Source organism: Equus quagga, chromosome 6, assembly GCF_021613505.1.
Source record: "Equus quagga isolate Etosha38 chromosome 6, UCLA_HA_Equagga_1.0, whole genome shotgun sequence".
Taxonomy (NCBI): domain Eukaryota; kingdom Metazoa; phylum Chordata; class Mammalia; order Perissodactyla; family Equidae; genus Equus; species Equus quagga.
The window spans coordinates 8,955,346-9,027,434 of NC_060272.1; positions in this window are offsets into that span (position 1 = coordinate 8,955,346).

Below are 72,089 nucleotides of genomic sequence, written 5' to 3' on the forward strand. Positions count from 1 at the left end.
CTCGTCTCCATTCCAAACCCCATTCTTTCTCCCCATGATCTTCGCCTCCAGTGTCATGCTAGTTCATTTTTTAAAAGTTATGTGTATTACATCACTATATATTATTCTTTTTATGGGACTATTTTTCCCAGGTCTTTCCTTGGCCCTCTTAATTTTGGATGGCTGCAACATAATGTGAACAATGACTCATAAGCACTCTGTTTATTTAAAAGGTATCGTGTGGTTAAGTACACGATCTGTGATAGAGAACTAAGGATGTCTTTCTAGAATTGATTTGAGTGGGCCCTATGTGAGAAATCAGCCTGCGCTCTAGGAATTAGCTGCCATAGATACCTTTGTTTATACTGCCCATGTCAGTCCGTTTAAGTGTATTAGTAGTAGTTTATGTGACTCTTTTATATTTGGTATTAGTGTTTTCATACAATGAAAGACGATAAAGTGATGCCAGTTTTAGTGTGCATGTTGTTTGCTAATTGTTAAAAATTGTATATTGTTCCCTTCAGGTTCAATTCCTTTGTGACTTAATATTGTTATGGTTATCTTTCAACTATATCAAATTACTCTCATACTGTTTTATCTTTTGCCCTTGTCTTTTCGCCTCTTTTTTTTTTTTTCCAAAAACGGAGATATATTCTTGTTCATTGATAACTTGCCCTTTTGTTTTACATAATTTCCTATGGCATTTATTCTTTTGGCTTTTAAGACTTTATTTTTTCAGAGCAGTTTTAGGTTACAACAAAATTGAGAGGAAAGTACAGAGACTCCCCATATATGCCCTGCCCCCACACATGCGTGGTCTCCTCCATTATAAACATCACTCACCAGTATGGTACACTTTTACCAAAGATGAACCTATATCAACACATGAGAATTATCCGAAGCCCATAGTTTACCTTAGGATTCGCTCTTGGTGTTATATATTCTACAGGTTTGGACAAAAGTACAATGATGTGCATGCATGATTATGGTATCATACAGAGTATTCTCACCTTCCTAAAAATCTTCTGTGCTCTGTCTATTCATCGCTCCCTATACCCCCACCCACAATGACCTTTTTATTGTTTCCATAACTTAGCCTTTTCCACAATATCACATAATCAAGTAATGTGAAAAATTAGGGGAAGTGTTTTGATTTTTCATTTTGAAGAATTAATGAGATTTTAAGGTTAATTGCAAAATAAGAAAGGTACTATGGTACTTGTGCAATTTCCTAGAAAGCTTATCAAGGTATTTATTTGGTATAGATTTTATACCAAATATTTTAATACATATTTGATATAGACAGGAACTCAGACATTCTTTTTTTTTTAAAAAAGATTTTTTTATTTTTTTCCTTTTTCTCCCCAAAGACCCCTGGTACATAGTTGTATATTCTTTGTTGTGGGTCCTTCTAGTTGTGGCATGTGGGACGCTGCCTCAGCGTGGTTTGATGAGCGGTGCCATGTCTGCGCCCAGGATTCGAACCAAGGAAACACTGGGCCGCCTGCAGCGGAGCGCGCGAACTTAACCACTCGGCCACAGTGCCAGCCCCAGGAACTCAGACATTCTTAACACTGCTTTTTATTGTTGATGTTGATATTTTAAAAGACCCTCAACAGCTAAATACCTTTAGTCTAAATTGATGGCAACCTCCAGGCAATTTTGGATTCTGTCCTTTAAATGTTGAAATTTCAAAATACAGAAGAGCATGGAATTGAAGAGCCCTGATCTTGTTTTCTTAGAGGGTGGGACCAGTAGAGCTCTGGCAGGTGGAAATGCTCTTGTGAAAATGAAGGAGCACAGCCAGGACACATGGCTGATATGGAAGTTTTACTGATGATCTAGAAGCCCTGGGGAAACTCTTGGCAGTCTTCCCTTACAAACAGAGTCTTACAATATTTTCATTTTTGAAAAGTAGTTGGTTGGTTTTTAAACTAGAGCTTCTTATATTTTGTTAACATCTAAATCTGGTTTTAACAATGTTGAAATGAAAAAGTTTTTTCTTACAATAACAGGAAACAGTTTATAGACAGATGCAGCTTTGGAATTTTTCTACCTGCTAAACTCTTTCCCATTACTTCACTAAGGTAATAATTACTACTGTTTTTTTTAAAAAAATATTTTGTTGAGATCATACTGGCTTATAAAATTGTGTAAATTTCAGGTGTATATTATTATATAATTACTCCCATTTTGAAGCCCAATTTCTGAGTTTACTGTACTTCAAATCTCTTAGTTTTGTTTTTTAAGACAAGCAAGGCCTAAAGAAAGTACATATTTCACTGAATTTTGAGTTAAAAATATGATTCTGATTTTCCTCTTATAGATTTTCCAAGATTTCCAAGTGTAAAATTTCTAGTTGTGACGAATTTTTATCTAAGGAAACACGTGGTGTGATACTGAAACAAAATATCATTTTCTGCATAGTTAAAATCTTGACATATTGTTTCTTTTACCTACCTTTCAGGAACATGCAAATGCTCCCACAAATGTGAGAGACAACATTTAAGAAAATGTCATTGCCTTAACCACGGTCAATGTTTTGAAATAATTCTTGACATTATCTGTCTATTGTGCTTTTTCTTCTGTTCAATACCGCCCCAGACTCTACCCCTCTGATATTTCCCAAATTGTTGATCTGAGCTACACCTCTGCTTTAAACATTTTTGGCCAACATTTAAATCTTTTCTACTTTGGTTTTGGTTGTATAAGTTGGAAAAGATCTTGGTTTCCATTTTTAAGTAGTCACTAATGGTAACTATTTCTTATCCACTTGCTTCACAATCTCAGGGCCATCTTGAATGCAAATAATCTAAAAGATAAAAAGAAGAGTAACAGAATATTTTGGTCAAAATGTTATGGCTAAAAGAGCTAAAAACTGCTCAAACTCCTTGTCATAAATATGAAATGAAGGCAAGAATTACTGCAAAATTAAAGCAAAAGCTGTCTGCTGTGCTTTACCCTCACATTGACACCCATTTGGTGCTCGCTCAGAAATATGCACGGTGAAGATCACGTGCCAGGCAGATGAACGTCATGCTCGGTTGATATTTAATAGAGTGTGGCCCACATGTGATGAATTAGTGAATTAACCTGTACCAGTCTTACATGAGCAAACATGTGCAGAGCTAAATTGTAAAGAAAGACCACTGCAGAGTTACAGCTTTTCTAATAAATGACATATTTGCTAGCGTTTCAGATAGTTGCATAGAGATGACAGGAGGAACTGTATTCTGAAGTACAGGTAAAACTAATTAACATGGTAGCATAAAGTATGATCATGTTGGTGATATCATGCATTTAAATGTAGATGCTATCTTGCAATTTCAGTTTTAAAACAGATAAAATCTGATGTGAACATCATTTTTAAATATAATGTTTGGAAAACCTGTAAAACACTTATAATTACTACATAACTATGGTCTTTCCAGTAATTTAAAAATGCTGACTGTTGCCAATTTAGTTTTATTTATGGGAAAAAAGGAAACTATATAAAAAATGCATAATGAAAAAAAAAACTACTAAGGGCATAGCAAGAATAGGTATGCCAAATCAAATTATGTCTTTTTTTTCTTTTTGCAGACCATCAAACCAAAAGTGTCAATTTTCCCTTTATATCAGCAAGATTTTGCTACCATGAGACAGCTCCCAGAGACTCATTGCTATTTTTAATAAATGAAAGAATATTGCGGACATAGTTTGTATGCTCATTGTAAACCATTTTTGATGGACTCAGTCTGAAAATCCAGAAGAAAGACAGTGAGCAGACTGTGAAACATCTGAAGTGTCTATCAACCAGGCAGTGACTCTTGATACTTGCCAAATATTTAAATTAAATTTGGATATCTGTCTCCACGTGTGCTTAGCAAATACATAGTTTCTTTAGGCCACAAACCTCCAGTTGCTGATAAGTAGAAACAGTCTCTTTGTTTCCAGATAAAATATAATGTGTATTCTTTAGCTATTTCATCTTTATTATTAGGCTTTAAAATATAAAATAGCTCAAAGAAATCTAATCTAAAAAAAAAGAGGGATCAAGAGATTAGCCGTTACTGTAGACTATGATTACATAATTACGTAATTATAAAATTATAACTAAATTTACAAATCTGCTGATTTTCCATCAATGTATGGAGAATATTTCAAGTTTGATTACAACAGGTGTTTCATACTTTTTAAATACTTTTTAACTAGGGAATAAACTATCCTAGTTTTTTCTTGTTCTCAAGCAACTTAATCTTAACAAGGGTCTAAAGAAGTATTTGAATCTCTTTGTTCCAGTCCTGAAGTGAGTTTGGATACGGAAAAATGGGTGTAGTAGTTGCAGAGACCAGTTATGGAATATTCCAAAGCTGGTGTAGAAGAGTAGAATTGACGTGTCCTAGAAGGAGCTGCTCCAACCTGTTTTGTAATTATTAAAATTATTAAGTGTTGAGTCATCCACGTGAAAGAAGCTGAAAGGGGACTACAACTATGTAACCCGTGATGCTTACACTCAATAATCTTCCAAAAAAGATAATCTGACCTAATAATGGTGTTCAGAATGGGAAATTTATTAAATATTTTATTTATTTTTTAGGTAAGTTTCTCTCTCCCAAGAAATTCAAATAAGGTCCGATTTGGCCATGTGTTACCGAATATATTAGAGCACAAATGGAAGATTACTGACTGAAGGAGAAAACAGTGAATTTCAAACATGATGAGATTGTGTACATTTCATACATCTTATATTTGACTGTTTATGATGGTATATGATTTACTATCCTATCCCTTTTTTTGCGTTATTTATTATTTAATTTATTTTTTTAAGCAAGAGTAAGAGACTTCCATTTAATAATGTGAATGATCAGTGCACCTATTCCCTAAAACAAACACATGGGGAGGTAATATTTTCTTAAAAAGCACCTCATGGCTTTATTGGCATCTTACTTTCATCAGTTGCTTAAAATGTAGGTCCTATTTCTGACATGTTCCTAATCAGGTCATATTCATATATGCAGTTAAATTCCCCACCACAAACAAGAAAATATATTAAACATTCACTTGTGCAAATTGCAGAGTTAACCCTAGGTAGATTAAAAAAATAAATGAGATATGATCTTAGCCATTGATTTCTGACTCTAAAATAATTAACTATTTTGACCAGCAATGCCAGGAAAGAGGCAAATTTCTATCCTAGTCACCACAACTTAGTGGCAACAGCAGAGATATTGCCACTGTGACTCAATTCCAACAAACTTAGTCTTAACTAGGAAATGGAAAACCTGGATTAGAAATAACAGAGGTTGTAAATTCTCATTCATGCTCAGACTCATCGCTAAGTAATCCCGTGGTTCTTACTAGCCGTGACTTGGGTGCATGCCATCCAGTAGGCAGAGGCGAGGGGTACTGCTCCACATCTGATCATGCACAGGGTGGGCCCACACAACAAAGAAATTATCTGGCCCCAAATGTCAATAATGCAAATTATTCTACATGTGATTTGATAAGCAGTCTATGATGTAATCTTAATCAATAGTTAAGACACTAATTGAATTACAAACAGCTCATACGATTTGTTTGTTCCAAAAACTCTATTAGCCAAAATGGTTCTATGAGGTTATGGATATTAATAAAGAAATTATGTTGAACCCTTTGTCTGCTTACCTAGAGATCATTCAATAACTAACCATAAAAATGATAGAAAGAAACAGAAAAATAATTCTGCGAAAACAGTTTAATTGGTGATGCCACGGAATCATTTCTTTGACTAGTTATACTGTAGTGGTAGAAAATGAGCTTTAGATTAAAAGTAATCTTGTGAACTTGACCTTTTGGCTTTGCCTTTCTGAGTCTCAGTTTCCTTCTTCTGTAAAATAGATATGACAATCCTGCAGGGCTACTGTGAGTGTTGGAAATGAGAATGTACAAGACAGGATATACATTAGGAAGTTTAGAAGAGAGCTATTATTGAGCATATACTACAAATGTTAGAGGTTTTATTAATATTAACATTAATATTGACAGTAGATTCTCCTTTGCCATGGCTTACAAGGAATTTGATATGGTAGAGAAAGAATCTATAATTAGACCCCCTCGAGTCCTCATCATGTTTTAGCTTTTAGATTTTAGGCAATTTTCTTTCTCTCTCTTGAAATCTCAGTTTCTTCATCTGTAAAACTAACCTTAATAAATTTCACTTCATGAGCTGAATCTGTTGTTCAGAAGTATGTTGGCCTTTTGTGTACAGAAGCAAGAAGAGTCACTCATACTTTGCACCCTCACCCAGGCATACAGTGGGAGGTAGAAATAAAATATAATAACATGCATATTGGAAAGGATAAGGCAATGTTAGGAAGGAATATTGGAAAATGTGGCAGAATCTTCTTTGTTCCTAACCTACTCCAGCCTATGAAAAACTGTTGTCTAGTGAAAATTAATCCATTCTTCTTTGATTGAAAGAGTTAATTATCATTGACTGGTATTGATGATATTTTATTACCAGGACCTCATTATGAAAGAATGGCTCCCATTAAGAACTTACATTACAATAATATGTAAATTAAATAGGAAGTTGCTCACTAGCACACAAGTGTCTACATTCATTAAGCCAAAAAATATTGCCAGAGGGCTGTGTGTGTGATAGTTATGTCTGAATTTACCAACGGCCTAAATTCCAATTTCCCTGAAATGATCCCTAGCATTTTAAGTGTTCCCTGTGTCAAAAAAATGCATGGTTTTGATTTTTCTGTTTCCAGATTCAGTTTAGATCCTCTGTTAGAATTAATTCCCAAATGATTTTTTCTGTACTACATTTTATTTTTCTGCCCTTAGGAAAAGTTAAAATAAAAATCTGTATTCCTTTGTTTGTCAAAAAGCAGAGTCCACTGTTGCTGTTACCCTGTTTATGTTATATGAAGATTTCATATTTTTACAAACAAGCGCCTTCCTTTCAAGAATTATGGGAACACTTAGGAATCAGTTAAAAACAATGGCTGCAAATTAATATTTTCCTTATCTCAAATTATCAAAGTTTTTTGATAAATGCTGCTGATTGAATTTCATAAACTGGGATGTGAGAATTCTTTCTCCAAAGCTAACAACTTGTGACATTGAATTTCTTCCCTCGTATTCCCTGGTATATAATTCCAGCATGTTTTTTGGGCTCCCCTTTATGGCATATATTAGAATACCTCTCATTCGATAAGTGAACAGAACTTGACCCTGTTCCAGGACTGTTCTGTGAGCTCTGTAACGTTATTTTTAATGGACTTTAAAAAAACCTGTTGCTTTGTTCTGAAAGCATAACATACTCTTTACAAGTGATATACTCTTTTGTAAAACATCTTTTTAGTTGAGCTGACAACTTATGTACGGTGGAAGTAGATTCCATTTGTAACTTAAAATGACTGTAAAGACAAATCAACTCCAGGAAATTGGGTCTATAACAAAAACATGAATAAACCCCGAGCAGTAGCAGTGTTTTTCTAGTATCAGCAGGAGAAGTAATGAAGTCTTGTTGATATTAAGCTAGAGCAATGCTTTAAAGCAAGCGGCTGCCTAATTCTCAGATAGAATAGTCCATAACTCAGCTCTCCAGGGGCAGCTTCTGTATTAGCGGATATTTCTATATTCAGCAGTAATAAAAGATGTCATTCAAACGACCTGAGGTCTACAATTTCATACTATGGAAAGAAAAAGTTATCTCCTTCCCACCACATGGGCCTGCTTCATGGCTAATTAGGAGAGGCCTTGTCTTTCCAACGCTGGTAGCTGTGTGGTTGGGCTTCACTGTGACATTATCAGATCTTGAGTAACATGAATCTTTAGGCTGAAAGGCAACTTTAAAGTGAATTTCTTTTATTCTGTTTTTTCCCAAACAATCTTGGAAATGGCTTGTGTAAGTATTCATTTGTAGGTCCATTCTCTGGAGCCTACTCTAACTTACTATTGGTTGGGTTATGGTTGTTTAGTGCAAAGCAGGAAGCAAGATTCACTGATGTTTACAATATAAATTCCATTATTAATGAATCTGTTTAGATTTTTTAAAGTCTTGTGCAATTAATCTTATTTTTTTGTTTTGTAAATTAACTAAGATTGGAGTTTTAAATTCTTTTCTTTTCAGTTCAAAATAAACTTTTTTTCCTAATGCATTACTTAAACTTTTGAGTATATTTAAAGGATAACTTTTCCTTTCCTGGTGATATACAAATTAACAAATTAAATGCGTAGGAAATAATATAGTTTATAGAAAAATGAATGTTTTAAAACCACCATCAAAAAAGCTTTTAAAAATTGAATGAATGACAAAAGAGTTGAAAATAGAAGTTCAATCAATCCAGTGGCTCAGGAACATTCTGAGGAAATGTTCCAACAAAGTAAAACACTTGAATTTGCAAATTTTCAAGAGTGGCTCTGAAGTGTATAAACTGATCTAAACTTTACTTGAGCATAATTCATAAAGTTATATCTTGTTTTACGTCTCATAATGACAATTTACTACCCTTTATGAAAATTAACTTTTACTTTACCTTAATTCTAGGTCATTCAAACCATAACCTTAACATCTTTATTATTATAATTTGTATTCTAATACTTGATAAATAAGTCTATCTTTCAACATCCTAGGCATAGGTAAATCAAATTTACAGAATCCTCTTGAAGCCTTGACTGGTGCTGACTGAAGATTTAAGTACTTTTCCATGTTTTTTTCTACCAAATCCATTCAACCACAATATTTCATCAATTGATGTGAGTTTTAGAAATGATAGTTGTATTGCCTAGGTTCATTCTTAAAAATTATTTATTGAAGCATGTTAATTTCTTTGTTAATTGATAATATTCTTAAAATAATTATTCTAGGATATTTGAGGCCTGGAATCCTGAGTCATTGCATTATACTTTATTCACCTAATACGAATGAGTTCAGGACATTTATCTATTCAGTCATTCACTTTTTCACTAATTCAGCAAGTCTTTATTGAATATTTACTCTCTGTCAGGCATTGTTCTAATTTCTGAGTATAGAGCCATGAATAAAAGAAAGATCCTTGTCCTCATACAGCTTGCAAACAAGTGGAGGAAAAATCAACACGTAAATAAGATAACTGCTCACTGTGACCACCCATAAAGCAAAATGCCCAAAGGTGAAGAAGAGAGTCATTCTCCTGGTTTATAATACAAAATACAAGGCGTGGTGCTTATGAATCCCAGAACCAGAGCACAGTGAATCCAGAATCTTTGATGAGTAAGTGAATGTAAAAATACATAAATATTGTCTTGGAAAAAAGTTCATCAAGGTGGGTCTGATTGTGGTTTGAGGTATGCAGTATATACTGAAAAATGCTTCTTGTATTTATTCATAAAGTAAGAAACAGTAAGAAAAAAGACAAATGTGTATAGATTTGGGCGTCTTTTACGCTAAGGATGCTTGTCATTTTAAAGAAGAATACCAACAGAGAAAAGTTATATTCACCAGGCCCTGAACAGTTTTTCTCGTACATTTGTGAAAGAAAACTGGCTGTTAGGCAGCGGTTATACGTCCACACACAGGTGGATATAATAGAGCTGGAAACATCACTCTTGAATCAGAATAACACACTACAGCCAGCTCTCCTCCTGAGACTCGGCCTGCCTTTGTGGTTCTGTCAGAAAGGGGCAGTTGAAAGCCGTTTGCATAGTTTCCAGTCCTTGAAAACACATATTGTTTCCTTTTCTTCTCTTATTTTGATAAAAATATTCTCATATTCATAGAGGATTCTGATTGGCAAGCTCAGCTCATCTTGGTTTTGGTCTAGAGAGCAGAACAAAATGCAATTCAATTTTGAGACCTATCTACAATTTTGCTTAATATTCCCATTGCAAAAAGTCGGAAGATTTAGGAGAGAGCTATAATTGCGCCATATTTAAGACATTGTTGAGAACGCAATGGACTGAATTTAAAGTGCACTTGAGATTCAACCTACTCATTTTAGAAAGAAATAATATTTTCTTTCCAAATTCACTTCTAAAGTTCCAATGAATTCTTTCTCTAGGTTTTATTTAGTTATGTTAAAAAAGTTAATAAAAAAGCTTGTGGGATAAAAGGTTATCGTTCATATTTGTCATTATTTCTTTTAGCTTTAAATGCACTTTACAGCATATTTACTAGTATAACATAATAAAACTGGGAAAAATCAAAGAGAATTGAAGAAACCTGAGGTGTTATTGTGATGCTAAGATTTGGGAAAATTTAATGGAGAAAGCTAGAAATTAACTAATCATCTCCTCTGATGGTACACTTTTGTCTCCGATAGAACCTGAAATTACCTTCTATCGTTTAGAAAATGCAATTTGTTTTGCATTTTCAGAGTCAAATGATGCCGAAACCACACAAGCTGTCAAGCAGATAGTGGATTCCGAAATGACCACCACCTTAGCTGCTACCATGGCTTTACAAACATTTTTGTTCTTCTCTCGTCTTTTGTTACTGATATTTTTTATAAAACGTTTACTGACTGATATGTTCCATCAGCATAGTTGATAGAAAGGCTCCAGTTCTTATTTGTTTATTTGTTTGCTTAATGGAAAAAAATTGCAACTCTTTTCCCCTTCTGTAATTCCAGTCCCGTTAGATTCTTCGACTCTTATCAACTGTTTTGTATTGTTGCTGCTGCTGTTATTATTATGATTACTATTAATATTATTGGTTTTTTGAATGATAAGCATTTTAATTGTTTGGCACTTTATTTTTTCAGTTAATAACTTCCCACACAAGATGTGTTGGAAAAGAGGCCTGGGGTATGTAAAAATGGTTCACATAATTGAGCCTTACCATATCACAGGGCATTAACTCTGAGTTTCTAATAGCTTTTTCAAGCTGATAACAATAGCTGCCTGAAGGACTAGATGTATTTTGGTTGTAACAAAAAGGAGGAGAAAATGTTGCCGGAATCATAGTGACACTCTACTGGGGGAAAAAAGAAAAAGAAAAAAAAGAAAAAAAGAAAAGCTTGCCTCTATGATAAACCCCAAGGGAAGAAAAATGAGATAAAAGACACTAAGATATGTTTGTGACATGCTATATAGCAGGTCTTTAATTGTATTCTTTGTCACTTGATGGGAGAAAAATGTAGACAGTTAGAAATTAAAAACCCATTTTTCTTAACTTTTCTCTGTGCTGGGCCTGGTGGATAATATCATCCTGCCAAAGACCTTGGTCTGAAGCCATTATTTGTGTAGCTACTTCTTGTTCGGAAATCAGAAAGTCATTTAAGCTTGGGGGAGACAGCTGTGTGAAATGTTATCAAGTAAGTGATGTCTGCAAATTAGTAAGGCAGAAAAGTATGCAGCTGGCAGTATCATCTGAAACTCAACAATTTTTGGAAATGCATGGAGGTTTAAAAAATGGATGAAGAAGAAGAAAAAACAAGAAAGAAAAGTTGACATCCAGAATAAGAACATGAAATATATATATGAAATTATGTTATATTACATACGTATTTTTTTCTTTCTTTAGAGTAGATTGCAATACTTCCACTTTGAGCTCCTACTATATGTTCTTAAATATATATTTTGACATTAATTCTCTCAGGACAAAGTGATTTAAACCTAATTGTGAAAAAAGTCTTCTAGGCTAGATTTTTTATTGAAGTAAAGATTATATATGGCAAAGAAATGCCTTACTTATAGCTCAAGCATATGAATGTCATACATTGTATAATAATGCCAGTAGAAGAAACCTGGGTAGACAATCTCTGCCTGAGGATCATTTTGTGCACTTCCGTGCTGTTTTCGAGTCTGTCTAGTTATAATTTATCTAGATTAGACGGAATGAACCAATGGTTGCCCCCTCCCCCATTTTTTGTTACCTAATTTAATTGCTTTTGGTTTGAAGTTGCAATCCTGTTACTTAAGGTTATGAGATAATAGTTTACTTAATCAACTATACCAAATAATGGTATCAATAGAAATTAAGAAATTCCAGATCAATGGAAGAATGCAAAGAAGCCTCTTTGTTACAAACAAGAGTTTATTTATGTCAGCTACTGTTCCCTGTTCTATTTATCTATTGCTGCGTAAAAAGGTACCACAAAATGCAGAGTATGAAAGCAACAATGACTATTTTACCTGCAATTCTGCAGTGTGGTCAGAGCTCTGTGTAGACAGCTCAGCTCTTCCCCACGTGGCATCAGCTGGGCTGGCTGAAGACGGGAGTTATTTAAGAGCTGGGACTAGAAGCATTGTATAGATCGCTTGGCCTGACAGTGGAGACTGACTGTCAGCTGGGACGTCAGCTGGGGCCGCCTGCTGGAACACCTACGCGTGTTCTCATCATGCGGCTACTTAGCTTCCTGACAGCATGTTTGCTGGGTTTCCAAGTGAGAACCCCAAGGAGATAAAGTAGATGCACATGGCTTTCCTATGACCTAGACTTCGAAGGCACATAGCATCCCCTCTGCTCTACTCACAAAGTTCCACCCAGTTTCAAGGGGAAAGGACATAGGAACCCCCACTTCATGGGAGGAAGGTCAATTTAACATGTTAAGAAAAGCATGTGAGATCTGATACCTTGTGGAGGACCTCTTTGAAAAACACCATCTTCCCCAGTCTGCCCTTAGGCCACAACAAGCCATTACCCTCTCACATGCAAAATACATTTGAACTCACCCCCAAGAACCCCAACGATCATGCCCTTATGAAAGCATTTTGAAGTCTGTGATTGTATCGTCTAGATTGTCTCTAGGCTAGGTGATTCTTCTTGGGTTCACTTCTTCAGTACTGCTACTCAAGTATGTCCTTTCAGTCTAAAGACCTCTGAACTAAAGGGACAAATTATTACCCCCACCCCAAACACATACCCAATGTCCAACAATGGCCCAGGCATAGAATAAGGACTTTCAACACTCCTGTTCTAGAAGTGAGAAAATAGGAGGCACACAACAATCACTAGTCCATCACAATTCAGAAATCCTATGGGACACCTGTTGCCAGTTCCTTGATTAGTTCTTTCTATATTTATTTCTCCTTCAAGATAAATTAAAACTTTCTGTAAAGGAGAGCACATTTTTATATTTGTGGGCGGGAGTTCTTTCTTAGAAATTCTCACGCTGTCTTGGGGCTCGTTGTTTCTCACTGTAGGTAAAAGGGAACTTGGCAACTGTGGTAGATTGGATTATTTGAGGCTGCCCACCCACATCCAAATAGATCAATCCCACGTTCTCTCCTTACTATGTGATGTCAACCTGCTCTCATTGAGTCAGTGTATTCCATCCCTCTGAACCTGATGGAACTTAGGGGCTGCCCCAAATGAGAGAGTATGGTGGAAGTGATGCAAAGTGAGTTGCAAGGCTAGGCCATAAAAGTGGCATGCACTTTTGCTGTGTTCTCTCAGGATGCTCATGTTTGGAACCCTGTCATCATGCTTTGAGAAAGCCAAGAAGAAACATGGAGAGACTATGTGTAAGTGTTCTGTCTGATGGCCTGCTATGCACTGGATGTTTGTGTCTCCCTCCTGATTCATAGGTTGAAGCTCTAATGCCCTGTGTGATGGTATTTGGAGGCTGGGCCTTTGGAAGGTAATTAGGTTTAGATGAGGTCCTGAGAAGGGAGCCCCCACAATGAGATTAGTGTCCTTATAAAAAAAGGAAGAGACCTCAGAACTTCCCCTCTCTGCCCTGAGGGGAAACAGTGAGAAAGCAGTAATCTGCAAGTCAGGAAGAGGACTCACACCAGGAAAGGAATCTTCGGGCCCTTTGATCTTATACTTCCCAGCATCCAGAACTGTGAGAAATAAATGTCTGTTGTTTAAACCAGCCAATCCATGGTATTTTGTTATAGCAGCTTGTGCTGACTAATGCATGACCTCACCTGAGGTCCCAGCTGACATCAATCATCAGACATGTGTGAGCAACACTGTGGTGATTTCAGTCCCTAAGTTCAAGCCACCCTCAGCGTTCCAGCTTCCACTGCTGATACCTCATGTTACCTTCCCCTAGCAGATTAACGAGCAATAAAATGATTGGTGATGTTCCAAGCCACTTGGTTTTGAGGTGAACTGGAACATAGTTTGGTACCTGGAGCGAAGTTGCTGCTATAACACCAAACAAGAGGCATTAGCTCTGGGACAAGGCAGTGGACTGACACAGGGAGGGCATTAGGGACACTGTTTGTCAGAGAACCTTGGGGAGAGTGGGAGCAGAAGCCTGATGGGTTTCAAGGAGGGTTTCAGGACAGACTTAGAGGAAAAGTAGGAAAATGATATTAAAAGCTGGCAAAAAGGGGACTCGCTATGTAGTAGCAGAAAGTTTTGCCACAGCACTGCCTAGAGTCACACAGGAAAAAAAGTCTGAGTGAAACTTATGATCTAGTAGAGAGATTTTCAGGCAGGACAGTGACCTGAAAAACCACTTGGCTTCATCTCACAGCCTATGATAAATGTGAGAGGAGAGGGAAAATCTGGAGAAAGAAACATTAAATGAGAAGGAGCCAGGACTTTCTGGGTTTGGAAATAAAACTGTGTCTCATTCCTAGCCTCTCCAGATGGCAAATTATGCTGAAATTAAGAAATTACTTTTGCGCAGAGGGTAAATCCACCATCAGGCAAACATGGTGTAGAGAGGAGGCCGAGGAGTGATGGTAGAACCTTTGTTAAGACCTCGAGTGATTTGAGGTGGGGCCTCATAGACCCTTGCAAAGTGATATTACTAACATGAGAGTTAGTATTATTTTAATTATGATGCATAGTATTTATTTAGGGAAAACATTCAGCTTAAGCCTCTGAGCCTACATGTCCTTTTATTGTGAAATACTATTATTCTATCTTAGCAGCCCCTTAGATTTCCAAGCTCCACCATATACATTATTTATTTAATCCTTACTTGTATCAAACTTGTGAGATGAGCAGGGCAGCCTTCATGCTCCCTTTTCCCCGGTGGCATTAGAGGACAGCTTCAGCATCTATTCATCTTGTGACCCTTCAGCCTAGTGACTAACTCTTGAACTTGAGGAAGTGTCTCCCCTATACCAGGCACTGCTCACTTGACCTAAGTTGTCCCATTAGTTCTCATAACAAGCAGATACAAGGCAACGTCATGACACCTGACTGTCAGATGAGGTCACTAAAAAGCCCAGAGGGTTAGATAAAATCTCCAATATCACTTTACCAGTAAGTTGCAGAATCAGGAATCTAATTTGGTCTTTATGACTTAAAATTAAGCAAGTTATCTTTCCATTTCACTTGGCTATCTTGCGTATAGATGCTACCACAAAAAGAAAAGAGGAGAATTTGATTTCTAATCTCTTTGCTCTAAAATACCAAGACTTTATAGTTTCTCCCAATAATTCATCCTAAGGAAATGTTTTTATTTTAATTATGCAAGTAATTTTTGATTTAACCTTTTAAAATTTTAAATTAAAATGGAAAAAGATCATTCATTTAACATTATTGTATATTTTTTTAATTCCATGGATAAACTATAGAGAACTATTAATATAAGGATGTTCTTTATTTTTATACTTTCATATTTGCATTAAAAACTCATAATATAGAATTAAATTTTCATAATAACTCAATCATGTGATACATATAAGCAAAACAGATGTCCAATAGACGGTGACTATTTCATTTTTTTCAAATTCCATATGTATACATTTGCCTGCATTATAGTAAATACTTGAAATACTTTATTTTATAATATGGTGGCAACCTTATGTTCTCCTTTAATTGAATTGTTTTTATAGCTCATTCATTTTGGTGTGCAGACCCTAGCTATGTGAAGTAAATAAAAGTTGACTTTACTTCGTTTATTTTTCTTTCATCAAAGTGTATCAAACTAGGTGTCAGACTCTATGCTAATCCTTGATTTATATCCTGGGGCACATAGGCAGGCAAAAGGAAAAATAAACTTAAAATGCAGGGTGGTAAGTCTTATGATAGAGCTACGTACAGGGTGCAATGGGATATCAAATTTAGGGGTCCAGGAGGGTTCAGTGAGGAAGAGATTTTTAGCTCAATGACTCCTAGGACTTAGCTAAATTGAGGAATTGATGAACATGGAATGGACCTGTCCCCATTGTCAGAGAGCAGGCAAAAAGAGTGGATTTGTAACTGAGCGGCAATAAAATAGACAACTGGCACCCTTACGGATTCTGAAGGTAAGGAATTAGGAAATGGCAGTGGGAATGGCTTGTCCTTGCTTTATGTCTGGGGCTGAGCTGGAACACCTCACTGCTGAGAATTGGGGCTTTTGGAATCCCCCCAAAGCTTGTTCACTCACACTTCTTTAGCCAGCACTGGGAAGCATTGCAGACTAGGAGTGTTGAACAAAGCACCCTCATGTTGCCTTCTCAGGCAGCCTGGCTTCCTTATGCACGGTGCCCTCAAAGAATCCAGACTTCCTGCTCAAAGCTCTAAGAAGAAGTGAGCCAGTGAGCAAGATGAAAGCTGCATCACTTGGTCTAAGCCAGCCTCGTAAGTCACACAAGTCACTTCTGTCATACTGTATTGGGTACAAGCAAGTCACAGCCCTCCCAGATTCAATGGAGGGGCACAGGGAGCACTATCAAAGTCACCTTGGAGAAGAGCATGTGGAATGGGGGATAATACCGCAGGAGTCTTTGGAATATACAGTCTCTCACCATTGGTTACTCTAGCAACATTAAAACAAACCTAATTGGCTTCTTTGTAAGTCTTATTTGTTTTTATTTTTGATTGGCTTTGCCTCAGCTTCTCAATTAAAATGATCTTTTCCATGTTCACAGGTGAAATTCCTAATATTTAATTAAAGCATTTTGATGGAAAAATTTGTATTGTCACCAAAGAAAGGAATGTGTCCAAGAATAGAGCGTGTCAACATTGCATTTTTGGCATTCACAGGCTTGTGAAATTGTAAAGTACTCTAAAAAGGCAAAGTATTAGGGAAATGATGGAAAAGTCATTTTAGTTTTCGTTATGTTTTTAGCAAAAATAGAAAGTTAACGGTGAAATACTCTCAAACTTTGCTAAGATAGCCTTCTTTTCTCCTTATAGTCCTTGACACTCTACAACCTTTCACATGGTTGGCCATTTAATACCTAAAATTCTCTTGTTTTTCAAGCTTTCCAATCATCACCGTTTATTTGCCTTCTGTGCCGAACTGTCTTTGCAAATTCTCCTTTTGACTTCTTGTGTCCAACAATTAAATGTCAGTATATAACTTCACACAACTTTCTTGAGCAATATTATCATCTGGCATGGTTTTATTACCACTGGTGTTCCATATTGCTGACACTGATAATTCAGAATTCTAGAAGCGTATATCCAATTGCCCCCGGGGATTCTCCGTGGAATTATCCTAAGGTTACCTGAACTCATTAGGTCCAAAATTGAAACCATCATCTTTTCTTCCAAATCAGTTTCTCTTTTTAAATTTCCTTTTCTCCATCCAGGTGCCATCATCTCCATGGAATGCAAACCAGAAACCCTAAGACTGATGCTTGATTTCGCTGTTACCCTAATTTCATACACCAACTTCTTCACTGAGTACTGCCAGTTATGTCTCATAATGGCTTTGTGCTCTGTGTGTCCCCTCCACCATAGTGACTACTGTCTTGGTCCAAGCTTTCATCTTTTCTCACCTAGTCACCCAGCTCATCACAGTCCTAACCTCCAATTCATTTTCCAAAAAGCTGCCCCAGAAATCTCCTAAACCGTGAATGTGATCAAATCACACACTGCTTAGTAGAGTTCAAACAACAAGCTGTGATTCAAACTGCTCTCTGTTTTCCCAGCAGCACAGTGAAGACTACATTTTCCAGCCATACCTAATTTCTCACACTGCCCTTCAACCATTATCTTGTGAGAATTTCACAGTTTCTGTGCTGTTGCTGTAAATGCCACAGGATCCAGATTCCTCCAGTGTCCTTGGTTTTGTCTTGGCTGTTTCCTCGGGGCTTCTCGCAGTCCTCCTGCTCAGAGAACATCCATGTGGGGTACCTCTTTAGCTGGAGACCCCTCCCGCCTTGTGATTAAGTGTGGAAGAGGGCAGCTTCATGTAAACTCACTTTTGAGCTTCAATCTGTCCCTGGCCTTGTGTTCCTGAGAGGTGACCTTCAAGGTGGAGCTCCCCACAGCTCCGTTGGGTGAGACAGGACGGCTGGAGGGGCCTGGAGGCAGATAAATGACCTCCTCCAAGGTAGATGTGGCTCTGATGGAGTCTTTTTTCCTGCAATTAGGCCTTAGTTTTTAGGAAACCATCTGAGCATACTCACCATGATTACTTTTCCCCTCTCCTATTAGAGCCAAAAAGGGATTTTTCTTGGTTCTTCAGGTAAAACCCCTGAACGTGTGTTGTCATCTCCTAACATGATGGTCCTTCAGAGATTCTCACTCTCATGCTAGTCCACAGTTAGCTTCCAGCAGTTCATCAAAATTACCACGTAAGTAATCCTGCCAGCTTATGTCTCCAGCAGCTCTGGCCAAGTAAGCTGACCTCACCTGTCAGCTTTGCCTGTCTCTTCAGATTTCAGGGGGCTAGTTTGCCCTGGGACTTCAGTTCTCTATTTTCTTCAAAAAAAGATGCTTATTTTCAGTTTGTTCAGAAGCATCTCCTTATTATATATACTAGAGTGATGATTTCTAAGCCCTTTACTTGTCAGGCTATTGGATATCAATACTTTTTATAAGTTAGTAAAAAGTTATTGGGCAATTATTGTATATCTACTTCTACAGAGGATTCATAACTTATGTATTTATCTATTTATTTCTGCCCACCTGACTCCCAAAATGCTTTGAATTATAACTGACCGCAAGTCCCCATTTCCCTGAACCTGACACAGCTAAACAGAAATTGAGTACTTGTTGTGGTTGTGGGTGATTCACACATTATCCCAGTTAATTTACACCTCTTCAGATGTAAGTACTAACTCGCTTTGTGGAGGAGAGGACTGATGCTGATGGAAATAGATTGTCCAAACTCACAGGTTAGAAAGAGGCAGAAGCTGTCTTTCTACTTAGGTCTCTGGCTTCAACTCCACAAAGATCTTAAAATTGGAGAAGCAATACAGCAGTTCCCCCTTATCTGCAATTTTGCTTTCTGAGGCTTCAGTTACCCCATCAATAGTGATCTGAAAATATTAAATGGAAAATTCCAGAAATGAACAATTCATCGTTTTTAAATTGCGTGCAGTTCTGAATAGCATGATGAAATCTCACATGATCCCTCTGTCCTGCCAGGGACCTGAATCCTCCCTTCATCCAACAGATCCCCACTGTTGACAGTGCCCACCGGTTAGTCACTCAGCAGCCATCTGGGTTATCAGGTCAACAGTGTGGTATCTCAGCACTCGTGTTCAAGTCACCCTATTTTATTTAATAATGGCGCAAAGCTCAAGAGTAGTGATGCTGGCAATTCCGACATGCCAAAGAGAAGCCAGAAAGTGCTTCCTTTAAATGACACGGTGAAAGTTCTTGACTTAAAGGAATGAAAAAAAATCGTATACTGAGGTTGCTAAAATCTAAGATAACTTTTATTGCACTATTTGTTATAATTGTTCTCTTGTATTATTAGTTATTGTTTTTAATCTCTTACTGTGCCTAATTTATTTATAAATTAAACTTTATCATAGGTATGTATGTATGAGAAGAAACAGTATACGCAGATTTTGGTACTGTTCACGTTTCTAGGCATCCACTAGGGGTCTTGGAACGTGTCCCTCTCCTACTGTACTGAATCACTTGAAATAGCTACAGCAATGTAGGGAAGCACAAATTCAAGTGCAAGATTCTGCGGTAATTGCGCCCAGACAATTTTCCCTTCCTTCGCAGGCACACAGTAGCAGAGGCAGGGGTCAGTTCTACTTCTCCATTGTCTCAGATGACCTAGGAATAGTCCCCTCTCTGCATTTACAGCCCGGCAATTGGACTGTATTCATGCATGCGCCACAGCTCCGAAGGCAGTGTTGAAGCAGCGCATGAATTTGAAGCAATTCCCGTCATTCACAAAGGATGACTCAAATAAGGGTGATAATTTCACGGGAGCGATGAAATGAATCACAATCAATTGACATAATTCATGGTTTTATTGATAAGAATTTGATTTTCAGAGCGGCAAAAGTTTATATTCCTTCTCTCTAGAAGCAAGATTGAAGGAGAACTTTGCTCTTGGTGGACTTACCAACGCACAATATAGTATAGACTCGAGGTAATTATCTCATTTCAAGGATGGGGTGTTTGGGCCTTTGTTTATTAATCCCCTTGGATTCACAGTGTGTTCCACAATAATGATCAATCATTTCCTAAAGTGACAATTATTTGTCTTTATGAACATAATTTACCTCTTGAAGTATTTAACATTAAGTTTCTTTATGGTCCTTCTATGGCATATCCCTTTTTGGCATCATGGAACATTCCAAAACAGCCCTTCACTCGCCCTAGGTGAGTCAACCCATCAGTTTCGTTGGTTCTGGGGACCTGTCTTAGTATTTGGTTATATTATCTGTCTATTCCTTACATTTTAAGGTTAAGAAATAGGCATTTGTAAAGCAAAGGTGTATAGAAGTGGATTTCAGTTTCTCAGTTTATTAGACCAATTGCTCACATTCACCATGGGCAAATGGGCTTAAGTAGGCCTTTCGGATTATTCTGAGTTCATATGAGAGCAGCAGATTTTAGATTCTGTATCCCAGAGGGTGTTATAAACATTAATTAACTCTCATAACAACCCTGGGAAATGCAGGCTCTGTTATGTCTATTTTGTAGATAAAGAACTTGCAACTTGTAATCAAGCTAAAATGAGCCAAATACTGAAGAGTTTCCCATAGACAATGAGATATAGTCATGGGTTTGTACTGACCAAAAAAAGGCTGTCATTTTTGGTAATCATTTTCATTTGTGATTTTTTTATTCAGTAAATATTAATTTAGTTTTTGCTATATGCAAGGCATTAAGCCCACCCACCTTTTTCCTTGTTTCTCATAAAAGTTGTTCTAAGCACGTTCATTTCACTTGCATTCACAGTTACTTGTCCCCACAGGTTGATCTGTATTCTTGCTTCTATCTTTTTATTGTGAATTTAAGAACAGCTGGTGTTTGGTTTACCCATTTCACACCACACCACCTTTTCCTTTTACCGAATCTGTGTCCACACCTATTCGCATACTTCTGCACGAGTTCTGAAGAGATGTCTCGTCTCATGTTTAAAGCAATCGCATCCCTTTCTGCTTCCTGAAGTATGTTATTCCCATATTTATGCATTCTTTCTCCAGTACTTTCTGTGTCAATCTTCTCATGCACTCTTCTTTCTAACTTTTCCATTTAGAAATCCATTGCTACTCTCCTTTTCAAATTACTGTCCTATTTTCCCATGTCTTTAGTAGTCATGTCCTTGATCTTGTGTTGTTATATTCATTGTGATCATTCCCTTAGCACGGGTTCCTTTCTGTAACAGCTTGCAAAGTCTTTTGAATTTAACATATGGCTAACTCAGATATCTCAGTGCTATAGGCTGAACGTTTGTGTCCCTCCAAAATTCATATGTTGAAATCCTAATGCCCAATGTGATGGGATTAAGAGGGAGGGCCTTTGGGGTGATCAGGTTATGAGGGCAGTAAGACCCTTTGGGAATAGGATTAACGCCCCTATAAAAGGGGCCCCAGAGAGCACCCTAGCCCCTTCCACCATATAAAGATACAGCAAGAAGTCTGCAACCCAGAAGAGGGCCCTCATTGGACCATGCTGACACCCCGATCTGGGACTTCTGGCCTCCAGGACTGAGAAATAAATTTCCGTTGTTTGTAAGCTACCCAGTCTGTGGTATTTCGTTATAGCAGCCTGGATGGAGTAAGTCAGGAGTAATCAGATAACCTACTTCTTTTCATATTTACAACTTTTTAATATTTTTAATCAATCTTTTAAAGAACTTTCCTCTACTTAACGTTGTTGGACAAGTCTCCTTCTTCAAATTCTAATCTTTCTAAGTTTTTAACTTTTCTTGGTCTTCTTGACACCATATTTTCCTTACACATATATATATATATATATATATGTATGTATTCTTTTCTGTCTAACTGCTTCTCTATTATATTTGTAACTCCTCTTTTCTCTCTCATCACTAAATGTCTCCTGAGGAAAATAATCCAGCCCTCTGTTCTTACAGACTGAATTTACACCCTCTACTCAACTACTCACTGCCTAGTAGAGTAGGTATAGAGTAGAGTAGAGGATTGTAAGCTGAATGTAGCTGCTAAGAAACTATATCTATAAATAACATATTCAAGAACTATAGAAATAACACTCCTTTCTTTCCATTTACATAAACTCTATTTGCATGTTGCGAATCCATTCAACTAGACTCATGAGGTGGGTCTGCCATCTAGTCTTGCGTCTTTGCCTAAGAGGATACCTGCTGAAGGATCCACTGTGTCGTCAGATTCTCACACTTGACTCCACGCTGGACTCTGTTGGCCTGGTCCTGCTTTCAGTTTGCTTATAGGTAGCAGATACTTTCATGTCATATTTAGGAGTATGTAGCCATTCACCTGCTTTATGATCACATTAGATCATGATGCTCTCTGAGGAGGTCTCCGACACATTTCACATGGGTCTCCTATGAACTCACTTCTGTTTTTGAGTCTTTCTTCCCCTATCTCTCCCTATGCCTATCCCCAGCCCCCCTCACCCAAACTCTGCCTGGTGCCAGAGGGGAGGCTGTCTATTTGAGACACTGAACTTCCATGTTTTCTTCATCACCAGCTATCTTTTTCCTCTGTTCAGCCTGGGGAATCTTCTCTCAAGCCTCTCCGGGAGGCTCAAATCCCCAGCTCTCACTCACAGATACCTCTTTCATGTATTGAAGCCTCTCCAACAACTAAGGATTTAGCTTCCTGGAGACTAGAGGCAGGATGTGCCTTAATTTCTATTTCCTTATCGTCATGTTTGAACCGAAGATATTCTAGCTCCTAGAATGGTGATGGTGTTAGCGGTAGCAAAGTTCATCAGGAGAAAAATAACAAACCTCCAGGGTCAAACCAAATAAATGAGACCAGATAGCATTTTGGATCATTCGGTACTCACATAATCATAGTTTCAACAAAGCAAGACCAGAACCGCAGCTTTCTGCTCAGCAGGCCTGTCATCATCAGAGGAGAGATGATGCAGAGTCCCATCATGGCCTCCCTATGTGAGCTCCTTTTGGTCCCTTTGAGAAATTTCCAGAGGCACTGATGGGGTCAGAATAAACCTTTTCATGCCCAGGTCAATCTGCTGTGATGCTGGCAAGTGAAAGGACTTCATCACCTGTGCTACTGCGCTGATCTGGAGCTGAGATGCGACCCCCTCCTAAGCACATGGCATTGGTCAGAAGTGCTCCAGCATGGTGGTTAAGAATGCAGGCACTGCCGCTGTCCGAGGCCCAGCTCTGTCAATGCAGCTGTGTGGGTTAGGGTGAGTTACTTCACATTTCTGTGCTTCTGTTTTTACTAAGTGATATTTATCATCCTTGAAATATGAAGTTGTAAGAATTCACTGAGTAAAACACTTAATGCGGAGGCTGGCACACAGTAAACACTCAATAATGTTAATCATTAATATTATGGTCACACTGAGTCTTAATAGAGTATTTGGCACATATTGTGTTGAAAATCATTGAAGTGTCACCACTTCAGAAATTTGAATAGTGAAGCTGCGGCTCAGTTGAAAACTCCTTATTAGTAAATTGAGTTCTGTGCCTTTTAAAAATATTTCTTGTTGTTGTGACAGTAATAAAATTAATATTTATTTTATTTTTTTATCTGCAATGAAAGAATTCACCTCAGTTAGGTGATTGATTCAATTGTTTATTACTTCACAGCAAACTACAAAATTTAGTTGCTCACGAAGGACTTATTTCTTGTGGCACTTTGGGCTGGCTGAGTGATCCTTCTGTTGCTCGTGCCTGGACTCACGCACGTGGTTATGTTCATTGGGTGGGTTTCCTTGGAGCTGGGCTCAGCTGGGCCCTGCAGTGGCTGGACATCTCTTTCTCTGTGGACTCAAGGCCTTTCTTTCCACATGGTTACTGGCCCTCAAAAGAGGTGTCCTGGGCTTCATACATGGCGGCTCAGTTCCAAGAGTGCACGTTCCATGGAGTGAATGCTCATGAAGCCTCTGCTTGCATCATCCTTGCTAATGGCCCATTGTTCCAGGAAAATCACATGAGCATAGTAGAATCAATGTGGGAAGGGGTAAGAAAGAGCTCAAACACTGGAAGTGCTTCGTTAGCAGATATCAACATAACTGTACGCTTAGACTGTGGTAGTGTAGATAGTATGAATTCAGTTAAACTAGGAAGGGCATTTCCCAGAATCACCTTCCCTGCATGGTTCCAGGTAAAAGTTGGTCAAAAGATAAATGAGGCGAAATTGGAAGGTGGCAGTCAATCATTATTACTCTCTAAAGGTTGTCAGATGGCAGTGACAGTGAACATAGAAATACCTGGTGGGCTCCAGCTGCTCCTTGCTCTCCTCTGGTCCATGCCCACCTCTTCTTTCTATCCACTGACCCTGCTGAACAACAGTGGTCCCAACTCCATGATCAGAGCTTGGATCTAGAACCGAATTCTTGATCACACAGAGACCTCAGCTTCCTAGACCTGACCCTCAATTTCCCTTCTTGATCTCAGTTCAGCTTCTCTTATGACTGCAGAGATTCCTGTTCTGATCTTGCCTAATTCTAGGTCCTGACTGTCCCGGCTTTCCCCACAATCCTATAGGATCTAATCCTTGTTGTACTTTTCCCATAACACTTCTCAGGGTTCTGACACCCTTTAGGACCCTGGACTGATGCTGTGATGAACCCAATGTTCATTCACTTGGGTTCTCAAGCTTTATGCATAAGCCAAAGGAAGAAGAAACTATTGGGTTATAGATGTGGAAGTTCAATATATAAAGGAAACTTTGTACCATAAGTTAAATAGAAAAATAGCAATACGAGCTTGCTGTTCTACTTAATCAAATACTTCATATTTTCAATATTTTAATTTTCATTGGAACAATATGTCTTCAAGTCTCATTTTTAGGATTTCTAAATATGCTGGAGTTATAAGTCACATGATACCTTTGTGGTATAACGTAATAAAGAGTAGGGAATCTCTTTGTATATATGCAAACAAAAGAGAAATTCCTTTACGTCTTATACAGTTCTCTTGATTTTATTTTTCTTCTAATCTTATTAGTTTTGTATTTGCTACTCCCTACTTCCTTAATACTTTTTTTGTGGGTTTTTTTTTTTTTTTTTTTTGGTGAGGAAGACTGGCCCAGAGCTAACATCAGTTGCCAGTCTTTCTCTTTCTTTTGCTTGAGGAAGATTGTCACTGAGCTAGTATCTGTGCCAATCTGCTTCTATTTTGTATGTGGGACGCTGCCACAGCATGGCATGATGAGCTGTGTGTCGGTCTGTGCCTGGGATCCGAACCAGCAAGCCCTGGCCCACCAAAGCAGAGGACAAAAACTTAACCACTGTGCCACCACACTGGCTTCCCACTACTTCCTTAATACTGTGATTTTTCTTTTGTTCTGTTGAATATTATTTACTTAACAATAGCAACAATTACCATACCATGTAGTGCTCTGGAGAAATAGATTTGGAAAAACGTGGCAAAAGAAGAAAATCTATCCTAATTTTAGTTAGTGTTTATATTAATTTCTTTGTCATGCATACCTGTATTAATTCTGATACAAAATGTTGAGGGTTATTTCTATACCTTGCTGTTTTTGATTGATAAAATATATGCATACATAATTATTTATTATATAGTTATTTTTCTAGTTAGAATAATAATGCATTTTCATCATAAAAATGGTCAAATATGACAAAAATTTCCAAAATATATGCTATAAACTTAACCAGTAGAAACAATGACTATTAAATTTTTAGTCTTCCAGATTTCATTTTCTGCACATATATTTATAAATATGCACAGACACGCACACACACACACAATAGAGTTTTGTATTGTTTGGCAAGATGTTTTTCTTATTTAAAAGTTTGTGATATTTTGTGTGCATGTGTACCTAATTTTATTAAAACATTTTAACCCAAATTGTTTTTTTCCCAATGAGAACATCATTCATCTTGACAACTGATTTAATTAAAAGGAATCTGCTGTGCTTTTTTCCCCAATTAATGCCAATTAATTAATATTGACAGGGTTCACCCTAAAAATCTAACTCTTAAAAAACCTCCTCACATGGTCCACACTTTTTTGGCCTATAATATAAATGCTAAATTCATTTAGTGTGCCAATATGCCAACGTTTTATTCCTAATATATATTTCAAGATTTTTTTGCTTATTTTGAATTGAATTCCTATAAAAACCTGGAACTTGATATAGAGATGAGTTAATTAATGCCTGTCTGATAGCCAAAATAATGGTATAATAGTCAAAGTATACATATGGCTTCTCAAAGCCACAGCATTAACTGTAACATGGTGCTATGAGGAAAAAATACTGAATTCAGATAGGCTCTGTACTTTGATTGTATAATAACTAGTTTATTATTTAATCTCTCTTAGTCTCTCATATCATTATTAAAAAGGGGGTAAATTACAAGAAATTTATCCCTGTTACATGTTATTGTAAATATCACAATAAAGCAGCAGTGTATAGAAAAATCAGCATTGAATAAAGATTGAAACATGAATTTTGGTGTTATACTGTGTAAATTCAAGTTCAAGCCCATCCTTCATTATCTGGATGACCCTAGTCAAACTAGTGAGACTTTCTGTGCCTTGGTTTTCTCAACTGTGAAATGGGTATGATCAAGATGATCACAGTAGTGTTTATTTTAGGATTACTATGAAGATGAATTGAGTTATCAGTTGGAAATTGGTTGAAAACATTGACTAGTCAATTTAATGCAGTAGTAAGTAGTAAGGGTTTCTTAAATGAAATATAAGCACAAGATTGCTCTTCACATTTTGAGAATTAAATGCAAAACTTATTATTCCTATGTTGGTTCTTCCCAAAAATTATACAGAAAAAGAAAGGGAATGTTTTATTTGCTGGAAAGAAGTTATGTTCCTGGCCCTTCCTTAGTAATTGAAATTTGTCATTAGAATAGCAAAATAAAATCCTAAAACATCCTGGAACATTAACTGGAAAGACCATCACTGACAACTCCTAGTGTTCCCCTTTAAAACGATTCTGGAGTGTTTTTTTTCTCTTTTATAGTTAATATATTTTAATGTAAATATGCCTCTAAGTTCTTACAACTTGAAGACAATTATGAATTAAATATTATAAAGAGTACTACTTAATCATTCTTTCAAGAACCATTGGAAAATACCAGGAATGTAGTCATTTTTGTTGATCATAATTCCAGGAAAAGAAAGAATATGAAGCACATAAAGGTAAAATCCTTTCATTCGCCATCCCATCATCATTCATTTCATAGTAAAATTATCTAAATGAACCTTATTTTCTAATTAAGAATTTCTTTTATGGCCAGAAAATTACTTTCAACATTTGCCCTGTAGCTCTGCTGAATGCCACCATCATACTCCGTCTCAAATATAATAGAGGAAATTTCTATATTCATAAAATGAATGTTTTCTGTCCAGAATTGCTTTTGATTAGTATGAAGCTGCATTACTGACACTGCCTTTTTCTGGGAAAGAATTCCGAGTGTATTTTATCAAAGTGCAGTAATTGTACTGGAAATAAGATAGCAGTGGCATTCGTTAGCTTTGGCTTTAATGGCTGTAAAAGCTATGGGAAAGTGGGACTTTCTGCTACCTTTGCATGAAATAATGTCTGCCTATTGCGTGCCAGCTTTCATGAACTTAATTTGTGTAAGGATGATAATGCTGGGCGTGTACTTAGGGCTTTTCCTCTTCGAAGCTCCACTTTTCATTTCTAAATGTACCCGTCAATGTTGCCAGTAGAATCAATGAAAATGGCCTTGACCTTCAGCATGAGTGGTCTAAATTGAAAGAAGCGTATTTAGAGGGCTGAGACCCAGTCACAAACGCAATGATAGGCAGCTGGAAAATGAACCAAAGTCACCTCCCAGCCCAGCTGTGCAGCACATCTGGAGAGGGAGGGGCTTCAGGACCCCCTGGCCTTCTATTTGCACACCCAGACTGCTGCTTACACTGAGAACCTGTGACTTCCGCTTCTCTGCTGAACTGCCCAAGGATATCTGCCCAGCCTAAAGTGTGCAATTGTTTCTTTTTGAATTCTACGTTACCCATATAAGATAAAAGAAAATCAGAACTGGTGAAAACAAAACTGCCTTTGTCTGAATTATCCAGAATTGTCTTTGAGACATCAGCAGACACTGTAAATTGTTTCACTTTACCTCATATGCAGTAGAAAGTTTCGTGTTATTTTTAAATACTATACCTAGTGGGGAGAAAATACACCATGGCATTAGGGAAGGCGGAAGTCATAAACAGTTGCCAGTTGTGGGGAATTTGACGGGATTCCATGCCTTTCTTCCCTGCCCCCTTCACGCCCCCAGGGTGTGGTGAGGTGAGATGCAGCCCAAGGACAAGCATGTAAGGAAAAGGCCACCACAGAAGGAGGTGGCTGGGTAAACGCCCTACGTAGAAGACCGGGTGCCTAGTCTCAGAGGGATCCTATCTTAGTACCATTTTTCATTTCTGATTAATTTATTGCTCAGATATAAATATTTCGACCTTTAATAGAGATAATAAGTAGAATCGTTTCACTGAAGAATCTTAAAGCTCTCAAATAGTCAAGCAACAGAAACTCAAATCATGTGCCGTCACATGGTTCACGTTCAGCGCGTGGTCTCAACTGCCAAACGCCCAATCTATTTTCCAAAATTACCTTTGTTTATTACCAGAATTATCTCAGAATCTAAAGCTGTTTTACACTTAATTTCACAGAAATAAATAGAGTTGTAGAAATCTTCCTGATGGATTCAGTATCTTGGAAAGGGAAACTTCAGTGATACATTTCTTTCCCCTCAGAAGTTGCCATCTAATTGTGATTTTGTAGCAGATTCTTAAAGAGAGGTGAAGTCTATTGATATGAAATATCATAGGGTAATCCACAGTGTTTTCCTTTGAAAGGGAAAAAACAAAGTAAATGAAGAAAGAGACATGGTCAGTATCTACAAACATCAATAGAATGCACCCCAGATCCCTTTTTAAGACTTGAAGGTCAAATTGAAGACTAAATTAAACCAAATTCTTTATGGAAAATGATTCTTTTCCCCCTACAAATGCTGAGATCTGGCTTGAAGCCACCTAAATCTCAGCCTGAGAGATGCCAGTATTTGAAGGATGTACAATGAGCAGAGCAGACTTAGAGCTCATAGATGGTGTCAAATTGGGAAACCTCAGCAGCGGTGTTCAGTTCCTACCCAGGGGTCAGGCCTCCAGATTAGAAGGACCCAAAGGTACCAAAGTGAGCCTGCACTGCTCATAGAGTGATCACCCTTCTTTCTTGCTCTTTCTTGAGTGAGTAAAAATGAATTTGGCTATTATCTAAAATATTCCAAAACATGGTTATTTGTTTGTATAGCATGGTATCTCTTTTTTATAATTTCAGATCTGAATGAAAAAACAGTCTCCTATTTAAAATGATAATAGCAACTACAATGTATTTAGTGCTGACTTTGAACTGTGGACTTTGCCCTCACTCTCTTCAATCAAGTCATGGAGTTTGGAGGTAGATACTATCCCTCTTTTGTGGATGAGAACACTGAAGTCCAGAGTCTAAGTCAGTCAGCCAATGATAGAAAAGGATGGGAATCCAGCCCTTGGAGCCCCTTAATAATGCAGCTCTCTTCTTCTATTTATATTAGTAGTGACACCGTTTTAGTTAATACAGCGTTTCTCAAAGATCACCTGTACGTATATTTAAATATTAAAATGGAGAATCCTAAATATCTTTCAATGTGTCTGTTAAGAAGATGTTAGTTTTTCTTGTGGAATCTCTACCATTGCAGTGCTCCTGGATACATACGTATGAATGGCATAAACTATTAGCAAGTAATGAGACTAGTCAAATGCAGTGTGCCTACTATGGGCAAGGCTCAGACTAAGCTGTCTTCTTGTATTAACTTGTTTAATTAACATAAAGATCCTATTACGTAGGTGATTATTTCTTCTCCACCACCATCATCTTACCAATGAAGGAACCCAAGAACAGAGAGGTTATGTAATTTGTTTACAGTCATATAGCTAGCTAGCGGCAGACCTGAGATTCAAACTTGTCTTTTGACTCAGTTTAAAATCTTAGCAGCTATGCCAAACTGCCTCTTTAAACAATATTTCCCTCAGTGTGGTTAAGCTGATTAAAGAGAATTTAATAGCACATTTTCACATACAGCAATATTACTTCAAACCTCGAAGTTAGAAATATTTATTAAAACCACTTAGTTCTAAGATATAGTTAGAAAACTCATTCACTTACAGTTAATTTTCTTTTATACTTAGCTCAGTAGAGAGTTCTGAATTATTCATCGGGCGATGGGAAGCTACCATTATTTTGCCATTATTATTTTTGTTCATTTTTTTAAAGTGTGTAAGTGACCATTTTTTATAGCCAGGCTTACTCTGTTAGCAATTTGAAGTAAATATTAATGGGAGCAAAGGAGAAAGAAGATAAAACACTTAGAATTTTATTGGAATAATCATGGAGAGAGATGATCAGATCCTGAAAGTTACGTTGAAAAGAGAAGACGGGCGTGAGTGAAATTGGGAGCTAACTGGGTTGGACAGGGGGTCTGTGCAGAGTTTGATCTTCATTGCCTGGGTGGATGAAGAGGTCCTTAATCGAGGTAGCGAATACAGGAGGGTGACAAGGTTTTGGGAAACCCTGTGAAACCATGAAGTCTGGTCAGGACCTTTTGAGGTTTAAGTGTCATATGTCCAGTAGGGCCTGGTGAAATTGTGACTTTGGCTACAGAATTTCCGTCAGGCACACAGTGTCTTTCTTACCCTAGGATTCCTAAGGAATATAACCATAGTGACAAGTAGCAATAACTCAATAAATATTAAGCTGATGGGGATTCACAGAAAGATCTGGAGCAAGGGCATCTGCAAATCATGGTGGTGGGGGAAGAAGATAAAAAGTAGCGTGTCAGCCTCAACGTGAGTGGGATCGCTGAGAAAAAAATCAGCTGGGAGGAATGCAGGAGAACTGCCAACATTAAGGACTACACTTAAAAAGAATTAGCAAAAAGAACATGACTAGATATTGTTCAGGCAATCGAGGGAAGAAGCTCAGGTGTTGTGATGGTCGGTGTAATAGGACAATTTAAGGGAAGGATGAAGAGTGTCCCCCAGGGCACACAGGACTCGCCAGTTTCTGTGGGGTGAGGAGGACTTCAGACATGAGTTGGACAGTGAATGACTGTGTGGACATGGAAGCAAAGCCTGTTCCACGGAAGACTGGTGGTGAGGGAGAAAGGCACTCACAACCCCCCAGAACATTGGCAAAAAAATGCGCATGACCTGACAAAGTGAAAGAGCAGGATGCAAAATCTGCCACATGGGATACCAACTATGAAAAATACATACACACACATTATGTTAGCCATATAAATAATTATAAGGAAATATGCTCTAATGTGAACACAGGAGGGTAGCCTCAGGACGAAGGACCAATGGGTCATCTATTGCTGATTTAAAAATCATTTCCTCTAGTTGACCAGTATTTCATGAGCTGCACAGATTCCATGTTCATATAAAGACTGAGAACAAGAAAATGAAAGGAGTATTTTGCTCTGATCCCTTAACTACAAAATCCCAATGAGCTTTCACTCCCTAAATGATCCTGTTGTCACTCATTAGGGTTAATTTAAGAAAATACAGCCCTGGGAGGCATCACCCATAAACAGTGATTTCTGAGAGGTACCAACCACAGCCCCAGCCTGCAGTAATTTGGTATGATTCTGCACTTTTTGTTCAAAGTTCTATTAAGCCCATGAAGTGAAGCACCGAATCTGTGGTGTCAAAATGCACTTGGCCACAGTTACTGATGAAAGGGCCATCTATGCATGTGCTTAAGGTAGAAAGCATAACATGCCATGCACCATTTATTAAAGTTTACATATCAAAACGGGCAACATTATAGCTCTCGGTATCGTCTTTCATCTGTGAGTAGAAAGACAAAAGCAGAATTATTAGGCTAGAAGAGACCTTGCAAGCTTATTTAGTCCATTACTTGATCTTTAGGAGAACCATAGAAGTATTGTATGCACTAGTCAACCAGTCAGCCAAGATTTATTGCATATTCACAGGTGCATAGCCTTGTATAGTACCTGGCTCTCAATACCATCGGAATCATGTTCTCCCAGTGACTTGAGTCTTTCTAAAGAGGAGCCAGCAAAGTTTCAGAAGAAATACCCTGTTTATTTAGTACAAAAACAGCATCCCTACCATGCAGCATTCATTGTGTGCAGTGGTGGGAATAAACAATGGATAAAGCACAGCCTGGTCTTCAAGACATTCACAACCACTAGCAACCCAATCCCCCTGCCCCCGCTTCATACTTATACTCACCATCGCAGTCACACCCACCAGCCACAACTGCTGCCCAGTCTCGGTGACGGCTCTGAAGCATCTGAAACTTATCACATGTTCCTTGGAAAGTTAGCAAGTTTTGTGGCCACTGATACGTTTGCAAGCACACATGTTGCATATGGAAACAGCTTATAGAAGTTTGATATGAGATTGAATATGTTGTTTTTATTGCAAAGAACCCAAATATGTCTTTGTGGGAAAGCAAAATGTAAAGTGACTAATGCGGTTAATTCAAACTACAGTCTACATCCAAAGGGAGGGGCCAAGTGTTGTTGGTCTCAAACTTGTTCCCAAACCTCCAGATCTCATCTCAACCTCAAAACCTCATATGCTAGGGAGTCTTAGCACTGACACTCCCGCGGCTAGGATCTAGCCTTTGCTGTGTCTGTGTTCCAGGGTTTCTGGTTCAGAGATCATTTGGAATGCACGTCCTTCCTCTTTGCAACCGTCGAACAGAAAAGCTAAAGAATTCAGCCTTGCAAATAGGTTTCTAGATGGTGTATAAATTGTATGGTTGACTAAGCATAGATTAAAGGTGCTGGTCACACCAGGGTTGAGCACAAGTGAAATGTCTGAGTGGTTTATGGAGTAATCTGACCTGAACTCTGAACTTCAGGAACACGCAGCATGACCTTCTGATGCGGCCTACAGGCGTCACATTATGTAGGAGTGAATATAAAGATGCAATACTGGTGATTTATTAATGAGCCAGGATATAGAATCACAGGTCAAAAAGAGGTTTCATATCAGCCGGAGAGGTTTGATCTACATATGAAAACAGTGAGTGAGTGTCAGCATTTACTAGGCAGTGAACACTTTTATGAGAGAGCCCTTGTTTTCCATACCAGCACGTGTCAAACTTCACACTTTGCCTAGCAACAATGTATCTTCTGAGCAGATTTAATAGATTGCAGGTTAGTGGGATAATATCTCACTGCACTCATTATCTTTCTAACACGAAGTGGACGCTGAGGGGTTCCGCCCAGATACCCCCTTCAGGATTGACACAGCCTTCTCCCACACGCTGTGGATACTGGCTTCAGAGGGAGCCCAGAAGCACGTGCCCTGGGGATTTACCCTCAGCCACAGGGAACTGCTTTGCCCAAGGTTACCGTGCTTTCAAAGGGGCAACCCAATGGCCAGTGACTGATGGATAAGCGAACTTAAGGCTCCAGGCCCTTTACTCAAGTTTGGGATAATTCTTAAAGGTCATCTCAGTTCCAAAGCTTCTCGTGGCCTCAGTTACAACCTTATTGCCTGTCAACTTCGAGCCTCCTTCACTGTCTTATAGAGGTATCTCCTGAGTGCACTGAGCCCAATAGACCTTGTGCATACAACTCCTCAGAGAGTCTGTATCCATGGAAATAATTCACGAGCTGCAATGTTTCCTCATCATATGAAGAAATTCTAGCCAATTACATTCCAATTTTTTCCTCTTTCTTTTTTAGCAGAGTGCACTGTAAAGTGACTTTAATGTGTTGGACTCCAGTGAGCTCAAATTTAAGCCATCTCTTTCTTCAGCCTCAGCTCTCCATGTAATCCTTATGTTGGTGTGAACTGTCACCCATATCAAAGCTGTATTGTTATCTGGCAATGGGTTTTAATCGGGACTTGTGAAATATTTGTTTGTCTGTAACTTTATATTGAATAAATTGTACCTCATCATGTTGGCTCATGGCAAAATAGAACAATTAAGCAGCCCAGTGGCAGGCTGACATTTATCAGACTATTTTCACTGTGAGTTTAAATGACAACTATGGCGTAATCCAATTTGTGTTTTCAGCAGCTTAGGGAAGCATCAAGCTGCCTGCAGTGTTTATGAATGGGCTGCCAGTGTGGTGCACTGATTCTAAAATATATTCTGCCCAGATATCAATTTTGTACATTTCTTCCCAGATCAAATCAAGCTCTTAAGGAATGTATTTTCTCTAGAATTAGCTATATTAGTCAATTCTGTGTGACTCACCTCTAATATCCTTGTTGGGAAAGTAATTAACTAAGTGATCCTTGTTTAAAGATTCTCGTTATACTCGGGAACGTGTATGTGGTCTATACAACAAAATTTGTCACAGCATCCTGTCGGAAGAACTAAGACGCAAAGATGGTAAAAGTGAAAACAAAGACAACAACCTGTCCCCAAGACCCATGATGTAGATTGGAAATATAAAAAGGACGTCTCTGCCTCAACTTTACTCCTCTGAAATCTCATATTAGCAATACCCTCGCTCCCCATATATGCTTTTAAAGACTGTTCTCGAAAATCGATATGGACACTACATAGAAAGCATGCAGCCAAATGTCTGCCCTGTCTCACTCCCCTTAAGTTACAGATAAAATTGAATGAGAATGTCTGGAAGGGTTCTTTTCATAATTCTGCTATTAACCCAGAAATGGAAACGTTAAGACTTGTTTCTAGATGTACCCCCATTGCCAGAGTGAGGAGAAGCAAGTCATCCTACTTCATCCTAGTGCTAAACTGTCCCACTTTGAAGATTGGGATACTAATATCAAAATATAAATAGCATATCTTTTTTACCTGAAACAGATCTTATGGAAATAGATGCTATAGTAAACACAAAACTTACTTTAAGGTTATTAGTTACAAACCAAAGCCTTTGTTGATAAAATAACATGAGGTTTTCCATATTAATATCTTGTTTCACCTTATAAATAAGTAGTCTAACTTAATATGATAGAATTAAATAGTCTATGCTTAATAAACCCCCTTACTTTGCAGAGGGGGTTGAGTGGAGAAAGAGATGTGCCTATTGATCTGAAATAAAGTTATTGGTGTGCTGAGGGGTGTATGAAGATTTTTTTTCTTGGCTCATCCAATACTTTACTTTTATGAGGAAGACTGAAGGCAAAAGAAAAGTGAACATAGAGGCTAACTTCAAGGATATACCCACCCTCCAAGCGTAGACCACGGAGCTTAGAATGTTATTATGACCAGCATCTTATTCAAAATTTTGTCATAATTATTTAGCAATGGGAACTTGTTTAAAATTGTAAATCCAAAGTTCTTTCATCTATTAGAGGGCTGTATCAATGTCTTTTACATACAACATTTATGAATCTGTATTTTAAATTTCAAAATTTCTGGAAATTTTAAGCCAATACAATGTTTCTCTTATACTTATTGTTGATTGACTAAATTACTCAATTTTGAGTCAATATAAATTTCAAAGATATGTTAAAGTTCAGAAAGTGCCAAAAAGTTGTTCATATTTTAGTTTTTTAAAGATTATATATGTAACAGTGCATTTAGGTATCTTGATAAATTGAAAAAAATAATAAATTCCTTGATTTTCTTTGTTGATTTCTCAACCAGATTTTAAAATGCCTATTGTGAGACCAGCACTGGCCTAGGCAGTGAAAGAAACGCAGAGATTGGTATATAATAGGAGATGATAGATAGATAGAAAGATAGGTAGGCAGATAGTAGATAGACAGCTATGCAGTGGATATGTCCAAATATACATTGGTGGTGGAAAACTTAATCTTACAACTCAAGGTAGAATCCAGACTTAGATGCTCTATTACATTTGAAACCCCAACCCTCACATTTTCTTCTTCGAGGATAAGGATGGAAGGTGGGCGTAGTTATGCATCATTCCAGGTCTTCGTCCCAGATGGGCTAGCTTGGACAAGTTATATACCCTCATTATGCCTTAATTTCTGTATCTATAACAGAATTATGATAATAGCAGTACCTGTCCCATAGCATTGATAATTGCATTAATTATTTTATACATTTTAAGTACTTAAAACAGTGATTTGCACACAGTAAGTAACATGCAAGCCTCAAGCATTATTCTTCCGAGCAGACATTTGTTAACCAATGATGTCTGATGCCTGAGGGCCCGCTTCAGTCTCCAGTACTAGGTTTGCACTGAGTTCTTCAAACCCTGACTGAGCCACTTCACGATGTGACCTGTCCCTAGGTTGGGTGCCTTCGAAGAGGCATCCAGGCCCATGCCCCTGAGCAAGGCACTCAGCCATTGGTATTTGTTATTCTCGCTCTGTGTGGAATTGGGCTGTCTCTACACCATTGCAGTTTCCAGGGAATCAAGGCTTCGGTTCTCTATCTTCTTTGATTTCCCCAAAACTTAGCTAAAGTTTTCGTCTTTTTATTATTCCTCTCCCAAAGTTTTCAACCCTGCTGGAGGCCAGAGTAAAATACCCTTTTTTCTTCATTTTCCATCAACTACTGACCCTTTTGCTCTTCTCAAGTAATTCTGACACTTTTTCTCATCAAACGATGATGGTGATCTCATTCTTAGTGGAATTGTGATGGGAGGCGGTTGAGAGAGGCTGCCGGGTGGTGGTGAAACTAGAGCTCACATCTCATACATGTTCTCTCCAATCTCTTGTTTATAGAGACATTCATTCTGTTTTTACTGCTGATACTTGAAATGTATATCTTCTGAATGTCAAATATATTTTATCTCAAGTGCCTGTCTCTAGCATTTGAAATGTTTGGCTCAAATAAAAGAGAAATCTATTCTGTGACTCAGTTGTCTTCTTTTTCCAGGCTATATATGCACTTCTCCTAAAGCAAAGAACAAATTGGTATGTGTGGGGTAAAGGTAACAAGAAAAATATGCTAAAAACAATCTTTGTTTTTATCTAAAATATTCCCTTACGCATATCCATATAACTTATCTCAATACCTGCTAAAAATAATTATATCCACTCCTAGGTATAGACCCAAAGGAATTTAAACCAGGTACTCAAACAAGTGCATGTACACAAATGTTCATAGCAGCCTTGTTCACAATAGCCAATAGGTGGGAACAACCCAAATCTTAGTGACAAATTAATAGATAAACAAAACGTGTTTTGTCTGTACAATGGAATATTATTCAGCCATAAAAAGGAATGAAGTACTGATACATACTACAACGTGGATGAACTTTGGTAACATTATGTTAAGTGAGAGAAGTCAGAGACAAAAGGCCACATATTCTATTATTCCATTTATATGAAATACCCAGAATAGACAAACCCATCCAGACAGAAAGTAGATTGGAGGTTGTCGGGGTGGGGGTAGGAGCAGGAGAGTGACTTAGTAGATAGTGAGGCTTTCAGGTGGAGTGATGAAAAAGTTCTGGAACTAGAAGAGATACAGTTGCAAAGATTTGTCAAGATATTCAATGCCACTGAATTAATTGTACACTATAAAATGGTTAAGATGGTAAACTTTGTTATCTGTATTTTACCACAATAAAAAATAATAATTGCAAAACTAAAATATACTTTTTTTGTAAACCATTTTAAGCAAGCCTTAAATGTGTCATATGAAAAGAAGGATGCTACTTTATTCCCCTCGGCCTTCCTTTACAGAGAGTGCTGCTGTCCCCTTTTCCCTCTGCATCCCACCAGACACCAGACGTTCTGTACTGGCAACAGAGCGAGTGTCTCCAGCAACGTGTCCTGCCGTGGCAGAGACTCTGGGCCTTTTTCATTCCAAAATACTGCAACTCTCTGAAATTCAAGAAATATCACCTCTGCTCTGGAGGAATTACATGTTGTGATAGATTGTGTTACTTGTTTCCAACTTTTTTCCCTCCCTATCGTTGCCACCCTTTCCTAGTGAAGGAAAATGTTCACTTTCTATAGATTTGACGGTTGGCTATGCCTCTGGCTTTGGCCAATGTGATGCCAGTAGGTATGATATTTGTCACATCTCAGCAGAAGCTTTTAGAGACATTGCAAGTACCCCACCTCACCTGCTCCTGAGCTTCTTCTTTCAACTAGAGCCTCATTATAAAAAGGTGTGTAGTGTCGACCTGAGCTGAGTCCGGTAAAGCCCAGCAGATCCTAACAGAACTGCATCTTCCCCAAAGTGCCCATGTGACCTTGAACAAGAAAAGCAGGATTGCTGAAGACCTTGAGATTTGGGGGTTATTCGTGGCCACAGCCAAAACTGAAAAATACACATATGTCCTGCTGTAAAGAAAAGCTAGGGTGTCCACGAGGTAAAGTTCAGACAGGATCCACCAAACCAAAGTCAACAAAACCAAAGTCTTAAAACAGCCCTTCCACTGTTCTAGGGCCTGGAAATAGACTCGTGAACAGTGCTGAAAATGATACCAGATGGAGCGGAGTTCATATTGTAGTGCAAGGAGGCAAAATTAATGAGTATTTTGAATTTGATAAGATAATAAGTGCTATGAAGTAAAATATAACAGGGGAGGGGGATAGAACGCATATAGATGGGGAAGATGAAATTTAAAATGGGGTGTTTGAGAAAATCCTTACTGGGAAGGTGTCATTTGAGGAATACGTTTAGGAGGCAAGGAATTAGGACGTGAGTTTATGTGGGTGAATGGTGTTTTAAGCAGAGGAAGCGGAAAGTACAAAGGCCCTGCAGTGGAAGCATGTCTGGGGTGTTTGATGGAAATGAAGGAGAACTCAGAGACCTAGCAGAACAAATACAGGATGAGAAATGTGCCAGAAGCACCTGGAGGGCTTGGCAAACACAGCTTTCTTGGCTTCCAGAGATTCTGACTCCAGGTGTCTGAGGTGGGGCTGGAGAGTTTGCATTTCTAGCAAGTTCCCAGGGGATGCTAATGCCCCTCCTCCAGGGAGCACATCTTGGGAACTACAGCTTTAGGGCCTTGCAGATCATGAGAAGGACTTTGCTGTTTGCTTTGAATGAGATGGAGAGTCACTGGAAGGTTCTCAGCAGAGAAAGGGACATGATCTGACTACGAGGATAAGTGTGGCTGTGCTAAGAATAAGCAAGAAGGTGGTGGAAGAGGAAGCATTGAGACTAAAAAGATTGAAACATAGGCAGTTAGACTGGCCTTAGGTAGAAAGAAACATTTGCCTTTAGTTTAGTAAGAGGGAAGGAGGGAGCCCATCCAATACCAATCCAATATTTTCTCTAGCAAGGTCATCTCACTTTGCTGAATGCAAAAGTGGGGAGAGGGGTTGGTTACTTTTATGAGGAGAGCAAAATGATCATTGCAGACAGTGGGAAAACTGACTGACTGGAGAAATATTTTATTATTCCGAAGTGCCTATGCATAAACAAATGAGGTTATGACTATGCATTTATAGGTCGAAGATGTTAAATGATACATCATTTTTATGCATGCTCAACTGAAACTAGAACCATTCCTGGCACCTAGAGATCCAAAATCTCAAACCCAGTGCAGCTTCCTTGTTTCAAAAGGACAGCATCTTGGAGCTTGAGGATCCTTAACTTTTGATGAATAAATATTTTCTGAATGAATATGTTATATATCATAATATCTTTTCATTTCTGCCAAATATTTTAAATAAAAGCTCAGCAAAATATTAACTAAAATAGAACCAAAACTTGTTGATGGGGTGTGTGTATAACATAGAATCAAAGACTTTCCGAAAATCAATAGAGGACGATGATGATGATGACGGCCAGGAGTTCTGAGTTTCATTATGTGACAGGCGCTGTTCGAAGACTTTATCCTATTTTAACTCCTCTTGTCCTCTTCAAAATGTGATGAGATTGGTACTAGTATCATTCCCATTTTACAGGAAAGGAAAATGCAGTGCAAGTGTCGTACAGTTACTTGCTCAGTGTCACGTTGATAGCATAAGGCACAGTCAGACGTGAACTCAGAATTTCCGTCCAGAGGGTCTGAGTTTTAACAACCGCATCTCAGACGCATGTGAATATTACAGGAAGACGAATTTAGGCCTTTGTTTCCCCATTTCTTTCTTTCCTTCTTTCTTTCTTCCTTTCCTTCTTTCTTTTTTCTTTCTTTCCTTCCTTCCTTCATTTTTTGCTGAGGAAGATTCACCCTGAGCTAACATCCAATGCCAATCTTCCTCTTTTTTTGCTTGAGGAAGATTAGCCCTGAGCTAACATCTGTGCCAATTCTTTTTTATTTTTTTTGTATGTGGGACACTGCCACAGTATGGCTGGTGAGTGGAGTAGATCTGAGCCCGGGATCCGAACCTGTGAGTCCAGGCTGCCGAAGCTGAGCGTGAGGAATTTTAACCACTTGGGCACGCGGCTGGGCCCATTTCCCCTGTTTCTAAAGAGGACTATAGGAAGTGATGCACATGGCTGCACTGTAGGCATAATAGGGGGTCATTTTCCTGTCTGGGCAGAGACTGGCTCTGAACTGTCCTAGGATACCCAGGCCAGAACAGCAGGAGAGTGAGGCCAGAGGAGAGTGTGTGGGTATGAATGGAGAGGGAGGAAGCAAGAATAGCAAATATACTCTCTGCTGGAGTTTCTGGAATATTCTTGAAAGAGACAGTACTACACTGAGATGATTCCTTGTATATCTCCAGACACCCCCACTCACCAAACTTCCTAGGGACAGTTATTTTGTTCTTTTTTCCTTGAAATGTGTAATTGAGAAAAAGAAGAATAAAATCTTGAAGATATTTTATTCCATTAGTGATTTGTAACTAATCATATTAAAATATCTCCTGCCTTCTTCACCCTTTCCTCCCCATATATTTTTATAACTTTTTTCCATTTAAAACCTGTTGTTTCATTTTTAGAGGATTTAAAGATAGTGCATAAAATAATTACTCCATTACTCTTTAATAATAATTTCTCACACTTTTACAGTTCTTACAAGCAAGGACACATCAGGCTTCCTCCCATTAAAATGGCCAATCTACCACTTTTATCTCCTCCTAAGTAAATTTTATTCATGATGAACATTCGGGAGGTCACCGAAGTTAACAGAGCTACTATTCCCTACAGAATTTGAGTCACTGAGGCTTTGGGCCACATTTATCACTTGTAAAGAGAATTTTACTGACCAGGAAGACATTTACAAAGTGTCTAAGTTACTTCTGGGTGTGATTTTCATTTACATGACAATGATCCTTTCCACTGTTTCCTTGCAACTTTCCCTTCAACTGTATGATGTTTATTGGTTCATTATTTGTAAAATAGTAAAACCTCATCCAAAAAAAAAAAGTGTTGTGTCTTTAATTTAAAAACCGCCCCCGGGCCCTATGGGGTATATTAAATCTGTCTCTTTGTCGTATATCTTGATGTACATTTTACTTGAAACCAGGTGTTTTGTATATTGAACTTTTTAACACTGCAGGGAGGTAAGTATTCACAGCTGGAGTTTTATGCTTCGCACATTTTCATGTTTGAGAACAAGAAGCAACCCCTAGGAAAACTCCTCCGGCATGAAGAGAGGCGGAACAAAGCGCTTCTGTATCTAGTGGCAGGACATGGATATGATGAAGTCACAGAGAGCGGACCTGAATGCAAAATAGATGCCAGGGACACCAGGACAAAAAGTTTCAAGGAATCCAAGTGCACAGGTTCTCAGATCAATCACAAGCAATGAGGTTGTCACTGCAAAGCCTGGCTGAAAAGCAGCATCAAAGCCACGAGAGGGAGGGGAGCAGCTTTTGTTTGGCCAGCTTTTGTCTTCCTCACCAACACTGGAAGCCAGCTCACATCCACTGAAAGGCCGAGTTAATCTATTTCTAGTGAACATTGTTCGACTGTGTGTAGTTAGCCCAAAATCATTAAAGAAAAATAACTAGGTTGGCATGACTAAAAAAGCATTGATTTTCCTGTGGGGTCCATTTGTATGAGTTGAATTTCTTGCGTGTGTTATTGTCTGCAGGAGAGAGAGAGGTGACTGACCTCACAGAACAAATGCACACCGCCCAGTGCGTCTTAGTCTCAGAAAGGAACTCTGTGTTTCTAGATCAAGACATACGATGGTTTACTAAAATTAAAAACATAGCATTTCTAATTCATTCTCTTCTGCCTTCAGTTCACCCTCTGAAGACTTCTTAAAAATCAAACAAAAAAGCACTTTCCCACTATTTGATTAGCCCTCCCAGAGAAATTCGTCATGGCATAGCAGTGAGATTTTTGTTCTTTGTGGCGGGTGGGAGATTTTGGGGGAATTACAGGAGAAGGGCAGGACTGGGGAGACTGAGAGGCAAATGTTTTTATCATTTTTTAATACGTGCTTTGATGTCCCACAGCTCCAGAGGACAGCTTCCTTTTAGTTCAGCTGGTTATACATCAACCTCTCCTCTATGCAAACACAATGATCCTGCTTCATTTAGTAAAATGCTGATTACTTTAAGATTTCCTTGTTTGAGGACAGGCACCTCTAGTGGGCACAACTTATACTCTGCCATCTTTGTCTCATGCTAAATGAAGCCCCCCCTTTTGCATGCATAATGTGCTCTGAGACCTCAAAGACTCACTCTCTTGTTAAGATGTCAGCGCTCTGATGCACATGGAGGCTTAGCGTTGGATTCTGTGCAACTCCAGCAGTAGGCACCAGGAGTTTTCATGCCAAGAAAAAAAAAAAAATAAAAACCCTTTAAAAATTTTTTAAAAACAAAACAAGAATGCCAAGTAAAGAGAGATCACGGCTGAAAGTCACCACTCAATAGGAACACAATAGCTGCTCACATATGACAGGAGGAAGGAGAAAACTAAAAGGAAGTTGTTTTTAAAATCTTTTCGGCAGATGATTTTTGAAGTGGTTTGGAACATTTCTATTCCCATTTAGGCCCATCACGTTTTGCTAATGATTCTGTGTGCTTTTTCTTCCACACTTTTGAGTGGCATAAGTTGTTTTGATGAGTCATACCTTCACATCAGAAAGCTGAGCATGGCATCTGGGCATGGAGGGTAGAAAATTTTCTCTTCTCTGGATTTTCAGGCTGCAGAACTGCCTGAAAATCCAGACGGCTCTCTGGGTGGAAGAGAATGTCATTTTGTGTTTCTGGGGAAGCAGCTCAAGGAATCAAGGATGAAAGAAAAAGGAGTCAGAGATTCCACTGGAGATTCCTCATGGGAAAAGACGGCCCAGGGAGAGGACTTGGCTGGCATGAAAATATCAAGGTTCTCCAATCTCAAGGGTGACCAGACACAGTGACATAAATCGCTACCTTTCCCTGCAGGGGGCTAGGAAGTCTTTGTTTTGTCCACATTTCTTTTCCCATCCTGTGCACAATAATATATATCTTTTCATTGAAGTTTGTGGCAATTATTTAAAAATCCATTGCTGCTCCTACCTGCTTAGAGGGCAAATTACGCAAATAAAAAATAAAGGCCACTGATTTTTTTTTTCCCTGGCTATAGTAGACCTTTCTGGCTTAAGCCATAACTTCTACTGGTTCCATATGAACCAAAATTGATAGTTCTGAGATTTTATGAAATCTTGGAAAACTCAAGAATCTTTTCCAATTTCTAACATTATGCTCTAATTTAAGATGCATTGGAGCCAGCCCTGATGGCCCGGTGGTTAAGGTTCTGGGCTGTCACTGCTTCAGTGGCCCAGGTTTGTTTCCTGGGGGTGAAACCACACCACCTGTCAGTCAGTAGCCATGCTGTGGCGGCAACTCACATAGAAGTAGAGGGACTTACAACTAGGATATAAAACCATGTCCTGGAGCTCTGAGGAGAAGAAAAAAGATGCATCAATATAAACACAAAAACTAAAATTTCATGTCATAGCTTTAAGTGAGAGCACGGAATCATTTCTTCAATTATTTATTAGTAAATATTTAAATGGATTAATAAATCTTCCAAGCAAACTAATGGTGTAGCTAGTATGGGATCCTGGACTAGGTCCCAAAGATCACAAATAAATAAGAGGTTGTCCCTATCTTTAAGGAGAATGTAGACTAGATCCCATTTAGAAGACAATTTTCATAGACCAATTCTATTTTATCTTTCATTTTCCCTTTATTTTTATGGATTTCTGCATTAAAAAACTTAGCAATTTTAATTATAAGTCACTGTCTATTTTTAGAGCATTTAAAGAGGCAAGGTCTACTGACTAGACTGTGGACAGTGACTGTAGGAATTGAAGAACAAAATTAAATTAACACAATGTCCCCACTCACAGAGATCTCACAGACCAGTGGGTAACTTCAGGGTCAACTACATCTGCATATAGGCATGTGAATTCCATTGCCATGAAAAGAGATCTAGCAATTAGGCACGTTATGCAAAGGCTCTATAGAAGGTGTTTCATTCTGCTTCATGGCAAGAAAAGAGTGATTTTCACACTAGTGTCTGAAAAAAACAACTTGAAACTAGGTTTTTTAGTCTATGCTTTAGGATGTCCGTCTAGATTACCTGAATGCCAGTTGTCATATGGGCTTCACTTTGATTAGGATGTCTTCATGCCTCCATCATTTGGTTCATTCATTCATTCACTTATACTAAATCATTTTGTGAATATCTACTATATGCTGGTACTTTGTCAGGCATTATATTTAAGGAAAGACTTTAGATTCTTTTCTGAAAGACAGAAATGCTTTCTCCTTGCTTTTAGACCAGGATGCTTCTTGAAAGGACCGAGTGACAGCACAGATCGTGATGAGTACTTTGGAATAAGTAACTATGCGCAGTGATTCTTTTTTAGAAACATAAGTGAGAGTTAAGGACATTTAGTGAAAATTGTGTGACCCCTTATCCAACCATTGGGGTCCTCAAGTAATAGCTTTTCTTGTCCCCTGAGCTACTTCTATGCTCCCTCTGCCACCTCCATGAATTTTTTTTCAGGCACAATCAAGTAAAATTAAGCTTTTATCAGGGACATGTTTGAAACACAATTTTTAGAGATATTCCAAGGGAATTCTAGTTTTCAGGAGATGGTCTGAGTGACAGAGAAGATAAAGAAGTGACCCTGCTATAACGTTAAGGACAAATAGGCCCAGGGAAAACCTGGGGCTTCAGGAGCAGTAGTGGGTGTGAGGGGTCCCCTTTGCCCAGGGCAGTCTGTCAGCGCACAGAGAGACAGCAGAGCCAGACTAGAATCCAGGAGTAAGACTCGCTCTTGGGCCATAGGTCCTCAACGTTACGTACTTAGGGAAGCACGGGCCCCCTCTCTGGTGTGGCTGTGAGCCAGGATACCACAGCAGGATGACATGGCAGAACCTTGTCTCCAGTTCCACACCGTCAGGTCCATGTTCACATTATGGGTAACTCCAGCCCCTGCACTGGCTTGATATGGTGCAGGTGTCCCAGTCTTCCCGTTGCGGCTGTATGGTGTGGCAAGTTACTGGAAGGATTGGCCACATCGCCACTGACGGTTCTGAAAACACTAGCTTCTTCTCTGGACTACTGGATGGAAGTGAGGCTGGGGTCTGAGGTCTGCAGTTGACCGAGATTGAAGACTGTCATTAGCACTGGACCAAATTTAGTTTCCACGGAGGTTTAGAAAAGGCCAATGCTGGGAGGCCAGCCTGCAAGGAATCAGTCTTGAACAGTTAACTTTTACTGCTCACTCTGCAAACTAAAATGAAGCACTATCTGGGGCTTATTCTATGTCTCTATCATTTGTGTATATGTGTATGTATGCGGACATGTATGCATGTGCATTAATTGCCCTGTGGGCTGCTTCACTTTTCCCTGCTTCATCCTTTCTCTAGCACCAGAAACTACATAGCACCTCCAGACACTTCAAGCTGACACTTAAACTTCAGATCTGACAGATTTGACCTTTGAGAAATTATTGAGATGGGATATTTTAGGGAGGAAAAGTGGGTGTGATTATTTCCCTCAAAACTTATATCCCCATTATGGCTGGATTTTCTTCCCGGACAAAGATATAGGTTCATGTGGTACCTAAGTATATGATAAAGATTGGTATTTGGAAATTCTGGAAGAGCTTTAAAAATCAAAGAAAGTTTCATTTATCTCTATTGTATTGAAGATATTGAGCCAATATTCAGATAGAATTTCAGTAACCGGTTTAGAAATATAAAAACATTTTAATTAACCCTTAAGTTGATAAAAATTATTAACTGAGGTATAAGCAAATATAGGCTGTTAATAACCATCATAATTTTATTTTGTTCCAAATATTTCAATCACAAAACTACATCTTCTTAGAATTATTTGTAAAGTTAAATATTCCAATGTAATCAGATTCACATATTTCTGTCGCACTCCTAGCTCTGCTTTATTTACGATCGAGTGAGAAGTAAGGAATTTGGACAACTATAATATTTGAATATCTACACTTTTTAAAAATAGATAAACTAGAATAAAGACATAGAAATATCAAAATCCATAACAAGAAAATGCATTGCCACTTTAAAGCGAGTTCGGTATCTCTAGTCTACAGAGGTCCTGTTTCAGTATCATATAGGCCATTTTATCAATAGCAACCACAAATCCCTTAGATCTGTACAAATAGATAGGCAGAATTAGATGAGGCAAGAGAACATCTCTATAGCTTCTCACCCAGAGAACTCTGTGACTTTTGAACAAAGACACGGCTGACTCCCTAAAGAGCATCTATCACTCCTAGAATGTCCTCTGTGCAGAACTTCCGACATGGTGGGCCCTGCCAATCACTGGCAACCCAAGAAGACTTTCTTCCTGAGCTAATATGTGCTGTGCTGAAAATTTTTTTCCGCGATTCTCGTATGTATGAATGATTCTAATAGCTGTTCCCAAAGCTAAACTTATGAGGGTTATCTGAAAATAAAAATTATATTTCGACACTTTATTGATAACGTTACAATATTATACAACTTCCATATATATACATATCTAATATATTTAAGCAACAATATATACAACCTTATATACTATATTGAGAATAGTACCCTAATAGCCAATAAACAAGTGGGTATCTATCTATCTCTCGAATCATATTTTTGTAATTTTAGCCATAGCCTCCTAGCTTAATTGACTTTTACATGCCCACAGTATCTGAAAACCCAGTTTAAGAATTTACTGGAATTGTCTGACCCCTAGTATCACTAAGATCCGTGGAATTTAAGATTTTCATTTTTGAATATAGCATATATCACCTCTGGTGAAATTATTATGATTGAACTTCAATAATGTCCCAAAAGACAGAATTTTAATCAATACCAAATGGTATCCCTTGGGGGAAAAAACTTACCAAGGACTCAGATGTGCATATGTTTACAATGACGATTACCTTGCATGGGAATCTCAGAACAAGGCTGCTTGTTTACAGTGGATGTAATGAGCTTTCTGTACTGGAAACGCTGTACTGAACTCCACTCTCTTTAAAACCCTAAACAAAGCAAGCGTGTGTTCAAAGGGCTCTTCAGCTTGCACCATAAAGTGGACTCTCTCCAGACTCCAGGAGGAGCCTTAGGCATTGACTGGGGTAAGTGGTTCAACGCAGAGTTCATGACAAAATGCTGAAAGCCGGGGGCGTTTTCCAAAAAGCTTCCGTTACACAGTGAGTCTCTTTTATACTTGCAGGAGGCCAACATTTTATTTTTAGTGTTGTACGCAAACATTCCTAATGACTAGGGATAATGCAACATTTTTTACATTATTCGACAAAGATATTTCCTCTCAAAAAGAATCAATGTTATCATCAGATAAACTCACTTAAAGCAGTAAGATGACAAATATTGCCTGAAATGGTATCTAAGAGTGGGAGGAAATGCCACAGAAATGGAAAGTTTCTAGAGATAAATATAAACATATTCTTGCTTCCTCATTTTAAAAGTTTTTTTTAAATGCAAATACAAAATCAAACTTCATTGGAAGTGCATATGTTTATGGAAAGAAATATGGTACATGTTGAATGACAGTCACAAAATAAAGATGCAGATTTAATTTTGTTTCAGATAATTGAGAGAGCAAAGTTTATTGTTGTCTGCAAGTGTCCAATCACATATGCACAGTTTGTTGTGCTGTTTAGATGCTTTGTAAATAACTGAACAATTGTCTCACATTGGCCAGAGCTACATGAGAGAAGCGAAGAAGGGAAGGCAAAACCAATGCATTTTTAAATTGCTTTTACTTGGAACTGACGCAGCCAAACTTAGAATTTTTTAAGTGCCCTGTGTGGTAAACAGACTTTTAAGGCCTTTCTCACAACGGCCATCTTCTGGTGTTCACATCCTCTCGTGATCCTCTTCCGGTGAGCGAGGGTGTGACTTGTGACTTCCCCCAGCCAAGAGAACACGGAAAAGGTGATGCGATGTACATGACTAAGGATGTGTGATTCCTTGCTTATCTTACTTATAATTGTAAACCGTCTCTTGCTTACGTCTCTCTCTCTCTCCCTTGCCAGCTTTGAGAAAGCAAGCAGCCATGTTGTAGAACCCCACATGAAAAGGAACTGTTGGGATCCCCAAGACTCAGGATGGCCTTCAGCCAACAGCCAGCAAGTGAACACTCTTAAACTTAGAGCTGCCAAGAAACCTCAGTGAGTTTGAAAGGATCCTTATCCAGTCAAGCACTCATATAAGGCCACAGCCCTGGCCAATACTTATTGCAGCCTCCTAAAAGACTCCGATAAGCTCAGACTCCTGCCTCACAGATACTGTGAAATAGAAACAAGTTGTTTTTAGTTGCAAAGTTGTGGTAGTATTGTTATGCAGCAAGAAATAACTAATACACCAACAATGGTATGAAATGATTCTTTCCACTCTTGCTTTCAGTCTCTCACATAAAGGTTAGATCTGACACAATTTTAAATCTGACACAATCTTATGACAGTGATATAATACAATGATTATTGTATCATTTATGGTGTGGCCCTTCAGTGTTCCAGTATTTTCCAAAATGATCATACCTAGGGCAGCAGACAATAAGTCACTCTGTGCTGCACTTGGGAAAGACACTTCTGAGAAGAAACTGAGAGACACTACCTTTTTGAAAAACAATGAAAGGAAACTTCAAGAAAACCCTTTTAACAATACCCAAAACCTCGGTACAAAGTATTATCTAGTAAGAGAAGCTTCAGGATGAAAAATGTTTTACTTAAACATTTAACTTGTGTTAACAAACCAATATCTAAAATATATGAGGTACTGATCAATTGCCTATTTGACTGGAATACACTAAAAAAAATTCTATTCCTGGACAAAATTCTTGGTATCTGGACCTATTTTTAAGCTCATACCTACAAACTGCATAACTATACCTCCTGAAAAGATCTTCTAAATAATGAGTCAAATAGCTGCATAGTACATAAAATTGTAAGCCAGGCTCTAAACCAAATAGTAGAGATAATTATGCATGAATCTGGTTTAGAAATGCTTCAAAACGAGTTTACTATTCATACTATTAATAGCACCTATTATTGGGGGTGGAGGGAAATATGAAAAAACTACAAGCAGTCTTTAAAGTGTCTATTTGAAGTTTAGATACTGATATTTTATTACACCTCTTGAATCTGGTAATCTTCCTGCCCATTTTATATATAGAGATATTTGTGATATATTTTATATATCTATATAATGTATATATGATACATATGATCATATATATCACATACATATATTATATATATCATACATATATATCACTATTTCACAAATATACATATCATATATGCACAGTTCGTTGTGCTATTTAGTTGGTTTGTAAATAACTGAACAGTATAAAAATATATATTGATGAAATAAAGATATTTATAGATATACATATAAAGACACATATTTTCAGGAAATAAAGAAACAGAAATTTATTTAGAAATAAATAATAAAATTTGAAGGACATTATTTCCAATTTAGAAAAACTGATTAAATGAAATTTTGGTAACATAAAAATTTTTTCCTATCTTATTAATAAAAAGTAATGGCATTTTTAACAGCTGTGTTATTCACACAACTAAATTAGAAATACTAGGGAAAAGGATAAAAAATAATTACACTTAAAAAATTAGCACTTACTATTGTAACAGAATGGCTAGGTGCTCTGAAACATACAGAACACTAGACAGCATCTGTCCTTAAAGAAGTCATTACAAACTTAGTGAGATAAGTCATACAGAAGCCAAATTCAATAGCAAAGAAAATATCGTGAATTGAATGTCAATCAGCTTATTGTGGTGCCATTCAATGGAAACCCCAGAAGCTGAGAGCAGGCCATGTTAACCTGACCGAAGAGGTGGAGTCTGACTGCAGCTAATGGCTTTACACATACACATGGCTACATGTACATATGAGTAGTGTATTTAGGTGTCTATCTATTCAGTTCTGAAAAACCTTGCATAACATGTTAAAGTACATAGTCTTCATATAGAAAGTAATGAATAGCTACTAACTGCCATCAAGTTTTATCTCCTCTATAAAATTACCAGGACCTGCACTGAACTTTTCTGGTCTATACGTGATTATACACACAATACGTGTTTACCATAATACGTTTTCATATGTCAATTGCTCCTGTAGACTGTGTCTAATGTTCAGAATGATAAGGGTACTTTCTCAAAAATGAAGAAAGAAAGGTTAAGTAGGAATGGATGGAAAGAAGGGAAGAAGGGAGGAAGGAAGGCAGAAGGAGAGGGAAGGAAGAAGAAAGGATGACGTGAACACATATCCCAGCATGAGGAGGTATAAACAGGTGGGTAGTGTATCGCTTCTTTAAGAGAAATAGGTCAACACTTTTAAGGTGCAAAGATCTTGAACTTTACAATTCAATTGAAGTTTACAGTCATTTTTTGTCATTAGGTGAAGTTGCTTAAGTTTTCTGATCCTCAGTTATCTATTTCCAGAACACTGGTAATGCTACTTAATCCATGTGTTACTGTGAAAATGAACTGTGTTTATAGATACAAAATGACTGGCACATAGACATGGTTTAATAAATGGTGCTGTTATTTACCTTTTGACGTAGAGTTGATGCCATAGAATTGTTAGGAAAGGCAGAAAGACACCTAGAGATTGGAATGCAGAAAGCCTTGAGAGATAAGTTAAGGAATCTGGATAATATTTGATGATTAATGGGACTTTTCAGAAGTTTGAAAGCCAGGGAGCTATCAGACAAAAACCAAAAGCAAATATAAACAATGTCTTGGAATGTTCTGACCACAAGATACTAAATATTTTAAGTAGAATAACTTCATTTACACATTCACCATTTATATTTTGTTAAGCATTAACATTCCAAAATGAGGTTGAAATCTAGGAAAAGTCGATTGTGACACATACAAGGGGTAGGAACTCACATTTTGAGAATATCTGATACAAGGGGTCTGTGTTTCTGAAGTTGAATTCAATGCACCCAGATCAATGTAGTTTTTCTTTGTTTTCCCCTGTAGCTGAGGAGAGTGTGTTGAGGGCAGTCACTTCTGTCTCTGTGCTTGTTTGCTTTGTTTAATTTACTGAAGATATGACTTTGATTGTAAAACTGAAATTGTAGGATTCTCAGGTCCCTTCTCTAGGGGTGGCTGAGTGACTTGTCAATAAAATGAACCAGGAAAAGAGTGGAGCTGGCAAACTGGAGAGAAAGGCTCCTGGTGATTAGTCACATATATCCTTCTAGAAAGCCCTGAGCAGGGAGGGATCACAATATTCCCGTGGAGTTGGGAGGTGTTTTTCAGGGGTTTTTGCACATCTCAGGAGCTGCCACTGAGTCATGTAGCTGCAGAGAAGTTGGACACATCCAGATGATGTTTCAGGCCCCATACATGCTTCAACAAGATAGTTCTATTAACTGCTTTTCTATATTGATGTTTCATGTAAGGATTTATTTTAAAGACTCTGCTATTTAAACATTAGAAACCAACTGAAAGTGAAAATAAATGTGGAGGCCAGGCACATATCAATCTTAGTACCGACCTTAGACTCACTTTGGAATGACTTGCTCAGAATATTTTAAGTTCCTCTCCAGTCACTGCAATTGTCCAGGGCCAGCAGTGAAGGTAGGCTCAGCCTGGATGGTACCCATGTGAGCCCTGGTGCCTGTCTCTCCATTTAGATCACATTCGGCCCCTCACTGGGTGGGTCCAACCAGATGCTCCAAGGAAAACCAAGGCTCGCTCCTTGGGGCCCTTCCAGCCCCACAGCCTCATCCAGTTCCAAGCTATCCCATTGTCAACCACAGAATTTCTTTCATGGGGTCAGGTCATGCCAACAGTGCTGAAGTGATGATCTGGGGTGACTGTTACACATGCTGACAAAGGGCAAGTTCAGAGCATTGGGCTACCAGCAATCCACCATGACACTTTAATGTGGCTGGGTATATGGTCTCACCTCTGAATTCCAACCACAAAAATGCATGTGGTTTATAGCATCCAAGGAGCGAGAGTGGCAGTAGCCTTCATAACCCTATGCATCTCTTCCACTGGCCCCGGGATGGTCACCCACCCTTTCTGCTGGCTCCATGCTACATATCAGGCACATCTGGGTGACTGCACCTCTCTCTTCCAAGGGCTTTCAAGATCATTGTTCTGCAATGTCAGTGGGCCTTTCCAATGATCATCTCTTACCTCAATCAATGGGATGATGTTGTGTTTGCTGGGATGTTCCTGTGCCAGGTCTGATGAAAGGCTATTGTTCTCTGCATGATTGGGACTGTTCTCTTTCCACATACAAACTCCTCACCTATCCTTTCTGCTGGTGGCAATGTGTGGCAGGCAGGAGTGCAGTCAACACTGGAAGAGCCAACAACTTAGGAATGCAGTGGTTATAGTCCAAGGGGTTCCAGAGAAGATACAGTTGAAATATTTGTTGTTCTATATTTACACTATAAAATTTGACATTTTTACATATGAATTTAGCATGACCAGAAAAAGAATTATTATTCACATTTGCCACATGCTCTGGGTTGAGGCTTGGATTGTGGTCATCATCAAAGATGAGAGAGTCACTGAAAGCTGCCGTTCACAGGCAGCATGATGGATGATGCAGTGTCATGAGGAATGATACAACCAGCATTTAAGAAATGGCATCAGGCAACTGGGGGACGTGGGAGCAGGACCTTCTATATTGTTTCAGTACAAACAGAGCCACCGCATTAAGAGTAATAATAGAGTTGCTAACACTTTTGCTAGTGGGAGATATAAAATTAGCCAGCCACAGAACATTCATCAATTAAGAACACTAAGAGATAGTTCTGGATCAGACAAGGAAGGTGAGGAGGCTGGACAGAAAGCAAATATATAATTCCCTTTTCTCTACCCACTGCTATAAATGTTCAGATTGAGTCATTATGTCTCAAAGGAGCCCAGGCTTTTTGTAACATTTTTGTTATTGTGGTAAAATATACATGACAAAATTTACCATTTTAACCATTTTTACGAATACATTTCTGAGGCATTAAATACATTCATATTGTTGTCCCACCATCACCACCACCATCTCCAGAATTTTTTCATCTTCCCAAACTAAAACTCTGTACCCATTAAACACCAACTCCTCATTCCTTCCTCCCCGCCAGCCCCTGGCAACCACCATTCTACTTTCTATCTCTATGAATTTGATTACTGTATGTACCTCATATAAAAATCATGCAATATTTCTCCTTTTGTTACTGGATTATTTCACTTAGCATAATGTCTTCAAGGTTCATCCATGTTGTAGCATGTTTCAGGATTTCTTTCTTTTGTAAGACTAACTTTCCACCATACAGATATATCACATTTTGTTTATCCATTCATCCGTCCATGCACATTTGAGTTGCTTCCACCTTTTGGCTTGTGTGAACAATGTTGCTAAGAGCATGGCTATACAAATACCCATTCAAGTCCCTGCTTCCAATTCTTTTGGTCATACACCCAGGAGTGAAATTGCTTGATCATTTGGTAATTCTCTTTTCAATTTTTTGAGGACTCAGCATACTGTTTTCTATAGTAGCTGCACCATTTTACCTTCCCAGCAACGATGCACAAGGTTTCCAATTTCTTCATATCCTCATCAGCACTTATGATTTTCTGGGTATTTGTTTTGCTTTGGGTTTTTTTTGTTTTTGATAATTACATTCTAATGGGTGTGAAATCATATCTCACTGTGGTTTTTGTTTGTATTTCCCTAAGGACTAGTGGTGTTGAGCATCTTTTTTATAATGTTTTAACAATCATGCTTACATAGGCAGGGACCCCAATGAACCTATTTATTTGCCCAGGGACCTGTAGACCCAAAGCATGGTTCTGATGGATTCTAATCCTGGTTCTGTATAGTGTTGGATATGTTTTGAAACCTGTTTCAGTCTCAAAATTATTAGATTGGCTACATTCCCATTGTTGATAAGCTTCTGGAGCGCAAACACTGTACAATTCTTGTCTTCTTGAAAAGTAGAGCTATGTTTTACTGTAAATAGAACCTAGTATTGATACATATCTGTTTTATACAACCATATTCTGCATCTTATAATATTGCAGGGTTTATGAGCTTCCTATAACATTGCAACCTAATATTAATTTTAAAAAGATTTAAAGTTATCCATATTACCATGTTAATTTTCCATATTTAAGAAAATAAAACTCAGAAAAGTGAACATTTTAAAGCAGGAAAGGCATTCCTTTGGTAAATTCATGATTGCAAGAGAAATCTATTAGAACTTTAAACTGTCAACATTAAATTACTAACATTTAGCAAATGCGTTATGATCTGAAACTTTTTTCCAACATCAACAAAGTTCTGAAGGTATTATAACTATGCTAGAGGATGGAAGAGGAGTATCTCATTCTGGCAAGAAGAGAGGGTTCTAAGAAAGAGAAGTTTAGAAGTTAAAGCATATTTCATCTTGTTTGTTTCCTGCCTCCCTGTTGACCACTCAGTACTGGTATGGGGCCTACGTGGTCACTGCTTTATGACAGAGTTTCTTTGGCTCAATTATATAAGTAACCTAAGATGAGTGACGAAATGTAGAAATTAAAGAAATAGTAAAGAAAAAATACAATCTATGTTCAGTTTTTGTTTTATGTCTTCCCAAGCTATATGCTCTGTTTCTGGTTTTTTGTTTGTTTTAATTTATAAATGACTTACGACAACGCTGTGCAGATTAGTGGCGTTTTTTCTTTGCACAGGCTCTTTTCAGTACTCTGTCCTGCACATTCCAGCTGCCCTGGCCTCTGTGAGCTCCTAGGTCTGTCTCCTGGCCCCAGAGAGCCCCGCTGGCTCAGTGTTTTTTCCTTCCCTTTGCTACAGTCTACATGCTTCCTCCAGGCAGAAAGCCAAATGTTAGTTCACTTAATTGTTTCTCTTTTCTTAAGAGAGTGTCACAATCCTGTGCTGCCTATTGACCAATGTCTAACACCCATTGTTTTGTATATTCATCGAATATTCTACCTGTTTAGAGGAGGAAAACAATTCTCATGTTAATTACTCCTTTCTGGGCAGACGAATATCAAGGATTCTTTTTGATTTAATACTGGATTTTTCTTTTAACTCAAGAATTTAACAGTTGCTTCTTTAGCACATTTCATTTTTTTTAAGAATATCCATAGTTCTTAATTTCCTGACTTCAGGATCTGTGTTTCGTTTTCTAATTTTTTGTTTTTAATTTTGTATTCTCTTTAACACTGCTTCGTAACTGGTCATAGGCGTGCTTACTTTTAAAACTCACCTCTGTATCCTGCAATATGTACCTTTTCTTCAGATATCTTGTCCTTGAATTTTCAGCATGGTCTTCTCTTCCTCTCATTTTTTTTTTCATTTTTATTGTAAACTTTATTATTTTTCCTTTGTTATTTTGGAAAATTGAATATCTGTTCAGATTCTTTGTTTGCCAACTTAGTGGATGGATTTTCCTTGGGACAATTCTGTTGATTTAACTCCTTTTTGTAGTTCTAGAGCCATACCACAGTTTGACAGACTTAGCTTCTTAGTCAGTTACCAGCGTCTACAAGCATCTCCTACAGCTGTATGACATGGGAGCCTTTGGTAGTTTCTAGGCTATCTGATATCTGAAACAAAGTTCAAGTCCTATATTTACTACTTCAAAAGTTTTTTTTCTCTCTAAATCAGCTTATAGATTTGCTGGCAAGAATTTCCCCTCCCTGGGTAAAATGTAATCCCTTAGTCCTTATCCCTATTCAATGCTCTGAGAGTTACAATTTGTTACTAGCGCAGACACACTGAAATTGAGGGGCTGGCAGGATGGGATGCAGAAAGACAACTATAATCTGTGGAAATACATTAGAATATAGCTGCTCCAATTTCTGGTTTTATAATTGCTGTTTTTTGGACCCTGGAGGATGGAACAAAAGTTTTTCAGTCTTAAGCTCCCTGGCACTGAAATGTTATTGGTGATGCAAATTGTGTTTTTTAAATCTCATTTCATGACCTTTGTAGTCAATGGAAACTCATAGTCAGCACATTACACAGAAACTTTCTGGGCTGGTCAACATCTCGTCATGACACGTATCAGCTCTGACATACTAATTGCAGATTTTAAGACATTGCTGAGGATCTGCAGATCCAGTATCTATAATTTAAAGTACAAAGTCTTCATTAACTGGTTATTTTTATTCTCACTAGCTACCACCACACAGATCAAAAGTTGAAGCTCAGATTGCCCATTGTGCAAACCACTCCTGCAGTCTCTCATAAATACCTGGAAATGCGTTTTCTCCCTCCGCTGCTGTGGGGTTTTGGCTATCACATAATTTCCTGTTAAATGCTACCACAACAACTGTCTGCCACTCTTTAGACAATTTCTGCATCACGCCGTCACATTTTCCCCTTGCATGCAGTGAATGTTTGTTTTGTTAACTATTTTTAACCCACTTCTATGTGAGCTGCCCTTCATTAGTAAAAGGAGCTAATTTTGGAAATTGCTGGTACACCTATTGTTCATGCGTGATAAATAATAATGACATAGAGAACATGTTTTCAAATCTAGAAACCTCTAAATTCTAAATTAGACTTGTTTCATGAAGAAATAAAGTTTATGCATACGAAGTATGAAGCAAATAAACATACTTTAAAGAATAACTTTCTAGTTTTCTTCATTAAATTGTATTCTGAAGTATGCCTTTAAGATATTCAAGTAAATAACTTCTAGCATCTTTCTATCTTATGTTAGAAAATCAAGTGTGAAACATTGGGTTTAATTTATCTATATTTCTGAAATTAACATAGAGCTTGATTTTCTTTTTTACTCAAATCAAGAAATGTCAGATTAAATCAGATATCTCTTCTCTATGCTAACTATATCCAGCATTCAGTGTGATGACACATCACACTAACAGGATGTGTTTGACTTGTGAAAGAATTTTACTATGAAATTTCTTTTTATTCAATTTTCTAGATAAAAACCGTCTAAGATAATAAGATAATTTTCACAAAATTTGTAAATACTGTTGTATTCAAATGACTTATGACAAGCAAGGGACTCCGTTGTAGCTGATAATAAAATTCTATAATAAATTTTCTCTATTCACAGTTAGCAAAAGAAGTCCTAGAAATGCCAGACTGTACAAAGCTATTGTGATGTGAGGTTCTGCAAAGCTTTCTGTGTGATGAAAGACCTAACCCACCTAGGAGTAAATCCACAGGCTTGGGGACAGGGCGGATCATTATCCTGGTGGTTAGCGGGACAGGTCAAACAACTTGTCAGTGTTGTCCTGTAATTTGAGGTGGAAATACTTCAAAAACAAGAAAGTCATAATTCTAACTTCCAAGGCCTTTGCCCTTCCATTTGTCAGTGTCCTTGCAGCTGGGTGAGTGGAAAACAGTGATTAGATTGTTGAACACACTCTACTGAGCTAACACGGCCGTGATCGCAGGTTGAACTCTCTCGTGGACTGGTTAGCTTTATGTTGATTCTTGGATTTAGACTGCTTCCTAATGCCAACTAGTTAACAGGCCAAATGGCATTGATCACAAGGATGGCAGCACAATAAGGTATGGTCTGATGAGAGGAAATCCATCCCATTTATCAGCAAAAAATGTTAGCATATATCTTTCTGACATAGGCTCAGTAATTTTATGCATACATTGAGAGTATCACTACACCGGGCTCAAACCCAGTGAGATCTGTTCTATTCATGCACAAATACTATTTGGTTAAATCAGTTACAACTGTTCTAGCACCCAACCCTCTCCAGTCACCATAACAGAAGAGCCTGTGGCTTTCATTCACAGCATAAAACCACGAAACACCAGGTAGCAGAAGTGAGCTCCAGAAATAACTCCTTAAAAAGTTTGACCCAGTAATAACATAAATTTTGTGATTCACTACCAGAGTGACTGCACAACCGTAAGTTGTGACTTCCATCTAAGAGAGCTTCTGAAAATAAAATGTAATTTTTAAAGAAATAAGGTACTACATCTTATGTTGTTTTGATCATAATTTTAATATCACTTAATTGTCCCATGAGAAAATAAATATTATGAAAATTCAGGTATAATATATAGCAGTTGAGGTTCTCTTCAGTGAGGATCTTTTCATAACTTGCTGTTAACTAATTTAAAGTCATTGAAATTCTATATAACATATGCGTTTATCATTATTTATCAATATATATTTGGACTATATATTGGAGAAAGTTAGGTTTTCTAAACTTCTTTTAAGATATTTTAGTCCTTTAATTCCTTTTACTTTAAATCATTTTATGAAAGACTACTTGTTATTGTAAAGGAGACTTGATAACCGCAAAGTTGGTGACAAGTGAAAAAGTAGATGATTAGCAAGAATCGAGATGAAAATGTGCAAGATCTGACTGATGTATGTTGACGCTGTCTTATCTCATTTCCACCTCTTAGACCTTGCTCCTGTTTGTGGACTGCTACTCAAATTGTATTTTGACAAGAACTTAAAGCATAGTGAAAATTTTCTATCCCACATAGGGCAAAGAATTTGCTACAAAGAATATTTAAAATACTTCTTTAAATTTTTGAACAAAAAGAGTCAAATTGAATAAGAAACAATGCTAAGGCACTATGCCAACTCAATATGACCTTGTCTGGTCATTTGCTAGTCAAAGCCTACAAATCCTAGAAATATATATATATATATATAAAATTACATGTATTTATATATACGATATATATGTTTATATATATGCTTTTTTTGTGGTGAGGAAGATTGGCCCTAAGCTAACATCTGTTGCCAATCTTCCTATTTTACTTGAAGAAGATTGTCCCTGAATTAACATCTGTGCCAATCTTCCTCTGCCTTGTATGTGGGACACTGCCACAGCATGGCTTGATGAGTGGTGTGTAGGTCTGCACCTGGGATCCCTACCCGTGAACCCTTGGCTGCCAAAACAGAATGTGTGAACTTAACCACTATGCCATTGGGCTGGACCCAATACTTTTTAATATTTAAAAACTAGTCATGTCAATCACATGTCACACTTGAGTTGTCCCTATGTATAATTTTTCAAAGAAACTATAATTGGGGAAAATACACTAAGCAAGCTTGGCTGTCATTCAGTTCAACATTATCTACTGTTTACTATATGTATCTGTAGCCACCCAAACTACCAACTATTTTGCATCTAAATTGCCATGTGTTGTAGCACAGGTTATTTAGCAGTGAGAAAAATAATGTTGCCAAATTGATATGCTATCAATTATAAGATACATCTCAACTTTAGAGACATTATATTATTAAAAAAATGGTATGCCATTAAATTAAATAAACTATTCAAAATATGCTCATTTGTCTCCTTCTCCACGCAAATGACCATAGTGCAAACAACCAGATTGTCACATGAATTATATCTTATAATAGATCTCCCTCAAATTGAGTCTTATCTTCTCTCTGACTCACTCCACCACAATTTATTCTTCTTCCAGCAACCTTGTTGATCTTTTCAAATTGCAAATTTGAATATGATAAAAATACTTCTGTAACTGCTCATTGCTTTCATGATGAAATCTGTAAAAAAGGCAGAATGAAGAGATTGGATTGTCTAATCTTTTTGGAATTTCTTGAAGCATAAGCTTTTATACCATTAAACAGCATAAACTCTGCAAAATATATTGGATTTTCGGTTTTTTTTTTTTTTAATTTAAGCCATGAGTTATTTAAAAAAAGATTCTATGGTAGATTTCATTTCCCAAATTAGCTACAGCAATTCTTCCCATCTTAAAGGCCTTTTTGCATGCTCACCCCGAAACTCTCTATCAAGAGGAGGACTCTATTCCTTCTCTTTTTAATCTTGGCAGCACCCATCGCTTACTTTGCACAATGGTGTATGGTGGAAGAGAAGTTAGGTTACTTCCAAGGCTGGCTTTAGGAGATATGCAGCCTCTGCTTTCATGCACTTGGGCAGCTCTTTCTTTGGATGGCAATTGCAATGCTGTGAGAGAGCGGAAGCAGCCGTGTAGATGGAGGACAGGTAATTCCACCTAGCCAGCCTCTTGACAGCACCGCTGAACTCCCAGCAGGCAGCCAGCAGCAGCCAGCCAGCAGCAGCCACCAGCCATAGAATTAGGCAATTTTCAAACCTCCAGCCATGGCCTGCCACCAGCTCAGGGCAGCTCAGCGAATGACCCTGGTCAAGACCATTCGGAGCAGCAGAACTGGACGGCTGAGTTCCTGATGTCAGAATTAGGAGCAAACAAAATGGTTGGTTTTTTCATCTCTGTTGAGATATAGTTAACGTACAACATTGTATAAATTTAAGGTGTATAATGTGTTGATTCGATATACTTCTATGTTTCAATATGAGTACAATCATTTTAACTAGTAAATTTTGGGTAATTTCTTATGCAGAAACTGATAAGTGAAAATTATTTCATATTTGAGAATTTTTCATACCTTGTAAAGAAGAATTAAAAGGTGAGGGCCAGATTTATCATTACAACTTTCTAGAGGAAGAATCATTAAAGCAATATGATAAAAATATGAAACTAGTAGAGAAAAAAATGGTACTTACTCTTTTAAAAACTAATCAAGCATTATGGCAACACATTTTACAATAACATTTTAAGAAGAAATAATTCTATATACATTTGACTTTATGATGGCTAACATATATTATTGGCATATGTATATATTACGGCTAATAAATACATATTATATGTATACATCTATAAATGTAGAGAGAGAGACAGAGAGGTTCTGTAATAGTAGTTATGAAATAATGAGCTATCAAACACTTTCAGTGGGTAAAAATAGAAAATAAAGGATTCTGAGATTTGCCTAAACCATGATATTTTGGCACAAAGTTGTTTGTAGAAAACACATAACTGAAAACCTTTTCCAAGAATTGTATTTTGCTGTCATCAAAAATTTAGTAATGCCGTTATATGTACTTCTATGCCAGACATGTGGACATGTGGGAAAAAAAATTATTTTTTTGGTAGTTGTTTCCATTTTTGTTTAATTTGTCAAAAAGCTGGATTGGCAATGGATTAAATTATATTTCCACTGTATTTGCTTTTCTTTTCACTTAAGAAAAACTTGTGAATTTTGATTAAAGAAATATTTTCAGAATGGGGAACGAGCAAAGTGTCCTGCCAGTGTGATTGACGATGGAACAAGCAGTAAATATCAGGAGTAATTTGGGGATCAAGAGCTTAAAATGAGTTGTACATACCCTTCACTTGTATGGTCACAAAGTAATTAGAACAGCAATAATGTGACAGATTTTTTTAGACCTCTTAGTCACGACTCAATGAATGGCCCATTAGGGGTCAATATAATGGATCCCTGTGACTAAGGGGAGGATTGACTGAGTCAGAAGTACAAGAGAGGGAGTGAGAAAGAAGGGAGAGGTGCGTGTGGCTCTTATCGCTCTTCTCTTTTCCAATTCATCTGCTTGTAGTCCCTTAGCCCATGCAAAACAGAAAATGCTGAGAAAAACAAAAATAGCTATTCTTGCAAAATTAGATGCCGACTCCCCAGGTCCTGGAGATTACAAGATGATTTGAGAAGATTCAATTGACAATTTTCAATTCCAGCAATTTTCATTTTAGCATCTGACTTCTGAGCTTAATCTAAATGTAAAATGCAACCCTGCTGTGAAACGGCGCATGCCTGGTGCACTGAGGAGCAAGGGCCTGGAGCTGGAGTCTGGCCTTTGATTCAGAGCTCATTAAAGACCAGTCTTGTGCTCCTTAAGACCTTCATTTTATAAACGCAAGTCATGCTATAGTTAAGATTAAGTAGATTTTACGTATGTATGTGTGCAATTTCTGGCATGTTATCCAACACTCACTAAGGGATAGAAATGGTAAAACTATTGGTATTTCAACAAGATCTGCTGAGATGACTGGGTTAATGTCTGTCCTGAACATTGTGAATGCCCATCTTCTTTGCACTTCTGTCTCCTTAGCATCTCTAATCTCTCTTTCCTCACTCATTCCTTTTATTGGTATGTCCTATGGTTCTGAGCTCATAAGCTATGATTTAGCAAGAAATGAAAACAAAACAGCAGTCCACACTTTCGCCAAATGAGCCACCCTCAGGATTTCTGCTCTAGGAGGCTCTGGAGAGTGTTTTTTAAGTACAGTGCAGAGAAAGAGAGAAGAGGGAAATCATGCTGAATATCTTCTAAATTTGTTTAAATTGTGATAAGAAAATCTGATTTTTCAGGAAATGTCAATTTAAGTATTAATGGAAAAGAAAGTTAAAAATTTAAATTAAAATGTTGACTTTTAGGAATTGTACTATCAAGTCTTAATATTCATTGAAGGAACCAGGTCAGTAGTATAATAACACATTTTTAAAATATTGATGTTAAGTAATATCGTTCTAGGGGCTGCTGGGAACATACTGAAGATGGAGTTACCAATTATATAACACATGAGTGGTCGTGGAAGGTTAGAGTGCCCTTGGAACTTGCTGAGATTAATACTGATTGGTAAGTGGAGAGAAATTCCATACACTCAGATTAATAGTTCACATTACATCTGTCATATGAGTAGAAGCGTAAGTATTACGGTTCAGAAATTCATCTGATGTAACTTTCATGCCATTTATCTCAGGAAAAACCCAGCTACAGGGAATGACATTTTCTCTTACTTAAAAACTGTTAAAATTGCTACCATATTAGCTAATATTTTAGGTGTTTAAAATATTATTAGTGGAAATAAATAATAAATGTATTGAATTAACAAAACAAACTGGTATTTAATATACTGTAAATTGTTCAATTACTAGCAATGCTTATGAAGAAAAATACTTTGATGCATAGAAACATTGTTAGTGAAATACGTTATTTTATATCTTAGTTGTGAAATTTAAGAAATTATAGGGACCAGCCCAGTGGCACAGTGGTTAAGTTCTCATTCATGTTCCACTTGGGTGGCCCCGGATTTGCCTGTTCAGATCCCAGGTGCACACCTACGCACCATTTGTCAAGCCATGCTGTGACAGGCATCTCACATATAAAGTAGAGGAAGATGGGCATAGATGTTAGCTCAGGGCCAGTCTTTCTCAGCAAAAAGAGGAGGATTGGTGGTGGATGTTAGCACAGGCCTAATCTTCCTCAAAAAATAAATAAATAAATAAAAATTAAAAAAAAGAAATTGTAGAAATGCTAATATGAGAACATCTAAAATATTATAGCACTTTTGAAACAAATAAAGGTAAAAACAATCTTGCATATAGCTTGTTTTTAATAGTGATGTGATGGCAAAATCTTGAAAAAGTCTGCAGAATTCTCATACATCAACTGAATCACAAACATCATGTAAATAGCATAACTATCTATATCGTTTCTTTCTAATTGTTTTAGCTCTTATAGATGTGCAAATTTATCTTCAACTTCTTTACATCACCTCCCACAAATCTTCAGTGTTTCACGTATTTACAACTTTTGTTAGAAAATATTATTTACTTTTATCTTTTCCTAAGATAATTCATTTATTTAAAATTAACCCATCTTGTTTTGTTTAAAATTAACTTATTTTGTTGAGGTCACATTGGTTTACAACATTTTGTAAATTTCAGGTGGATATCACTATATTTCCACTTCTGTATAGGCTGCATTGTGTTCACTACCAAAAGTCTAGTTGCCATCAGGACTCAATGCCTTTTTTATGCCATTCTTTAAATAAGTTTTTTCACTGTCTTCAGAAAAAAAAAGAATCCATTCACTTTGGGATTTCTTGATTAATTTTTACTTTGTGAGTTTTATTCACTAACTCAATAAATATTTACAGTTGTCGATATGCACAGGTTATTATTCTCCCAGTAAAGAGGAGCCTGGCTTCCTAGAGGTGATGGTTGACTTCACATTCTTCTCAGAAGATGGGTAGTAGTCTGCCTGGTAGGCATGCATGACATCATTCTAAAAAGAAGGGATGCTATGTACAAAGGCTAGAGACAGAAAACATCATGGCAATTTCAGAGGTCAACAAATAGCTTCATTTGGCCAGTATATGGTCCATTCACCAAGACTGCATAGCCCTATACACTACCTTTCCCTGTTTTTCACTACTTGGCGTGTTTTGATCATGGTTCCCCTAAGTTTCTTTCCGTCTTGGATATTCAGACTGAAGGGAGTTCAACCTTCCTGTCTATGCTACTTGTAAAGCTTCTTGATCCTTTTAGTTGTCTTATGTATATGTACAGTTGATTCATGATTAAAACAATGAGCCCATCTTTGATTGTGACACATCATTAAAAAAATCATCTTCTACATTTTTATCATATGTCATGTTTCTGAGTAGTTTTATTATATAGGATATCGTGTCTGAACAAAGAGACTATCATCATCTTTCATCAATGGCTCCATTTCTTATTTAATCTAAATTTCTGACTTCTCTTAGAAGTTTTACAAAAGAACAATTGCTCAGCATTTGTACGGAGATGAAATAAATAGTGTCATGTTTTCTTCCTTTAAGTGTTGTACCTGAGAACAATCTCTGAACATAAAGAACCAGAATCTACCTCATGTACTCCCCATTCCCTTGAACTCCTTAACTATCCAGCAGAGGAAATCAATGCGTAGAAAACCATGAGCTGTTGCATGTCTATCAATAGTAATAAGCCAAATCTGATAGGGGGACTTCAGCATTTTTCTGAATAAACCAGAAGCAGGTTTGTCATTTTGGTTTTCATAAGGAATACTTTTGGCATAAGTCTAACAAAGGATTGCTAAATTAAAAAAGAAAAAAGTGAGTTACTAATCAGAATACCTGTTACCACAAAGTGAGTGGGAGTTCCCAGAGAGTATAGGTGAGCTCATGACCTAAGGTACAAGGAGGCTGTGCACAAATGATGGGGTTGAAGACCTAGTTTTGCTCAAAATAAATGTTGCATCTTGGGTTTGATTACAAAACAAAACAAAAAAAGACCAATACAAACCAAGCAGCAGAGTCATTCCCAAAGGCAACAGTATTAAAATAGAAAATAAAATGAATGAATCACAAAAAGAAGCAGTGTAAGAAGGTAACGCCTCTCAGCTAGGACTAAAACACCAAGCCCTGGTGGTCACTTCTGGTCCCTTGATGTTGGCACAGCTGGATAGCTGGTGTTCATCAATATGTGTAGAGCTAGGATTGAAGGGACATTAAGTAGTTTCTTACATTGAAAATTTACATGTTGCATCAATTTATGTTGCCTTAATACTTCCTCCTTTAAATATCAAATTACAAAGGAGAGATTTTGCTTTTTTGTTCCAATTGTATTTGTGTTTTGGGGTGTTTTTTCTTCAGAAAAATTTGGAACATTTTAGTGAAGGAGGAAAAATGAAAAGAACATATCTAGAATGTTCAATATTCAGTCTAAGAGTACGTGGAAGTAAATTCCATGCAGATATTGAAAAGAGTCATGCCACAGCAAATGTGGGTTCTCCAGGTAATTCAGCCTCTGGCTCTCTTTTTCTCCTCTGCAGGCCTGTGTTGATTAGAAATTCTTGGAAGATTTGTTGACTTGTGCTGGTATTAAATATAAATCTTTCAGGGGACAACTTTTCTTATTCTCCCTGATGAAAAGGATGATTACTATGCTGAAACATTTGAACATTTGTTCTCCCTCTTGCTTGCTTTTTATTTTGTCTATGATACTGGTAAATGTTTGAAGGTCCAGGATATTGCTTCTGTAAGCTGAGCTGCCACTGGGCTTCCATATGGAGATACCTTTTAGACCTGTTGCTCTGATGTCTACTCCAGAATTATGCTCTCAGCCTTCCTCAATTAGTATACACTGGAGAATTTGTGCTCCAATCGAGTTGTGTTAGTTGTGTTTTAAAGTTATAATGTTTTATTATAAAATTTAAATCTCTCTCTCTCTTTCTCTCTCTCTCTCTCTCTCTCTATACACACAAACTTAACCAAAAGTCAAGATTTGGTTTCTCTATCCATTTTTTATTACTTATTTATTTGGGAAAACAAAAGTAGTTAATATTTCTTGAATAGTTAAGATGTGCCAGGCACTGTTATAATCACTTTGTGTTAAATCTTTCATTAATAATAAATTAATAGCAATGACAATCCCTTGCGATAGGTAGTAGTATTGTACCTATTTTAAGCATGACGAAATTGAGATGCAGAGCTGTGACGTAATTTGCTAGAGATCTGATAGCCAGCAGGCAGAGGCTACTATGTAGTAGCAAACCCAGAGCCCTTATCCTTAACCACTCTTGAGGTTTGCTCCTGTTGAGTGTCAGCAGTTTCAATTATAAAATAGAGAAAATTCTTTCCTCACGGGGCTGTTGCAAAGATCAAATCTCCTAATCTCCAGACCTATTTCAAACAGGCATTGCCTTTGCCCAAAGATTACAAAATAGTATTCTCTTTTGTGTCCCCAGGCTGAAGCAGCCCCAGCTAGAGTGCACAGATGGCTGTGCAGAATGAGGATGGACTTTTGGCCCCCACTCATCTGTTGTCTGGCAAAGCCATCTCTGTGTCCAAAGTGCAGGACTCACATAGACTGTGGACATGTCTTTCCCTGTTGTGTAACTTAGCAGCAACTCCCTGCTTCTCAGAAGCTAAAACCAGACTTATTTTTTGTGGCATGGAAACGACTTCATGATGTGGCCCCTGTCTGCTTCCCTCCCTTGCCGATTTTCCTTCATCTGTCTTCACTCACTCCACGTGGGATTACTTGGGATTTCTGGATTTGCCCTACTTCCATTTCTGTGACCTTTGGGAAGCCTACCCCTTCTGTCTAGGGAGATCACCCTGACTGTTTCGCCTAACTAACTCCTACCGTTTCCCCAATTATCAGGTCATCATTTCCAATTCCTTCTCCAGTGACATCCTAACACCATCCAAGGCAGAGTCTTCTTTCATATTTCCCCAACACCTTTTCTTGTCTTTATTAGAAGACATCTCATGCTTATTATTCTGTAATTATTTTTCTATCTGTTTCTCCTTTCAATCTCTGAGTATTTGGTGGCAGAGACTCTTTTTGGTTCATCCCCTTGTCCTCAGCAGAGCTCACCACTCTTAGCTGGTGCTTAGTAAATACTTGTTTGGTTGACTTAAGTAAAATCCTATAGCTGATTATAAAAACAGCATAATTTCCTCCCAAGATTAAAATAACAATGAAAAATAAATTAATAAATAAAGGTAAGAATAAAGGTAAGAGGGTAAATACTATTAGGTTTTATCTTCTCAGCTTTATTCAATATGGTGACTTACGCTTGGTTCTGTGAACTTTGATGGGAATATTTCAATTTGTTCTAACCATCCTACTTCACTCCGCTTATCTGTGTAGGGTTATTTCCTCAGTAATTGGGACTGTAATAATTTAAGTTTCTGTCATTTACAGGCTGCTCAGAATTTTGATTCACAATAGGAACAGCCCCATACAATGGAACAGGACGACAGAAGTGAATTGGTGCTTTCAATTCTGATTTGATTTGATTGCCCAGGGTAGAGAAAGAAAGGTAATTATAGGACACAGAAAAAGTATATCATGACAATGACACTTAATAACTTGCCCAAAGATTTAGTTTTCTTTTGATGTTATCTACATTTCTTCATGGAGCAGGGTGAATAAAAATCCTCCGGGGTAAAATTATCTAAGACAAATGGAATATTTTCCCCTTTGTCCAACAAAGAAAGTGCATTTGGCACTCATTGTATGCTTCCTTATATAGTAGTTTTATTCATAGATTCTTCTTCTACTACAATGCACTGCCCTGTGCAAAAAGGACCTATATACTATTCGTTTGCATATATTATTTGCACCTAATGTACTATTTGCTTCTAAAAGAAATCTGCTCAATATAATAACAAAAAACAGAATGTATTGGTCAACTCATGTGTATTTCATATTATCCATGAAACTACAATAATCAATTGGCAAAACTTTACAGGGATAGCATTCCTAATGACCTAATAATGATTTGAACATTTTAAAGTAGTCATCAGAATTCTTAAATTCATCCTCAGTCTTCAGTTCTGCAGATTGTCACTGTGTTTCCAGGTGCTTACCCAAAGTCTTCAAAGATTGAGCTTTGAAAATTCCGCTTCTCATTATGTCATGCTCATACTGATAGAATTTCTTTAGTCTGAAAGGTGTTTCCAACCTGCTTGGTACCTGGGGTAAATGTATGTGTTGAAGGCAAATTTATCTCATAATACCAAAGGGAAAGACAGGTCAACCGATTTAGAGAAAATCTTATCGAAAGAATTGCTTTTCTATAAAACTGAACGTAAACTTTCCAGAACATAGTTAATGTAATAAAGGTTGTGCTTGAATATGTACTAATATACCCCATTTAATTATCCCATATACCTTGAACTTTAGCTTTCGTTTGTTTGTTTTTTAATGGTTCTATGCTCAATGGAACTGTTTCATAATAATTTTAGTTATAATTACCAGTAAAAATTATCAGCATCAATCAATCTACAGAGTAGGGTAACTGCAATTATATTCATCTTCTTCCATGAATCCAAGAAAGTAGACACAAAGAATATGACGTTTCTGAAGAAGAGACTGAATGACTTTGAAATTTTTTGTATGTATCCTCTTAGTGGTAACCAAAATGAACATAATTAAAAAGAGGAAATATGTCTGAAATTTTCATTTCAGTTAAATTGTTTAGTTTTTCAGTGACCAAATGAATATTGTGATGTGACCAAACTATATTTTAAAAGTGCACTCATGTACAGAGTTTAAATCTTAGAATATAAGAAAAATAATAAAAAACAGTCATTTAACAGTGCTAGTTTATCCCACTAATGTGAATATTGTGTCAAAAATTGTTAATTTGTCTTACATAAATTCTAATCTTGCAATCTCTGTGCTTTAACTGGCATGGTTAGACCATTAATATTTAATGTGATTATTGGAATGGTTAGATTAAATTCTTCCTTCTTGCTAGCTGTTTTCTATTTGTTCCATTTGTTCTTCATTTCCTTTTTTTCTTCTTTATTATGCCTTTCCTGGTCTTAATTGAGAATTTTTTATAGTTCCAGTTTAGTTTTCTCAATTGACTTCTTTTTAATATCCTTTTTAAAAAGCCTATTTTAATGGTTGTCCTAGAGTTTACTAAATATATTTATAAACATTCTGAATCTAAATTCAAATTATGTTATGCAGGTTCACATATAGTATAAGAACCTTATAACAGTATATTCCCAATTCCTTTCTCATATCATTTGTGCTATTTTTGTCAAAACAAACAAACAAAATACTTTGATACGTATTTTGCTTTAAGAGCAGTTATTTTTTAGAGCAATACAAAATAAGTAAAATGTATTTCATCTTCATTCCATTTTGATGCGCTATTTCTTTGAGTGGGTCAAAACTTCTAATGGGGGCTGGCCCCGTGGCCGAGTGGTTGGGTTCGCGTGCTCCACTGCAGGCGGCCCAGTGCTTCGTTGGTTTGAGTCCTGGGTGTGGACATGGCACTGCTCATCTAAACCACGCTGAGGCAGCGTCCCACATACCACAACTAGAAGGACCCACAACGAAGAATATACCACTATGTACCGGTGGGGCTTTGGGGAGAAAAAGGAAAAAATAAAATCTTTAAAAAAAAAAAACTTCTAATGATGTCATATTTCTGCTGCTTGAAAATATCCTTTAACATTTCTTGTAGAGTAGGTCTTTTGATGACAAATTCCCACAGTTTCTGTTTATAAAATTCTTTATTTTTACCTCACTTTTGAGTATATTTTCAGTATGTACTTAGAATTTTAGGTTCAGAGTTTTATTTTTCCTTTAGCACTTTAAAGATTTCATTCCTTTGATGTCTTTGTGTGTGGTTGCTTATATAAAATCTGCTCTATTTCTTTTTGTGTGTGTGTGAGGAAGATTGGCCCTGAGCTAAAATCTGTGCTAATCCTCCTCTATTTCGTAGGCAGGATGCCGCCACAGCATGACTTGACAAGCAGTGTGTACGTCTGCACCCAGGATCTGAACCCGCAACCCTGGGCCAACAAAGTGGAACACATTAACTTAACCACTACACCACCAGGCCAGGCCCTGCTCTAATTCTTATCTTTATTCTTCTGTAGGTAAAGTGGCTTTTTTTCTCTGGCCATTTTCAAGATTTTCTGTTGTCTTTGGTTTTCAGTAGTTTGAATGCCCAGGAATGTTTGGCATTTTTGTTTTGTTTTGTTCTGTTTTGGTATTTATCAAGTTTTGTGTTCTCTGTGATCCCTGGGTCTTTGTATAGGATCTATCAGCAATGTGTAAAACTCTCAGCCACTATTTTGTCTAACATTTCTTCTATGCTGTGCTTCCTTTCTTCTCCTTGTGAGACTGATTATGAATATGTTAGACTATTTGATATTGTCCCACAGCTCTTGAATTCTCTGTGATTTTTATTTTGCTCTGTTTTTCTCATTAAATCTCCATTTCTGTCCTTCTTATTTACTTATCTTCCAGTTTACTGATTATTTCATAGGCTGCGTTAAGTCTAATCATGAGCAAGTTGAAGGCATTCTTCATCTCTGTTAATTTATTTCCTATTATAAAATTTCCATGTGACTCTCTCTTATAATGTTCGTTTCCTTACTGAAATTACCTCTCTGAACTTGTAAGTTGTCTAGCTTTTCCATTAGAGTCTTTAACCTATTATAATAGTTATTTTGTATTCTTTGCTTGATGGTTGCAACATTTGTGTCATATCTGAGTCTCAATGATTGCTTTGTATCTTCAGACTACTTTTTCTTACCTTTTTGCTTTGTCTCCAATATTTTTGTTGAAAGCTCGATATGTTTTGTAGGGTTGCAGATAATATATACATATATGTTTTTTAAATGAGTGAATTGAAGCATACATTTCCGTGTCCTAGGCCTTTGGTGTCCACTGTGTGTAAATCTAGTCAGCAGCTGGGTGGGTTTGAAGGGGGCCCCAGTAGGGTCTATCTGCTTGGCTTTGGATCTTCCCTTTGCTTTACTCTCCAGAGAGAATTTGTCTCTTGCAGTATTCCTAACTCTATTCTGCTTTACTATTACCCAGTGCTTGTTAGGGGGGTGATGGAGGGCAAGATGTTTTGTGCATTTTCTGATATTCTGATTAAATGTCAGTCTTGGCAGGAGTTGCAAACCTGGGTCTTGGGTGTGTGGTCTCATAAGTGTTCCTACTCCCCCGGAGAAGCAGCAGAAATATCTGCTAGGGTCAGCATTTCAGGAGGAACAAGAGGCCAAATTTATTAAGTTCCTCCTGGAATGCTGACCCTAGCAGATATTTCTGCTCTGCCCCCAGTGCTAGGGCTTTCTGTTTGTTTGTTCACTTCTCCCAGCCACAATCAGCTTCTGCCCTCAGGCTACAAGTGTTTTGTTGTTATTGTTCTTACCTCTGGAGACCGAAGCATTTCATTCAGAGGGGAGACAGGGAGGATGGGTTTGTGTGCATTTCACCTGCGATTGAAACTTTCTCAGGATTTTCTTCAGCTGTGTGTACCTGCTGGGGTTCCTGGAGGAAAAGCTTGCAGAAAGGTGTGAAAACTCCCATGTTATGGCTCCCAGGTGCTATAATTCTCATTCTAACCCATGCTTGCCTTTAGTAATTTGTCAAAAATCTCTAGCTGAATCTTGTTACCAGCTTATAGGACATTCAGGGGCATCTGTCCCCAGTAACCAAATTCTCTGGTCCTGTTTTCTTCCTGCACTCACCTCTCCTTCTCCAGATATTGAGCT